Source organism: Ranitomeya variabilis, chromosome 2, assembly GCF_051348905.1.
Source record: "Ranitomeya variabilis isolate aRanVar5 chromosome 2, aRanVar5.hap1, whole genome shotgun sequence".
NCBI classification, from domain to species: Eukaryota; Metazoa; Chordata; class Amphibia; order Anura; family Dendrobatidae; genus Ranitomeya; species Ranitomeya variabilis.
Window position 1 is genome coordinate 961,253,650 of NC_135233.1, and position 72,089 is coordinate 961,325,738.

A 72,089-nucleotide genomic window follows, 5' to 3' on the forward strand; every position below is an offset into this window, starting at 1 on the left:
TCATTGTGTTCCTGGAGCCCCTGGAGAGCGGTTGCAACAGCTGTTGCTGCCGTTCTCCACAGGAGATTGTCGTGGGACACTCGTGGATTTCTGTGGACAGGGAGTATATTGGTTGTTTGTTTTTTTCATATTTTTTACAGGTTGACACTGGCTTCGGGGATCAAAATGACAAGTAATGGTGAGTCTGTAATCTATGTTTAATGTACTGTATGTCTATATGTATGTAATGTATGTAAAAAAATATTTTTTGGATATCGGCTGATCCAATCCGATACCGATACTTTTGAATATCGGAAGGTATCTGTTAGGGTTGGCGGAACGCACTGAATATATTTATTAGATGGGATAGGTGCGTTCGCAACCCGGGATCCACCGTGCAGGGAAGAACCTGCTGCTAAGTAAGGCGGTGAAGCAATATAGAATAAACGAACTCTGTTACTTCACAGAGCCCATAGTAAAGAGAACACTGTGCCCTGTTTAGCTCACAGGGAACACAGCTACTGTGTAGAGCCGACAGTGATCATGCAGTCAAACCAACACGCACCTCCTCTCCAGTGGAGCCGGAATTCTATTGGCAATTAGCCAGCTCTGAATTCACACATAAACTCCTCGCCAGAGGTGCCAGCATTCTAGGGGCTTATTTCAGCTGGGTCCCTGACTGCATACACAAAACTCCTTGCCGGAGGTGCCAGCATTCTAGGGGCTTATTTCAGCCTGGGTCTCTGACCACACACATGACCACACTGGTGCTGAGCTCGTACATATTTGACACTAGCGCATGGCCGTGCGGTCATAAGAACCTTATATAGCTGCAGCACCTACAGGACCTTCCAAGAAGGACCAATGGAAGGCTGCCACAGAACCTGATCAGGTACAGGACCTTCCTGGAGGACCAATGGAAGTTGCTGCAGTACCTGAGCATGTGACCCCTGATCTCCACTGAGAGATCTTACCCTGGGCATGCTCAGTGTGTGTAAAGCAGGACTTAGTCCCAGAAAAGCCTGCTCGACGCAGATCAGTGCAGGGTACAATAGCAGAGCCTGGAGAGGAAGCAGGTAACCCTTTGCACAATATCAGACTCAGTGAGACGCTGGGACCGATGGCTCCGCTGAGCAGGCTCCACTGCGGCCGATGCAGAATGGGAGACTGCAATAGACACGGCTCGAGATTCTCCCTGTGCAGCAGCGTGAACTCGACTCCTAACAGTATCGCTCAACACTACCTGTGTTACTATTCTTACATTTGGCAATTGTAGTCTATGAAACTGATGTTTTTGCCATCTGAGTGTGGCTGGAATAAAAAAAAAATTGGAGGTGTTGCATAGATGGGAGGTCTCCCAGATAAGAAGGCTTACACTGCTTCCTTAATGACCAGGTTCTCACTAAAAATTTAATTCCAAGTTGCAAATGCTGGACTAGGTCCTGATACCTCATGCATGGCCCTTGGCTGACTGCTGCTGTGTTGTTTTCAAATTTCTACTGTGGGCCAATTGATGCCACTTTTTATGGTGTCTGCCCTTAATTTTAGCTGTTTGGGAAGCTTATTATCACCTCATAAGGTGTTGTCTGTGCATTTGTTTTTTCCTGCCATTGAATCTAATGGGATTCGGGTACATTTCATATAACCATTCAAACTTCAAACTCTTCAGACTAATGGTGGTCCTTTCGGCTAATCTGAACTGAACCTTTAAATGCTAGACTGTGAATGAGATGCAGGTGGAAATGTTATGGTGGATTGAGAAAGATGTGATATGCTTGGTGTCTAGGATCTGTCAGAAACAGCAGGCATGTTACTTTAATAGAAGATAATGGGCTGTCACTCTAGTGAGTAAACAATTGGAGGTTCTGCAGTCAGAAACACTGACGGAGAAGGAAGCAACCAAGGCAAGTGATGGGGCAGCCGGTGGTAGGTGAGGAACACTAGGCCAAATTTTAGCATAGTGAGATTTCCAGACTAACGCACATTGATACCACAATACTGATTAATTTTTTATAAAGTTGGCAGATAATGTGAGTTGGATCACCCTTTTCCAGTCTCAGAAAAGGCCCAAGCTAGGCAAGCTTTGCTGCCCATGCGAACTGCAGGCCCACTAACACTGTTGGCAACAGCCAGAGTTGTGGCTGAGGATACAGTGCTTCAAGTGGTTGCATCATTCCATGGTTGTTCAACAAGCTGCATTGCAATCTCCTTGTCTTTCTCCTCCTCCACCTCCTCTGCTGAGTTACTCAAAGGCGTGCCTCTAGGTTCAAAACAAGTGTGATCTACAATATCATTGTCATCTCCTCTGTTCTCCCACTCCTCACCCTGAGAATCACCCTCATCCACTTCCTGCCCTGATAGCATAATACAGTTCGCGTGCTGCTCAGGTATCTGACACCCATCAGGATCATTGCCACCCCCAGGAGTTAATGTCTGGTGACAAGGGTCCAGATTCTACTCGGACCCTACTTCATCCAGCCCTGGATCCAACTGAATACATTTTTGGCCATCGGTACAGATACTTTCCTCTTCTTGAGTCTGTAAATCTTTGGAACAGACCTCTGATGCCCATGTAATAGAATATGTGAACAGCTCTGCAGATTCACACATCTGTGGTTTCCCACAGTCATTTAGGTGGTTGGAAAGTTGTGATGTGGGGGGAAACAAGGGTAATTGGGGTGCCACCTCTGAGGACTGTATTGTGTGTGATGTTAATGTGGAGAAAGAGGAGGAGTGGAGGCCACTTGATGTAGCTTGATTTTAATTTTGATATTCTATCTCTCAATGTTAAAATTAGCCTACCCTTAAAATTATAGACTGTTAATGCCTTTGTCAATGGGCAAACTTACAAAATCAGCAAGGGATCAAATACTTTTTTTCCCCCAATGTATGTGTGCTGGCTGTAGCAGTAGGGCTCCCAGATCGGCAGGTCTGCACTTACTTTCAGTCAACTACCTGTGTTACTATCCTTACATTTTTCTAACATTAGTGCTCTACCAAGCAGATATTTGTGCCACCTCAGTGTGGCTGGGAAAAAATAAATAGTTTGAGCTGTTGAATGACATATCAGGGATCCCAGTAAAGAAGGCTTACACTGCTCCCTTACCCACCACGTCTTAATTGAAGCTTCAATTCAAAGAGCTAAATGCCGGCAAAGACCCTGATACCACATGCATGACACATGACTGACTGCTTCTTTGCCATTATAAAATGTTCTACTGTGGGTCAATTAATCAGTCAACAACCTGTGTTATTATCATTATTTTTTTCCACCAATAGAAGTCTATGAACTGATGTTTATGCCACCTGAGTGTGGCTGGGGAAAAAAGAAGTTTGAAGTGTTGTATGAGATATCAGGGCTCCTAGCAAAGAAGGCTTACACTGTCACGATAGGACTGGCGAGTAAGCTGGGACCAGGGCCACCTTTCCTGGCCCTATCACTAGGGCGCCCTAACTTGCCCTGTTCTCAGATGGCGAAGGATGACGAGGCCTCCGCCCTTGCCCTGTCTCCTAACTGCAGCACTGTGTCTGTCCCCTTCCCCCACCAGGGGAAGAGAGGCGCTACTGTGTACCGCAGTACACCAACCCGACAGACAGGGGAACAAAGACAAGGGTAAAGGAAAATTCCACTCACACAAATTTACTCTTACAAAACAGAGGTATTCACCAGGGTGTGAAGGACGGGGGAAGAAAATAAAGCAGGTAAGGATGAGGAATTTCCAAGTGTACAAACCAAGCAACAGTCGCACAATAAACTCCTCCATCTCTCCCCAGGACCCCAGGTCTTCACTCTTCAGGTCTATCAAGCAAGTGCTATCTCAGATAAGGATCTAGCCTGTAGGACTAGCTTTTAATGAGAGGGGAGTGGCTAACCTAGCACAGCTGAATGCAGGGATTATCACATGGCTGATTAACCCCTTCCCTGCTGAAAGAAAACAAACACATTTAATACACTGGAGAAGTGCTTCTTCTCAGCTGTGAAGCAGGAGCCATCAGACACTGTGGTCTTCTGGTACTGCTCTGTCATGGTAACTCTGTGACATCCACCTTGTCTTAATTGAAACTTCAATTGAAAGCTGTAAATTCTGGCCCAGACCCTGATACTTCATGCATGACCGATGGCTGACTGCTGCGCAATTATAACATTTCTACTCTGAGTTAATTGATGCCACTTTTCCTGGCGTCTGCTCCTAAGACCAATTTGGGTCTCCTTCATATGTGTTTCCTGAATTTCGCAGATCTCTTAGAGCAACAGGCCTACATCTGTCACTCATTCATCTGTTACTGATCAATGTTTCAGCTAGAAATTATGGTCCAAGCCCTGTCCCATGCATCAATGCTGCACAGTTATACTATTTATACTCTGGTGTTAATTGATACCACTTTTTTTGGTGTCTGCCCCTAATTTGAGTTTTTTGGGAAGCTTTTTGTCCCCCTTTAAGGTGCTGTCTGTATGTCTGATTTTACCTCCCTTTTAATTCAGTGGGGTTCGAGTACATTTGACAAAATGTTTGGCAAACTTTGAGACGTTTGCCCAACCAAACCGAACCTTGAAAGGTTTGCTCATCTCTAGTGAAATTTTCTTGCACAACTATCCCACTCAAGCAGAAAGCAGCAGCGCTTTTGATATCCAACCTAGAGATTAAGTAGGTGGACAACCACTTTTTAGACACCACAGTGCAGGGGCACAAATGTTGATCATAGTTTAGGCACTTCAACAGCTGTTTTATGTTGCCAGAGGTTTCTTTCATGTGGACTGCATAACCAACTGAAATTAAACGTAGAGCAATGCCATTATGCAGCAAGACGGGTTTTTGGCTTCTTTTGAATGAATCAATAAAATGCTTCCTTTCCTCTTGATTATGACTTATCTTCAGATCAGAGCTTCCATTAAGCTGTTGATGTTGTTGCATACCACAAGATCACCCTCCATGAAGAAGTATTGGACAAGATCTTTATCACGGTTGAGTAAAAAAGAAATCCAAACTTTGCCTTCTAGGTGGTTCCACTGCTGTAATCTAGAACCTAAGAGTTCGGGCTTAAGGTACCGTCACACTCAGCAACTTTGCAACGAGAACGACAACAATCCGTGACGTTGCAGCGCCCTGGATAGCGATCTCGTTGTGTTTGAAACGCAGCAGCGATCTGGATCCCGCTGTGCCATCGCTGGTCGGAGCTAGAAGTCCAGAACTTTATTTCGTCGGCGTGTATCATCATGTTTGACATGAAAAGCAACGACGCCAGCAATGTTTGACATGGAGCTAACAACCAGCGAGAACGAGAAGTGAGTCGCCGTTACGTCACTGGATCGCTCCTGCATCATTCTGGAGTTGCTGTGTTTGGCGTCTCTTCAGCGACCTAAACAGCGACGCTCCAGCGATCTAGTTTAGGTCGGCTCATTGTCTATATCGCCGCAGCGTCGCTGAGTGTGACGGTACCTTTACTCTTGGGAAGATACAAATCTCTAGCAAGATCGTTCAGTTCACTTTATGTTATAACGTGTGGTTCAGTTGAGGTTCCTGACAGAAAGTCTGGGTTGTGAGAAAAAAATGCTTCATGATGTCATGCACCCTCTTCTTCCTCACTTGATTTGACTGAAAATGTTTCTTCTGCTTTTAGAATCGGCAGGTCTTCTGTATGTGTTACTGGTTGTATTGCAGATGGAATGTTTGGATACTGTAAAGTTTACTGCTTTTTCCTTGAAATTCCTTTTCTAATGGGGGCACTATACAGAAATATAAATTGGTAGTGTGATTAGGTAGCTTCCTGCAGATTATTGGGACTACAAAGTCATAGATTGCCTCTCCCCATGAAACTACTAGGTAAAAGTGATGCACATCTTGTAGCATATGTTTAGAACCCAGCTCTTGTTCTGATGTCCTGTCCTGCAGCTTGTAGGCTTTGCTTACAAATAGTGTTGAGCGATACCGTCCGATACTTGAAAGTATCGGTATCGGAAAGTATCGGCCGATACCGGCAAAGTATCGGATCTAATCCGATACCGATACCCGATACCAATACAAGTCAATGGGACTCATGTATCGGACGGTATTCCTGATGGTTCCCAGGGTCTGAAGGAGAGGAAACTCTCCTTCAGGCCCTGGGAACCATATTAATGTGTAAAATAAAGAATTAAAATAAAAAATATTGCTATACTCACCTCTCCGACGCAGCCTGGACCTTACCGAGGGAACCGGCAGCGTTCTTTGCTTAAAATGCGCGCTTTTCCTTCCTTCCGTGACGTCACGGCTTCTGATTGGTCGCGTGTCGCCCATGTGGCCGCGACGCGACCAATCACAGCAAGCCGTGACGTAATTTTCAGGTCCTTCTAGGCATTCAGTATTTTAAAATTACGTTCCGGCTTTGTGATTGGTCGCGTCATGGTCACATGGGCGACGCGACCAATCACAAGCCGTGACGTCACGGGAGGCAGGAGACGCACGCATTTTTAAAATTACGTCACGGCTTGTGATTGGTTGCGTGCCGCCCATGTGACCGCGACGCGACCAATCACAGCAAGCCGTGACGTAATTTCAGATCCTGATGCCTATTTCTGCATTCAGGACCTGAAATTACGTCAATGCTTGCTGTGATTGGTCGCCTCGCGGTCACATGGGCGGCACGCAACCAATCACAAGCCGCGACGTAATTTTAAAAATGCGCGCATTTCCTGCCTCCCGTGACGTCACGGCTTGTGATTGGTTGCGTCGCCCATGTGACCGCGACGTGACCAATCACAAAGCCGGAACGTAATTTTAAAATACTGAATGCCTAGAAGGACCTGAAAATTACGTCACGGCTTGCTGTGATTGGTCGCGTCGTGGCCACATGGGCGGCACGCGACCAATCAGAAGCCGTGACGTCACGGAAGGAAGGAAGGAAAAGCGCGCATTTTAAGCAAAGAACGCTGCCGGTTCCCTCGGTGAGGTCCAGGCTGCGTCGGAGAGGTGAGTATAGCAATATTTTTTATTTTAATTCTTTATTTTACACATTAATGTTGTATTTTACACATTAATGTTGTTTCGATACCGATACCCGATACCACAAAAGTATCGGATCTTGGTATCGGAATTCCGATACAGCAAATATCGGCCGATACCCGATACTTGCGGTATCGGAATGCTCAACACTACTACAGGTAAAAGTGACTTTTCTGCAAATGTAGCAAAAATAATCCACTTTGTTAAAGCAAGAGCGAGGCACATCTGAAAAACATATATAATCATGTCAGTATGCTAAGAAAATAATCTAAGGATAAATAAATTAGCTTAGGATAGCATCATCAGAGCTGAGTTGGCGCTTCGTGATTGGTCACCCTAAGACAGTGATGGGCAACCTTTTGAGCTCGGTGTGTCAAAATTCGCCAAAAAACCGAGCATAACTTGGGTGGTGTGTCACCTTGATAAAAAACATAATTTTGCGACATGTATAGTTTAAATAACAAATATGTATAATTAGAATTAACTTACCTGCTTAGTGACTTCTTTGTTCATCTGTCAGTTGGTTTATTTTGTTGGTCTTGCTATTATTTAACTTGTGTGGGGTGCCGTGAACTAAGATAAGTGAGGGGGAGGGGGAATTCTTCCAGTGATGGCGAACCTGTGGCACTCCAGCTGTTGCAAAACTACAATTCCCATCATGTCTTCACAGCCAAAGCCTTTGCTTTGAATGGCCAGCCATGATGGGAATTGTAGTTTTGCAACAGCTGGACTGCCACAGGTTCGCCATCACTGATGCCTCCCTCTCACTTATCTCAGTAATGGCCAATGACACCCCACAGTTCACTGGATGATGGTTGCTGTAGTAGTCACAGGGCCTCCAGACAGCAATCACAGGGCCTGAGTCCAGACAGCTATCACTGGGCCTGAGTCCAGACAGCAATCACAGGGCCTGAGTCCAGACAGCAATCACAGGGCCTGAGTCCAGATAGCAATCACAGGGCCTGAGTCCAGACAGCTATCACAGGGCCTGAGTCCAGACAGCTATCACAGGGCCTGAGTCCAGACAGCTATCACAGGGCCTGAGTCCAGACAGCTATCACAGGGCCTGAGTCCAGACAGCAATCACAGGGCCTGAGTCCAGACAGCAATCACAGGGCCTGAGTCCAGACAGCAATCACAGGGCCTGAGTCCAGACAGCAATCACAGGGCCTGAGTCCAGACAGCTATCACAGGGCCTGAGTCCAGACAGCAATCACAGGGCCTGAGTCCAGACAGCTATCACAGGGCCTGAGTCCAGACAGCTATCACAGGGCCTGAGTCCAGACAGCTATCACAGGGCCTGAGTCCAGACAGCAATCACAGGGCCTGAGTCCAGACAGCTATCACAGGGCCTGAGTCCAGACAGCTATCACAGGGCCTGAGTCCAGAGAGCAATCACAGGGCCTGAGTCCAGACAGCAATCACAGGGCCTGAGTCCAGACAGCAATCACAGGGCCTGAGTCCAGACAGCAATCACAGGGCCTGAGTCCAGACAGCTATCACAGGGCCTGAGTCCAGACAGCAATCACAGGGCCTGAGTCCAGACAGCTATCACAGGGCCTGAGTCCAGACAGCTATCACAGGGCCTGAGTCCAGACAGCTATCACAGGGCCTGAGTCCAGACAGCAATCACAGGGCCTGAGTCCAGACAGCTACCACAGGGCCTGAGTCCAGACAGCTATCACAGGGCCTGAGTCCAGACAGCTATCACAGGGCCTGAGTCCAGACAGCTATCACAGGGCCTGAGTCCAGACAGCAATCACAGGGCCTGAGTCCAGACAGCTATCACAGGGCCTGAGTCCAGACAGCTATCACAGGGCCTGAGTCCAGACAGCTATCACAGGGCCTGAGTCCAGACAGCAATCACAGGGCCTGAGTCCAGACAGCAATCACAGGGCCTGAGTCCAGACAGCTATCACAGGCCTGAGTCCAGACAGCAATCACAGGGCCTGAGTCCAGACAGCTATCACAGGGCCTGAGTCCAGACAGCTATCACAGGGCCTGAGTCCAGACAGCTATCACAGGGCCTGAGTCCAGACAGCAATCAAAGGGCCTGAGTCCAGACAGCTATCACAAGGCCTGAGTCCAGACAGCTATCACAGGGCCTGAGTCCAGACAGCTCACAGGGCCTGAGTCCAGACAGCTATCACAGGGCCTGAGTCCAGACAGCTATCACAGGGCCTGAGTCCAGACAGCTATCGCAGGGCCTGAGTCCAGACAGCTATCACAGGGCCTCCAGACAGCTATCACAGGGCCTGAGTCCAGACAGCTATCACAGGGCCTCCAGACAGCTATCACAGGGCCTCCAGACAGCTATCACAGGGCCTGAGTCCAGACAGCTATCTCCTCAGGCCTCAGAAGTGCAGCCTGGGACTTCTGGCCGGCGCAGCAGGGAGCAGGGAGCAGCGCAATGCCGCCCAAACAACACAGATCCAACGCAGAGGCCTGGGACTTCCGGGAGCTGCGCCTGGCCTACCGGAAGTCCCAGGCCTAGACCGGAGCTCTGTTGTTTGGACCCACAGACCTCCTGCATGGCATCCGATCCGATAAAAAATCGGATCGGATGCCATTGTTTAGCATTCCGATACCGCAAGTATCGGGTATCGGCCGATATTTGCTGTATCGGAATTCCGATACCGAGATCCGATACTTTTGTGGTATCGGGTATCGGTATCGAAACAACATTAATGTGTGTAAAATAAAGAATTAAAATAAAAAATATTGCTATACTCACCTCTCCGACGCAGCCTGGACGTCCGCGAGGGAACCGGCAGCGTTGTTTGCTTAAAAATCGCGGTTTTCCTTCCTTACTTGAAGTCCCGGCTTGTGATTGGTTGCGTGCCGCCCATGTGACCGAGACGCGACCAATCACAGCAAGCCGTGACGTAATTTTAGGTCCTTCAGGATTTTAAAATTACGTTCCGGCGTTGTGATTGGTTGCGTGCGGTCACATGGGCGACGCAACCAATCACAACGCCGGAACGTAATTTTAAAATCCTGAAGGACCTAAAATTACGTCACGGCTTGCTGTGATTGGTCGAGTCTCGGTCACATGGGCGGCACGCAACCAATCACAAGCCGGGACTTCAAGTAAGGAAGGAAAACCGCGATTTTTAAGCAAACAACGCTGCCGGTTCCCTCGCGGACGTCCAGGCTGCGTCGGAGAGGTGAGTATAGCAATATTTTTTATTTTAATTCTTTATTTTACATATTAATATGGTTCCCAGGGCCTGAAGGAGAGTTTCCTCTCCATCAGACCCTGGGAAAGAAGCAATTTCTATGGGGCCGCGGCCGGTGGCCGGCGTGTCACTGAAAATGACTACGCGTGTCAGCACTGACACGCGTGTCATAGGTTCGCCATCACTGCCCTAAGATGATACAATATTGAAGGATCTATGCACTAATTAGATGATGCAATAGACTAACTGCTAACAATGCCATAATGCCATAATGATGATGAAATAATAAAGATACAGTTTTTCTATAAGCCTGCATTAACCCCTTCACGACCAGAGGTATTTTCATTTTTGCGTTTTCGTTTTTTTATCCCCTTTTTCCCAGAGCCATAGCTTTTTTATTTTATGGTCAATATGGCCATGTGAATTCTTGTTTTTTGCAGGATGAGTTTTAATTTTGAATGACATCATTGTTTTTAAAATATCACATACTGGAAAATGGAAAAAAAATCCAAGTACGGTGAAATAGCAAAAAAAAATGCAATTTCACAGTTGTTTGGGCTTTTTTTTTACCATGTTCACTAAATACTAAAACTGCCCTGCCATTGTGATTCTCTAGGACTTTACAAGTTCATAGACACCAAACATGTCTAGGTTCTCCTTATTTAAGTGGTGAAAAAAAATACAAAGTTTGGTAAAAAAAAAAGGCACCATTTTTTAGAGACCTGTAGCATCTCCATTTTTTTTTATCTTGGGATGGGTGACGGCTTATTTTTTTGCATGCCGAGCTGACATTTTTATTGATACCATTTTGGTGTAGATATGATCATTTAATCGACCGTTATTGCAATGCAGCGGCGACCAAAAAAATGCAATTCTGACATTTTGAATTTTTTTCTCGTTACGTCATTTAGCGATCAGGTTAATTCTTTTTTATATTGATAGATCAGGCGATTCTGAATGTGACAATACCAAACAGAGAAATAAGCATACTCTCTCATCACTAGTAATTACATTTGAATTAGATCTTCAAAGTTAGAGCCAATCAGCAAATGTAAGCATTATATTCGCTTTCAGCACCTCAAAATTAGTTCAACTGTTTTTGTCTCTAAATCAATTTTGCTATCTTTTGTCTCTACTCCTAGAAGATTTGTGACTGTGAAGAATTTTATAGGAGAACATGTAAACAATATTAGAAAGGGTCTGCATTTTACAATTTAGAAATATTTCTACCATTTTAAACAAATACTACTTGCTACAAACAAAAAAGGAAGAAAAATAAACAGAACACTTATGTAACAGGAAGTGACAGACTTGTTCAGATGTGAAAGGCTAAAATCTCTATGGGAGAGATTAAAGACTCGAAGACAATAGAAGTAAAGATATTTATAGATATCAAAGACATAATACATTTGAGAAGATCAAAAGAAAATGTTATAAAAAAGTTGTGACAGAAAAAGGTCATTTAAGCAAAGAAATAGAAGAAAGTAAAACTTATTCTGAAATACACAAAAAGTACCCAAAACTAATTTACTTTTTTGTTCAGTCCTTCATACAAAACCTCAGGATACAGGTATTTTCATTAAAACCATAGACCAAGCAAAACTTTTAATAGAGATATGCCTAGTGCAGGTTGCGAAAGGATTTAATACATGACACAAAGATTCAAAGAACATCAATGAGGCAATCCTTGCTTTCTTAATGATGCTCTCATCTCTGCTGTAGACATGGCACAGTATATAAATTCTACCTGTTTCTTTAAGGGCAGTATATATCTTATACAGCTCTGGCAAAAATTAAGAGACCACCACATCAAAACCCTGCCATGGGCAGCCCAATCTCCAGACATGAACCCCGTTGAAAACCTCTGGAATGTAATCAAGAGGATGATGGATAGTCACAAGCCATCAAACAAAGAAGAACTACCTAGATTTTTGCATCAGAAGCAGTGTGAAAAACTGGTGGAAAGCATGCCAAGACGCATGAAAGCTGTGATTGAAAATCATGGTTATTCCACAAAATATTGATTTCTGAATTATTCCTGAGTTAAAATATTAGTGTTGTTGTTTCTAAATCATTATGAAATTGTTTTCTTTGCATTATTTGAGGTCTGAAAGCACTGGGGGTGTTTTCAATTTTGAATACTTCTCCTTTTCAGAAAAAAATACAAAATTTATTGCTTGGAAATCTGGAGACATGTTTTCAGGACTTTATAGAATAAATGAAAAATTTACATTTTACTCAAAAATATACCTACAAAGAGAAAAATCAGACAAACTGAACATTTTGCAGTGGCCTCTTAATTTTTTCCAGAGCTGTATTGATTTACTAATTTAAACCATCTATTGAAACATCCATTTTTGTAATCTGTCTAATGGGATCTAATGTTTTCTGTTTATAAGGTCAGATTCAGTTGGACATAGAAAAACTATGGGTTAAGCTGGCTTTGAGTGCCACTCTGTGTGCATGTCCGAGTTTCGGATGAGTACAGGATCTGCCCGCCATTTACATGCATTATTCTGGTCCATAAATCTACACAAGTGTGCTGTCTATGTGCTGATTTAAATTTGAATAGTACTATTGGGGTGCTTTAGGGTGCTATCCTGGCCTAACCAAGGTAACTACAGTTTATTTCTCTGTACAGCATGAGTGATTGCTATTTTAAACATTGGCAAATACAGGTAGTGCAGAGCAGTTAGTAATAAGCAGTATTAACGGAATGAGACCAAGTCATCACACCCTGAAGCCCCATTCTGACATTCATAATTTTTCTTCTGCTTAATCCCTTTCTGACCTTGGACATATCCATATGTCCAGGTTGGCTGGTACTTACCGAGCTTGGACATATGGGGCCCCCTGAGGAAGGACATCGCCGAAACGCGCGTTGGGGTGGGTCTGGAGCGGTCACATTCTCCCCACGTCTGCAGCTGGTAGGACATTTTCTGTATACATCGTATGTTTGTTGACACAATGTTGTAAGCACTTGCTGGTTTATGCTCCTGAGTTTTATATAACATACGATCAGTGATTTCTATAATGGAGCAGCCAGCAAACTGGGAATATTCTGAGTATTTACTATGCTCTGCCTGGCTGCTGATTTGTGGTGAGGTGTGATCTGTCTCCAGGCGGATGGTACATGTTATCTGCACTGTAAGAGTCATGTCGGTCTGGTAGTCGGGGGCAGGTATAACTCGCCCAGGTATTTGTCCTATGTGAATTAAGCCGCTCAGTATCTTCAGGATACCGAGGGGTTAATAAGTGCAGGAATAAAGGCTGACCAGCTGGAGGTTTCAGGTGTCAGCCTGGGGCACACAGAATGCCTGTCTGAGTGAGGCAAACGTGAGTGAGAGCTGTGCTCGTGACCTGTGTAATGTTAGCTGGGTGGGAGAAGCCCCCCAGTTGTTAGATAGGAACGTATTTGTATAGTTAGCGCCGGACAGGCAAGGATTTATTTTTATGTTTTGTTTTCTGTATTTGCTTTCACTTTAATAAACCTGACCTGAGGTCAGTCTACTTGGAAACCTGCTGTCGCCTCAGAGTTTAATGCACAAACCACGTGACCTTTGACCCCAGCAAAGGCGATCCCGGAGTGTTTTGTTACAGCACCTTTTTACCCACTATTTCTGTATCCCTTATTGTAATATTTTTAATACACTTAATAAAGATTTTTTGTCTATTTTGGACATTCTTTTGCACCTATTTATTTGGAGTTTTTTGCTGTAGCAATATTGGGTGTGTCCTTTGACATCCTTTATACAGGCACTAGCTATCTCCCATATACACTGTATTGTGTCATTATGGTAAGAGGGTTTACCAGATTGTGCTTGTTTTGTTTTCCTTGTCTATACATGACATACAGTACATTAAACATAGATTACATACTCACCATTACTTGTCATTTTGATCCCCGAAGCCAGTGTCATCTGTAAAAAAGTTGAAAAAAACAAACAACCAATATACTCCCTGTCCGCAGAAATCCACGAGTGTCCCACGACGATCTCCCGTGGAGAACGGCAGCAACAGCTATTGCAACCGCTCTCCAGGGGCCCCAGAAACACAATGACGGTGGAAGGTATTCCTCCGCCGCTGTAAAAAAAAAAGTCCCTTTTCTCACTTTATGGCATTGCTGGCTGAGAGATTTTCCCAGGCAGCAATTGCCAGAAAGTGACACTCTGAACTCAGGTAACCTCAGTGATACACTGCAGGAGCCATTGTCTCCTGTCAGTGTGTCACTGAGGGACCTATAGAGCAGTGACATCACCCGATGTCACTGTTCTATAGGGGAGATCATCGTGGGACCCTCGTTATTAATTGGACTGCAGCAGACAGGTAGTATGCGGTTTATTATTTTACGTTTTTTGCAGGCGCTGAAGTATGGTAAGTATGGTGAAATGAAGAATATTAAAATACTTTTTCCTAATGTGTGCATGTTTTATTAACCCTTTTTACAAGTAATCGTGAGTATGTAATCTATGTTTAATGTACTGTATGTCTATATATATGTCATGTATGTAATGTATGAATGTACTGTATGTAGTATGTATGCAGTATGTATATAGTATGTATGTAGTATGTATGTATGCATGCAGTATGCATGTATGTAGTATGTATGTAGCATGTATGTAGTATGTATGTATGTAGCATGTATGTAGCATGTATGTAGTATGTAGCATGTTTGTATATATGTAGCATGTATATAGCATGTATGTAGCATGTATGTATGTAGCATGTATGCAGTATGTAAGTAGCATGTATGTAGCATGTATGTATGTATGTATGGAGTATTTTTTTTTCATTCAACACATTAGCCGGATGATGGGACTACTACTGTCCCATCATTGGCTAATGTGTCAATCACTGTCAGTGTAGCAGGCATCGTCCGATGGGACTTGTAGACACTCCGCACACCGCACAGAGACCCCCCACATGCCGCATAGAGAACCCCTGCACGCCGCACAGAGACCCCCCACGCCGCACAGAGACCCCCCACACCACATAGCGCCCGGGCAGCCCACATACAGCCCCGGAATGCCGCATAGATCCCCTGCACGCCGCATACAGCCCCGGAAGGCACAAACAGATCCCTGGTAGGCCCGCACAGACCCCGCCCACACACACAGACACTCAGTGTCCGCCAACGCACCGCCCACGCACCGCCCACACTCTTCCCCCCTCCGGAACAGCATATAGAAGGACAGAAAGGATTTATTTACTTTCTGATATTTGTGTCCCATTGACTTGCATTGGTATCGGGTATCGGTATCGGCGATATCCAATAATTTTGGGATATCGGCCGATCCAATCCGATACGATACTTTTGAATATCGGAAGGTATCGCTCAACACTACTCACAACACACACATAAACAAGAGTTTACTAGCGCATGGCCGTGTGGCCATGCGAACCTTTTATAGCTGCAGCAAGTTCAGGACCTTCCTAGAGGACCAATAGGAGCTGCTGCATTACCTGAGCATGTGACCCCAGACCTGCACTGAGAGGTCTTCTTTTGGGCATGCTCAGAAGGAAAAAAGCAGGACATAGTCCCAGAGACATCTACTCGCCACGCTGATCAGTACAGGCTACAATGGCAAGGCCTGGAAAGGCAGCAGTAACCCTTTGCACAGAATCAGACTGACATCTCCGCTGAGCAGGCTCCACTGCGGCTGATGCAGAATGAGAGACCGCAGCAGACATGGTTCAAGATTCCCCCTGTGCATCGGTGGAAACTCGACTCCTAACACCTTCTGCATGATGAACCTCCTGATGATGCCTATCCAACTTCACCTGTTCAATCTGCATAGACTCCAAGAGTGGTGCCACAGCAGGGGCTTTCTGGGAGATTGGTCTTTGGAAAGTGGAGCTAAGCGCACAGATCATATTTTGCGGGTCACCTATATAGTTTGCTACTGGAATCTGTTGTCTATTCTGGTTGCCATGAACACGAGGTCAATGAGATGGGTATTTCTCGACTGACCAGCTTGTCCTTGATTTGCCCGTAGAAACACTAGCAGAAAGTTTACACCAGAGCCTCATTATTAGGGCTCATTTCCACATGCGAGAGACAAAACAGTCCGGTTAACGGACCGGAAAAACGGAGGACAATCATGCGAGTGTCATGCGATTTTTTATCGCAACATCCGGTTGACATCCGTATGACATCCATATTGCTGTCCGATTTTTATGCACCGGTGTCCTTTGAAAAGTTCCCACACTCGAGTTCATATGAGGACATCCAGCAGAGGGCGCATCACCGCGACTCAAGGTAACTACAGGACATTCCCCTGCATTGCATTCATTCCCCGTATTTTTACAACCACGAGCACTGCATTAGCACAGCTCCTGGCTGTAAAATGATTTAACCCCTTCAGATGGATTTACATCGTGGGACATGACTGATCATCGGAAGTTATGGGATATTGTTGATTTTTTATTTTTCCTCTTTTACAGAACGAGGGTCTTCAGGTGGATTAAGAGAATAATAAAATATTACAACACCCTGTGTCTTTATTTCATTAAAGTACTTTGTAATAATGTCTGTGTGTTTTATTAACCATTTCGTACTATTGGATTAATAATGGATAGGTGTCATAATTGACGCCTCTCCATTATTAATCTGGCTTAATTTCACCTTACAATAGCAAGGTGACATTAACCCTTCATTACCCCATATCCCACCGCTACACGGGAGTGGAAAGAGAGTGGCCAAGTGCCAGAATAGGCGCATCTTCCAGATGCCTTTTCTGGGGTGGCTGGGGGCAGAGATTTTTAGCCGGGGGGGCAATAACCATGGACCCTCTCTAGGCTATTAATATCTGCCCTCGGTCACTGGCTTTACCACTCTGGTGGAGAAAATTGCGCGGGAGCCCACGCCAATTTTTTATGCGATTTAACCCTTTAATTTAATAGCTATAGCCCCCAAATTTGACACACAGACACTTCTTGCATTAGTGAAGAGGAATATGTAATAAAAGAAGGGATATGAGATGGTTTACTGTATGTAAACCATGTCTCATATCCTGTCAGGTTTGTGAAGGAGAGAGAAAAAGCCGGCAATTGAATTAGCAGCTTTTATGCTATCTAGCGCTGCATTAAATATAAATATATATATATATATATATATATATATATATATATATATATATATATATAGGTGTCTCACTGTATATATACCTATTCTATGTGTATATATCTACTCTATTCTAACCTGTCAGTGTGATTTTACTGTACACTGTGCTGAATTGCCGGGTTTTCAAAGGACACTGGTGCGTAAAAATTGGACAGAACTCGCATGGTGCGAGTGCTGTGCGATTTTTTTCTCGCACCCATTGACTTGCATTGGCGAGTCTCGTCCGAGAATCGCAGCAATACGCAGCATGCTGCGATTTTTTTCTCAGTCCGATTTCAGCTGAGAAAAAAATCGCAAATGAAAAGACACCTATTGAATAACATTGGTCCGAGTGCAATCCGATTTTTTATCGGATTGCGCTCGTCCGTTTTCCTCACAATTTAAAATGAGCCCTTAGTGATGAGATGGTGCAAAAATGAACAGCATCCTGGCCCACTGTGAGGTTACCCTCATAGAATGCTTCTAGAAAGGACTGGAGGTTTGGCACCACAGGAACTCCCCTCTCCCACAGAGGATTGAGCCTTGCTAGAGCTTCATCAGAGAGATTGGACATCATGAAAGCAACTTTGGCCTGGTCTGAGATGAACTGATGAGCTAGGTGTTCGAAATGCAGCGTGCACTGGTTGATAAACCCCTGACATGGGGCAAGGTCTCCGCCATAGTGTGTAGGAGCTGATAGATGAGGTCCAGAACAGGGTACGTAGCTGGCAAGCTGATGAGTCACAGTCAAAGTTGCAGCATCCTGTGTAGATGTAGATACAGATGGATCTGCCAATGTGTCTAGACGAGTGTTTACTGTACATAGGTACCATAGGATTTTATCCTGTTGGTCCTTCTGGCAGAAACCTCCTGGAATAGAGATGGAGGATGCCTGAGAGCCAGCAGGTTCCATAGACTGAACAAACTGTAACGGGCTGTGCTTCACCAAGTCTGACCTCAGATGCACAGTGGCTGACAATTCCGTGATCCGAGGCGAGATGATGGAGATGGGGCCAGGTGCTATGCCAGGACTGACCTCAGGTGGTTGCAACTGACTGCCAAGGGACTAAAGGCAGGGATGGTGGACTGGGCAAGTACTGACAGGCATGGATGGTACAGTAGATGGCACAACTGACACAAAGGCTGGTACTGGCAGACTCAACAAATTTCCTGATGAGCAATTGCAAGCGAGCATGACTGATAGGCAGAATGGCACGGCTGATAGGCAAGCTGGTGGACATGACTGAAATACAGGACTGGTATACTGGATACGAGTACTGGGACCTAAGAACTAGCAAACGTGTTAGAGCATGCAAGCAATGTTCCTCAGTCACCTCCATGCTGGATAAGGGTCATTAAATAGTAAGTGTCTTCCAGCTACTGCCTGGGGACACTTTAGGAGGATGCAAACAGTGCCCGGGGAACTACGTGACATGCACGCACCCTGAGTATTCAGCGACCCAGAAAGAGTGGGATGAGGGTCATGATGGTGAGTAAGCCAGTGTCTTTGCTGGAGGAGGGAAGCTGAAGGCAGAGATGTCAGTGATACACCTATAATCTGGCGGTGTCTGTCTTTTAGGCATGCATAAAAGTGCTGTCAGCCTCAGTTTTGTGCACTTATGAAAAGAAGGACAATGCTGAACAGAGGCTATACAGAGTAACTCTATTGCCTCATTATTGCAAATGGATTCCTCGGGGGTTTCAACTAAATCACGTCACTCGGAGATTTAGTTTCAAACTTCAATTTAATTGCTCAACTAGTGTTGAGCAATACCGTCCGATACTTGAAAGTATCGGTATCGGATAGTATCGGCCGATACCCGAAAAGTATCGGATATCGCCGATACCGATACCCGATACCAATACAAGTCAATGGGACACCAAGTATCGGAAGGTATCCTGATGGTTCCCAGGGTCTGAAGGAGAGGAAACTCCCCTTCAGGCCCTGGGATCCATATTAATGTGTAAAATAAAGAATAAAAATAAAAAATATTGATATACTCACCCTCTGACGCGCCCTGGTTGTAACCGCCAGCCTCCGTTCATAAGAATGAGCGCTTGAAAGTCTTTAGATGACGTTGTGGCCTGTGATTGGTCACAACCAGGGCGCGTCAGAGGGTGAGTATATCAATATTTTTTTTTTTGATTCTTTATTTTACACATTAATATCGATCCCGATACCGATTCCCGATACCACAAAAGAATCGGATCTCGGTATCGGAATTCCGATACAGCAAATATCGGCCGATACCCGATACTTGCGGTATCGGAATGCTCAACACTATGCTCAACTTGATATGGAAATTTGGGTTGGGGTGAATTTACCCTCCTGTGTGTATGCTGTGACCATTCCCAATTATTATCAGATCAGATATATTGAGCGCTCAAAAAAGAATGAACTCTGACACAAAGTGACAGTCTAACATTCCATCTCTGGAACTTTATTCCTTGATACATAGTTTTATAAAAGCGTATAAAAGGGGGGTGGTTAGTAAATTAACATACAATTTAGCTATTATTTCATTGGCTGACTGAGTACATAATGTATTTAACTGAGTACATGGCATATTCGAACTATGGTCTACCTAGCAACAAGCTGATTTAGCACTCTCGGAAATAGCTGTCACCCTTATCCTGCTAGTCAGCAACATTCTTAGACATTAGTTTCGGACCATCTGTTTTAACTTCCCGTTTTCTGGCGTTTGAGACATAGCGGAAAGTACCAAGGACCATCTGCTTTAACTCGTGTGATTAAGTTGAGCAATTGATTATAAAGTAGCTGAGTATATAGTTATATATATTTGCTTTTTATGTAAGTATATATGATTTAAAGGAGTATACATGCAAGTGAGATCTACATGATATATATATTTCTATCACAAGCCCCCCTTAGATATCACTTGCCATAAACCTAGCCTCCTGTCCCAAAGCGCTGCAACTCTTTTGTGCTGCCGGTGAACTGACATATGCCTAACGCACATGCCCTACCCTGTACAGACTTTTCGCAAATGGGCGGTCAGGAGATCTGTCCCTAAAGGGGGGTAGAAGCATGCATAGTCTCATATTGGCGAACTTGTCCAATCAGTTCCACATATTCATCATCATCAGGGTTGGAGGAGCCGTCAGGTGTGTGAATCTGGATTCGGATAGGTTCGTCCAGGAGGAGATGTGGCATCAGGGTTGTTGTTTCCTTGACTGTCTTTTCCATCATCCTGCGGATACAAGGGATTACGCAGCAACCAGAAATTATCACAAGAACAAAAATAACAAGTATGGCTGCCCCAATCTGTGCTAGCAACCTTTGCCATCCACTCATCCATCCAAAGTACTGGTCCCAATGATCTTTCACTCCTGAGTTTTGTTTCAATTCCTCTGATAGCTCGGTGAGTTTCTGTATCGCCACCGTGACTTTACCATTGGGACCAGTATTGTCTGGGATGTAGGTGCAACAGGTGTCTTTGATCATTTTACAAACACCTCCTTTCTCAGCTAAAATCATGTCTAAGGCCATCCTATTCTGGAATGCCATGATGGAAGTGGGGCCCAACTGGTCTGCCAGACCTTTCAGAGCATCTCGGGTGCAATTAACAAATCTCTGCTGGTTGTAATACACGTAATTTATCCAATCAACATTTTTGTTCACAGTTATTATTGGCAACAATGACTCAAATCCTGCCTTGACCTGGTCTGTGGCTTTAAATTCATCAGGTACCCCCCCAGGCACACCTACGGTGTCTATATAAACATGTGGATCAAAACTGCCTTTTGGGGCACTTGCCCGTTTTGGTCTGTTTACTGCAGTACTGGGTGAGGACTCATGGGTGTAGGGAAAAAGGTGGAAGGGCATCAGAATTGTTGCCAGTGCACATTGGCCTACCCAGACACCTTCCAGTCTACTGCGTATCTTCATATCACCACAGATCCAGTATATGTCACCTAGGGAAGCCACATGATTAATTAGGTTGTCAGTGGTGGTACTGTACTCTGAGCAGAACCCCTTGGTGAAGTTTTTTACATCCCTGCCAGCCCCTGTGCATGTGTAACAGGTGTAATTACCAGGGTATACTGTTATTTCATTCTCTGGGGGTGTGTCTTTAGTCATGAGTGGGTATTTAGACTTCCAGTCTTCACAGGATGCAGAATGAGATGAGTTAGTGTATATACTGAGGAAACAGGCCTGCTGGGATTCTGGGATGTCAAGTGGCACTGTGCCCAGATGGGGTCTGGCTCCGGCACATGCATAACAGCCACTCCCATTATGCTGTTGGGCTGTGTATCTTACCCATTCTAGCCAGTAATTGGTTTCAGAGAACCCAGTCTCTACTGCTAAAGTCTCCTCATAGGTCGGGTCTGTCAGTACCATTACGTTACTAGGGGTCTCCTGAGTCACATTGGGCTTGTCAGCTACATTTGCCAGCTTGAATTTTCCTGAGTACTGCACGGGGAGTTTGCGCTCACCACTTGGAGGTGTACTGCTCATTATATAAGTACCGGCATCACCTGGGGAGGGGTTTTCAATGCTAAGTATGAGTCAGTTGCATTCTTCCCTAGTGCTGCACCCCTTCCTGAAAGCCTGCTTTGTTAGGCGCATATGGTCAATTAGTGACTTGCCATCTTTATCTTTTATGTTTAGGGCTGATGGGGGTTTCTATCCTGAACTGTCACCAGTGTTCCATGCTGCCGCTCCCCAGTATTCACATTTGTCTCCCCAATATTTATCTGCAACACAAATATACTGAGTCCCATGCCCCAAGCTGTCCAGCAGTGTGGAGGGGCAGTGTACCACATTGCAGTAGTCAAACAGGTATGTAATTATGTGTGCTGATGTATTGAACCAGAAAATGGTGTAGTCCCCATCCTTGGTGATCTCCCCTCCCAGAGGTGGGGCACGTGGAGCTTCTGCCCCCAGAATATGTATCACACAGAGGATATACAGGATCATTCTGGCTTTGGCGTATCTTCCGGTACGGGAGCCTTCTTGCAGTGTGATGCGTGGATCCAAGTGGGTTTTCCCTCTAGTTTCACAGAGGTTTGTGTCGTCAACAGCACTTGGAAGGGACCATCAAATCTGGGGTCGAGCGTTCTCCTCACGAACTTCTTTACCAACACCCAGTCTCCTGGTTTCAGGGAGTGCGTACCGGGTACCGCTACAGGATCTGGTAATGAAGAGAAAACTCGAGAATGGACATCAGCTAGTTTTTTGGTCAGTTGAATTACATAAGCAGACAAAGTATCATATTGCATTGCCAACTGCTGAGGGAAAAATACCCCTAACCTAGGGCTGGACCCAAACAGACTCTCATGTGGTGACAGCTTTTCTGGGCCCCGGGGTGTGTGCCTTACACTAAACAGTGCAATGGGAAGTGTTTCGTGCCATGGTTTGCGTGTCTCTTGGGCAACTTTCAACATCCTGTTCTTAAGTGTCCCATTTAGTCTTTCTACTTTCCCGCTACTCTGAGGGTGGTAGGGAGTGTGTAGGCCTAAGTCTGACCCTACTGCTGACCAGATCTCCCTTGTGAGGTTTGCTGTGAATGCGGGACCCTGATCACTCTCTATCACTTCTGGGACCCCGTATCTGCACATGATCTCTGAGAGTAGCTTCTTTGCAGTAGTCTATGCTGACTGATTCCTCACTGGGAAAGCTTCTGGCCATCCTGAAAACACGTCCACGACCACAAGGGCATATTCGAATCCTCCACTTGGTGGCATCTGGATGTGGTCTATCTGGATCCTCTGGAAGGGGTATAGCGGTCTGGCAAGATGATGGTTGGGAACTTTCTCCATTCTTCCAGGGTTGCATTTGCCGCAGGTCAGACAGCTGCTTGTGAACTTGGCTGTTAGGGTGGAGATCCCTGGAGCGAACCAGTAAGCACCAATCAGATCATTCATCTGTGTCTTTGATCTGTGCGTGGGCCCATGTGCCCACTGGACCACCATAGGGTACATGCTTCGGGGTAAACAGGGTTTATAGTCCATTGAGTATACCCTTCCTTCTTGATGTGTTGCACCCTTCCGCATCCAACTCTCCTTCTCCTCCTTTGGAGCTTGCTCTTGCAATTTCTTGAATAGATCCCAAGACGTCATCTCATCTGGTGTCTTGTCCTCAGTTACCATGTAGTAGCTGTCCGGCTCTACGACCTCTCCCACTTCTCCATATTGTCTTCCTTTGGCGGCTTCTTTGGCTGCCATATCGGCCATGTTGTTGCCCCGTGCCTCTACTGTGTTCAGTTTTCCATGTGCTTTGACTTTCAGTACTGCCACCATTTTCGGAAGTTGAAGTGCGCTCAGCAGGTCTTTAATGGCTCCATGATTTTTCACGGTTGTTCCGCTTGCTGTGATGAAGTCTCTTGCAGCCCAGATGGGTCCAAAGTCATGTGCTATGCCATGCGAGTTGTTGTGAATTTGCTTTTTGCTCCCTCTAGTGGTTACTAGTTTTTTGACTCTGGTTTTTCTGTCATTCCTTTTATCCGCACCTGGGTCGTTAGTTAGGGGTGTTGCTATATAAGCTCCCTGGACCTTCAGTTCTATGCCTGGCAACGTAGTTATCAGAGCTAGTCTGCTGTGCTCTTGTCTACTGATCCTGGTTCCAGTTATATCAGCTAAGTCTGCCTTTTGCTTTTTGCTATTTGTTTTGGTTTTTGTATTTTTGTCCAGCTTGTTCCAAATCTATATCCTGACCTTTGCTGGAAGCTCTAGGGGGGCTGGTGTTCTCCCCCCGGACCGTTAGACGGTTCGAGGGTTCTTGAATTTCCAGTGTGGATTTTGATAGGGTTTTTGTTGACCATATAAGTTACCTTTCTTTATTCTGCTATCAGTAAGCGGGCCTCTCTGTGCTAAACCTGGTTCATTTCTGTGTTTGTCATTTCCTCTTACCTCACCGTCATTATTTGTGGGGGGCTTCTATCCAGCTTTGGGGTCCCCTTCTCTGGAGGCAAGAAAGGTCTTTGTTTTCCTCTACTAGGGGTAGCTAGATTCTCCGGCTGGCGCGTGTCATCTAGAATCAACGTAGGAATGATCCCCGGCTACTTCTAGTGTTGGCGTTAGGAGTAGATATATGGTCAACCCAGTTACCACTGCCCTATGAGCTGGATTTTGTATTCTACAGACTTCCACGTTCCTCTGAGACCCTCGCCATTGGGGTCATAACAGCGAGTACCTTGAATCGGTGTATATGTTCGCAGTTTTGCCCTCTGCCATCTGGCAGGCCTTCATCAGCGCTATTAGTTCTGCTTCCTGGGCTGACAGGCTAGGTGGCAGACTTCTGGACCACAGGATTTCTTGATTACTGGTCACTGCACATCCCGTGTGGAATCTCCCTTCATCATCTGCAAATCTGGAGCCACCTACGTAGAGGATCAACTCTGGGTTGGTCAGCGGCTCTTCTGCCACATTGGGTAGTCCTGCTGTTTCCTGTTGCATGATACTGAAGCAATTATGGTCATCTGTCCGGAGCAAATCCAGATCCTTGTGGAAGGTATCATGCAGATTTTGATCTGAAGGGTCCGTATTCGTATCCCCCTTGGGAGTGGGAGTAGAGTGGCCGGATTGAGGACTGTACATCTGGAGATGGTGACATTGTCAGGCAGTAGTAGGGAGCACTGCAGGCGAAGATGTCTTGAGGTGCAGAGATGTTTTGGCTGGGTTTGGTTGAGAATTGCTGAGATGTCATGTGGAGCCAGGATTTCCAGTGGATTTCCAAGAATGATGTCAGCAGTCTTGTCCAGGAGGGCGTGTGCTGCAAATACTGCTCTCATGCAGGAGGGGGCTCCCCTTGCAACTGGATCCAGGCAAGCTGAGAAGTAGCCTAGAGGTGTCTGTCTTCCCCTGTGAGTCTGTGTCAGGACTCCAGTAGCATGGCCTTCTTTCTCCATCAGGAAGAGACGGAATAGCTTCTTGTAGTCAGGTAGGCCTAGTGCTGGCGCTGAGACTACAGAGTCTTTTAGCTTCTTGAACGAACTGAAGGCCACATCTGTTAGCAGGAACGGGGTTGCATTAACGCAGTCATACAGAGGTTGCATTAGGACTGAGGCATCAGGGATCCAGGCTCTGCAATACGAAACTAGACCAAGGAAAGCTTGTAGCGCCTTTGGAGTTGTTGGAGGAGCCATCTTCTCCACTGTGGTCTTCCTATCATCTGTCAGGTGTTTCGTCTGGTGAGCAATGCAGTGCCCAAGGAATGTAACTCGCTTCAGACACCACTGGACTTTGTTCTTTGAGACCTTGCAGCGCTGCTCGGCCAGGTAGAGTAGGAGAGACACGGAATGTGCTTCACACATGTCAAAGTCAACTGCACAAAGGAGTAGATCGTCCACGTATTGTAGCAGGGTCACTTCTGCATGTTCTGTGATCCAGTTGGCGAGAACTGTGGACATTGCTTTGGTGAATTGTGAGGGGCTCTTCTGGGCCCCCTGGGGCATCACTGCCCATGTGTACTGTGCCCCCTGATGCGTGAAGGCAAACAGGAACTGATCATCTGGATGGAGGGGAACAAGAAAGCATTAGCCAGGTTGATCACCGTGAACACTGTTGCTGTGGAAGGCACATTTGAGAGCAGAGTGTGCGGATTCGGCACAATTGGAGTTTCAATTACTGTAGCGTCATTCACAGCCCTTAGGTCATGTACCATTCTGAACTTGGCTGGCTCTCCTTTTACAGTCTTTTTCTTGACAGGGAAAAGCGGGGTATTGCAAGGAGTGGTGCAAGGGACAACGACCCCTATTTCCAGGAACAACTCCAATTGGTCTGAGACAGCTTGACTCTGGGCGATAGACAAGGGATACTGGGCCTTACGAGGATATGGAGTGCCTGGCTTGAGTAATACCTGCACCGGGGCAACTTGAAGTTTTCCCACATCTTGGGGTCCCTTAGACCATAGACTTTCTGGTACTGCGTCCAGTACCTCCTTGGGTAGGCCTCCATCGGTTGCTTGAGGTTCCTGTAGGGCCGTCAGCATCACTGACTCTTCCTGGGTAAGAGGTGAAGAAAGGGTCACAGTCCCATCTTCCTGGAACACTATGGTTGCTTTCAGTTTTTGTAGTAGGTCTGCCCCCAGTAGGTTGAGTGGGCTAGAGTGTCCTGGCTGAGTGCACATGCTCAGAGGCTTTGTAAGCTGAGAATGTCTGACTTGACCATCAATGCCTACGCAAGACACAGAGGATTCTGATAAGCAGGTAGGGTCAGGGAGTTCCACATGTCTCATCACACTTCTGGCTGCACCAGTGTCCACAAGAAAAGATCTGACAATGCCATCCACTTTCAGGGTAATTTGAGGGGTTGGTCCTGCTGATGGGGTTTTGCATGTCAGGAGCGTGGTGTCTTGCGGACCTGGCTTGCCCCTGTCCTATGGACGGGGCTCTTCACTGTTTACCTTGTCTGTTCCTCGGCCTGCCCCTCTGGGCAGGGTCTTGGGTTGTGGTGGAGCTCTGCACCGGCTCTGGTAATGACCCAATTTACCGCAGTTGAAACATCTGACATTCCTTCTGTCTCGGTGTTGCAGTGGCTCTTCAGAGTCTATGGCCGCCATGAGGGGTTTTGTCTTCCGCACTCCTGGTTGGGACTCAATCCCTTTGGCTACTGTGAGCAGGGTGTCCATTGCTATTGACCTGTACTCGGGCCTAGCCACTATCAGTGGCTTCCTGATTGGCTCTCTGAGTCCATGTACAAAGGCCTGTGCCAACATTTGCCTGTGTATCTGGTCATGAATGGTGAAGCCAAGGTCCTGGAAGACCTGCATTACTCTGCGATGAAACTTCTCCACAGACTCTGTCTTCTCCTGACTCATGTCGTGTAAGCTGGGGGCCTGTCCGGCCAGCCTGCCTTTGGCCCACTCTCTGAGTTGTTCAATCAGCTTTGGCCCTGACTCCCAGGCATGTTCATCTAAGTCTGCAGCAAGCTTGAAGTGTTCCTTCATGATTGGCCAGAAGGCATCACCTGCCTTTATCTCCATCACAGCCCACAGATCATTCCAGGTGGCTGCATATGTGCGCTGGTTCTGCTGCATTCTTCTGTAGAATGGCATGGGGTGCATCTCTGGGTCTGGAAGATTGTTGAGGATGCTGGTCACCTGACTTGGGGTGAAGTGCACATAGTGTAAAGGTGGTGCTTCTATCTGCCCCTGTCTTCTGGGTGCCTGTGGGTTCTTCTTTCTAGTACTGGGCAGCATGTATGAAGTCCCTTCTTCATCTTCATCAGAGGAATTGTTGTGATATCGTGTACTGGGGTCATGCAGTGGCTGATAGGTGGTTCTAGGAATTGCCTTTTGCGAGAGGATGTCTCTCCACCCTGCTGAAACTGTGGAGGATTATAGTTCCATTGTGGTGTGAATGTTGGCTGCTCTGACCGGGGATACTGATCATCATCAGATGGTGGTGCCTGTGACCTCCCCCCTGTCCCCGGACCTGAGCTGCCTGCTGCTGGATGTGCCTGGGGGAACCCTGCTGCAGCTTGGGGGGTGCCTTCTGCTGGGGGATCTCCACCTTCCTCCCCCAATAACATGACTGGTAGAGGCTGGACTGTATTTGGTACATAGAATGTTCCTTGTACGGTGAGCACCGGATACAGAGAGACCACACTGCCCGAATCTGGCATCTGCCTAACAGGCAACAAAGCAGTAGAAGGAGAGTGTGAAACAGGAGGAGATGCGTGGTGCAGAGGAAAAGAGGGAAGTAGAGATGTAAGGTGAGCAGAAGGGGGGGGGGTGAAGGGAGAGAGAGAGAAGCTGATTGGGGAAAAGACGGGAGGTTTGGAGAAGAGGGGGAGAGAGAAGGAAGCAAAGGGTGTGGTGAAAGAGAAGGTGGAGAGCATGAAGGGTGTGAAGAAGAGGGTGGGTGTGATGTAGAAGGAGGAGGAGATGAGGGAGTAGAAGGATGGAGTGTGGAGTAATGAGAAGGAGGGGAAAGAGGAGGAGAAAGAGGAGGGGAAAGAGGAGGAGAAAGAGGAGGGAAGTAGGCAGTGCAGAAGACGGAGGAGAGGAGAAAGATGGCGGAGAAAGACAAGGAGAGAATTCCTTCTTCTTTGATGCAGCCTGAGACGGCATCGCCAGAGCAACAGTGCCATCTCCCTGCACCACGGTTGGGTGGGGCGCACCACACACTGAGCAAGTCTCCCTGTACAATGGATTATGTTGGGAGCAGACTGTACATACCCAATATTTTTCATCCCCATATGGGGGAGGTGCTGATGATTTGACACCTTTCCAAACTTTGTACACATAAAAATCACTTCCTGACTCTTTCACATATTGTTCAGTGCTTCCCAATCGTGTAAGTCTGTAGCCACTTTATACCATGCTGTTGCAGCAGACAGCAAATTAGCATCAACTAGCTTTCCTTTCTTCCTTTTCAGAACATCATGCCACTCTGCAGCTCGAAGCCTGCCTCCCTGATGGATTTCACATACTTTCATGAGCTGCCTGTAATTCTTTACATATCTAACACTTTCGTGCTCTGCCACGATCTGGGGGGCCGTTTTCTCATCAGGAAGCAAAAGGCTCTCGTGTTGCTTGGCCACTTTATTTCCCATTGCAAAAAGGAAAATAAAAAACACAACAAAAAAGACCTCTAGGAGGTACGTATATAAAAACACGAAAAATAAAAGAAAAAACACACTTTCAAAAAATTGATGTAAGAAGTTGAGACCAGAATTAAAGAAAACCATCAGAAAAAAAACTCAAAATCTTTATGCAAAAAGGAAGATATAAAAAAACTATTCCTTTTTTGTATAAAGATTTTGAGTTATACAACATTGGGCGCCACCTGATATGGAAATTTGGGTTGGGGTGAATTTACCCCCTGTGTGTATGCTGTGTCCGTTCCCAATTATTATCAGATCAGATATATTGAGCGCTCAAGAAAGAATGAACTCTGACACAAAGTGACAGTCTAACATTCCATCTCTGGAACTTTATTCCTTGATACATAGTTTTATAAAAGCGTATAAAAGGGGGGTGGTTAGTAAATTAACATACAATTTAGCTATTATTTCATTGGCTGACTGAGTACATAATGTATTTAACTGAGTACATGGCATATTCGAACTATGGTCTACCTAGCAACAAGCTGATTTAGCACTCTCGGAAATAGCTGTCACCCTTATCCTGCTAGTCAGCAACATTCTTAGACATTAGTTTCGGACCATCTGTTTTAACTTCCCGTTTTCTGGCGTTTGAGACATAGCGTAAAGTACCAAGGACCATCTGCTTTAACTCATGTGATTAAGTTGAGCAATTGATTATAAAGTAGCTGAGTATATAGTTATATACAGTTAGGTCCATATATATTTGGACAGAGACAGCATTTTTCTAATTTTGGTTATAGACATAACCACAATGAATTTTAAACAAAACAATTCAGATGCAGTTGAAGTTCAGACTTTCAGCTTTCATTTGAGGGTATCCACATTAAAATTGGATGAAGGGTTTAGGAGTTTCAGCTCCTTAACATGTGCCACCCTGTTTTTAAAGGGACCAAAAGTAATTGGACAATTGACTCCAAGGCTATTTCATGGACAGTTGTGGGCAATCCCTTCATTATGTCATTCCCAATTAAGCAGATAAAAGGCCTGGAGGTGATTTGAGGTGTGGTGCTTGCATTTGGAAGGTTTTGCTGTGAAGTAAACATGCGGTCAAAGGAGCTCTCCATGTAGGTGAAACAAGCCATCCTTAAGCTGCGAAAACAGAAAAAACCCATCCGAGAAATTGCTACAATATTAGGAGCGGCAAAATCTACAGTTTGGTACATCCTGAGAAAGAAAGAAAGCACTGGTGAACTCATCAATGCAAAAAGACCTGGGCGCCCACGGAAGACAACAGTGGTGGATGATCGCAGAATAATCTCCATGGTGAAGAGAAACCCCTTCACAGCAGCCAACCAAGTGACCAACACTCTCCAGGAGGTCGGCGTATCAATATCCAAATCTACCATAAAGAGAAGACTGCATGAAAGTAAATACAGAGGGTTCACTGCACGGTGCAGCCACTCATAAGCATCAGGAATAAGAAGGCGAGACTGGACTTTGCTAAAAAAAAATAAAAAAAAGCCAGCACAGTTCTGGAAGAACATTCTTTTGACAGATGAAACCAAGATCAACCTCTACCAGAATGATGGAAAGAGAAAAGTATGGTGACGGCGCGGTACAGCTCATGATCCAAAGCATACCACATCATCAGTAAAACACGGTGGAGGCAGTGTGATGGCTTGGGCCTGCATGGCTGCCAGTGGCACTGGGTCACTAGTGGTTATTGATGATGTGACACAGGACAGAAGCAGCCGAATGAATTTTGAGGTCTTCTGAGCCGCCATACTGTGTGCTCAGATCCAGCCAAATGCAGCAAAACTGATTGGTCGTCGTTTCATACTACGGATGGACAATGACCCAAAACATAAAGCCAAAGCAACCCAGGAGTTTATTAAAGCAAAGAAGTGGAATATTCTTGAATGGCCAAGTCAGTCACCTGATCTCAACCCAATTAAGCAGCATTTCACTTGTTAAAGACTAAACTTCAGACAGAAAGGCCCACAAACAAACAGCAACTGAAAACCACCGCAGTGAAGGCCGAGCATCAAAAAGGAGGAAACACAGCGTCTGGTGATGCCCATGAGTTCAAGACTTCAGGCCGTCATTGCCAACAAAGGGTTTTCAACCAAGTACTAAAAATGAACATTTTATTTAAAATTATTGAATCTGTCCAATTACTTTTGGTCCCTTTAAAAACAGGGTGGCACATGTTATGGAGCAGAAACTCCCAAACCCTTCATCCAATTTTAATGTGGATACCCTCAAATGAAAGCTGAAAGTCTAAACTTCAACTGCATCTGAATTGTTTTGTTTAAAATTCACTGTGGTAATGTCTATAATCAAAATTAGAAAAATTTTGTCTGTGTCCAAATATATACGGACCTAACTGTATATTTGCTTTTTATGTAAGTATATATGATTTAACGGAGTATACATGCAAGTGAGATCTACATGATATATATACAGTGGGGCAAAAAAGTATTTAGTCAGTCAGCAATAGTGCAAGTTCCACCACTTAAAAAGATGAGAGGCGTCTGTAATTTACATCATAGGTAGACCTCAACTATGGGAGACAAACTGAGAAAAAAAAATCCAGAAAATCACATTGTCTGTTTTTTTATCATTTTATTTGCATATTATGGTGGAAAATAAGTATTTGGTCAGAAACAAAATTTCATCTCAATACTTTGTAATATATCCTTTGTTGGCAATGACAGAGGTCAAACATTTTCTGTAAGTCTTCACAAGGTTGCCACACACTGTTGTTGGTATGTTGGCCCATTCCTCCATGCAGATCTCCTCTAGAGCAGTGATGTTTTTGGCTTTTCGCTTGGCAACACGGACTTTCAACTCCCTCCAAAGGTTTTCTATAGGGTTGAGATCTGGAGACTGGCTAGGCCACTCCAGGACCTTGAAATGCTTCTTACGAAGCCACTCCTTCATTGCCCTGGCGGTGTGCTTTGCATCATTGTCATGTTGAAAGACCCAGCCACGTTTCATCTTCAATGCCCTTGCTGATGGAAGGAGGTTTGCACTCAAAATCTCACGATACATGGCCCCATTCATTCTTTCATGTACCCGGATCAGTCGTCCTGGCCCCTTTGCAGAGAAACAGCCCCAAAGCATGACGTTTCCACCACCATGCTTTACAGTAGGTATGGTGTTTGATGGATGCAACTCAGTATTCTTTTTCCTCCAAACACGACAAGTTGTGTTTCTACCAAACAGTTCCAGTTTGGTTTCATCAGACCATAGGACATTCTCCCAAAACTCCTCTGGATCATCCAAATGCTCTCTAGCAAACTTCAGACGGGCCCGGACATGTACTGGCTTAAGCAGTGGGACACGTCTGGCACTGCAGGATCTGAGTCCATGGTGGCGTAGTGTGTTACTTATGGTAGGTCTTGTTACATTGGTCCCAGCTCTCTGCAGTTCATTCACTAGGTCCCCCCCACGTGGTTCTGGGATTTTTGCTCACCGTTCTTGTGATCATTCTGACCCCACGGGGTGGGATTTTGCGTGGAGCCCCAGATCGAGGGAGATTATCAGTGGTCTTGAATGTCTTCCATTTTCTAATTATTGCTCCCACTGTTGATTTCTTCACTCCAAGCTGGTTGGCTATTGCAGATTCAGTCTTCCCAGCCTGGTGCAGGGCTACAATTTTGTTTCTGGTGTCCTTTGACAGCTCTTTGGTCTTCACCATAGTGGAGTTTGGAGTCAGACTGTTTGAGGGTGTGCACAGGTGTCTTTTTATACTGATAACAAGTTTAAACAGGTGCCATTACTACAGGTAATGAGTGGAGAAAAGAGGAGACTCTTAAAGAAGAAGTTACAGGTCTGTGAGAGCCAGAAATCTTGATTGTTTGTTTCTGACCAAATACTTATTTTCCACCATAATATGCAAATAAAATGATAAAAAAACAGACAATGTGATTTTCTGGATTTTTTTTTCTCAGTTTGTCTCCCATAGTTGAGGTCTACCTATGATGTAAATTACAGACGCCTCTCATCTTTTTAAGTGGTGGAACTTGCACTATTGCTGACTGACTAAATACTTTTTTGCCCCACTGTATTTCTATCACAAACTTAGGGTGCCGGATAGATGTGATCCCAAATATTATGTAAAATGTTCCTAACAAAAGCTTCAACTCAATCCACATAAAAACAAGTAACCACTCAGGTGCATCATATGTCAATGGAAATATAGTGACTTCCACGTTACTGGTAGTACAAAGACTCTGGAAAACCAAAAAAATCCAGCAAATTCTGTTCTCTCAAATCCAAATGCCCCTCTCCATTCTGACCTCCACAGTGTGCCTATACCATGTTTAGCCTCCACATGTTTGAAGTTTGGCATTTCTGTAATAATTAGAGCTCGAATAATTTACGGGTGCATGTCTGCAGAAGCATGAGCTTGGCACAATGTACTGGTCAAAACAATATGCTGGTCACTACAAAATACTGGTCATTACAACATACTGGTCACTAAAACGGCAGTTTGCAATTTTCACTCAGCAACATCCACTGCTGCTTTTTTCTGGAAAATACCTATGCAGTCAAAATAGTCACTACACCTGTAGGCATATAATTTCCAAAATGGGTTCACTTGAAGGGGAATTCTGCTCTCCTAGCACTTTTCAGCTCTGTATATGGAGTCTGCAAGCTAGCCTAGGAAAATCTGTGCTCCAGGAGGCAAATAGCACTCTGTCTCTCCTGAGTCTCACCATATGGCTATGCAGCACTATACATCCAAAGATTGTTTTTTTTACATTCAGCAAAATTGTGGAACAAATTTTGGTGTCATTTTTGCCCATTTCTCCTTGAATTTTGGTGGCAAAAATGTAATTATTCTTTCTTCACTTTCCAAAGGTATAAAACTCTTTGACACATATGTGATGTCAATATGACCACTACACCACTAGAAAAATTAATTGAGAAATTTTATTGTAGTTTATACAGTAAAATGGGATCATTTATGGGAGATTCTCCTGTTCTGGCACCTATGGGTAGCTGCCAATGTGACATGGCATCCTCAATCTAGTTTAGAAAAATCAGAACTCCAATATGGTGCTTTTTTCTGACATTTGCACCATACCTTAATAGTAGTTTTTGACCACATATGGGGAATCGGTGTACTCAGGAGAAATTGTAAAACAGTTTTTGGGGTCCAGTTTGTGATGTTAAAAATTAACAAAAAGGGGATAAAATAACAATTTTGCGGGAGAAATGTGATTTTTTTTATTTACACAGCTCTATGTTATAAATTCACCACACATCTAGATGTATTTCTTGAGGGCTCCAGTTTCCAAAATGGGGTCACTTTGGGGGGGGTTTCCACTGTTTAGGCACATCAGTGATTCTCTAAACGCAACATGACACCCACAGACAATTCCATCAATGTCTGCATTCCAAAACTTCATTCCTTCATTCCTTTCTGAGGCACACCGTGCACCCAAACAATAGTTTTCCCACATGTATGGGATATCAGCGTACTCAGGAAGCATTGCAAAACAAATTTCAGGTCCATTTTCTCCTGTTGCCTTTATTAAAATGCAAAATTTGGGGCTAAATACATTTTTGTTGGAATATTGTGATTTTTTTTATAAATGATGGTCCAACTAAATGCAAACTGGATGGAATAGCATGCCGCTGCAAGATGGTGTGGTAGCTATGCTGGTTCAGTATGCCTTCAATTTTGAATAAATCCCCAACAGTGTCACCAGAAAAGCACCCCCACACCATTATACCTCCTCCTCCATGATTCACAGTGGGATCCAGGCATGTAGAGTCCACCCGTTCACCTTTTCTGTGTCGCACAAAGACACAGTGGTTGAAATCAAAGATCTCAAATTTGGACTCATCAGACCAAAGCACAGATTTCCACTGGTGTAATGACCATTCCTTGTGTTCTTTAGCTCAAACAAGTCTGTTCTGCTTGTTGCCTGTCCTTAGCAGTGATTTCCTAGCAGCTATTTTACCATGAAGGCCTGCTGCACAAAGTCTCCTCTTAACAGTTATTGTAGAGATGTGTCTGCTGCTTGAACTCTGTGTGGCATTAACCTGGTCTCTAATCTGAGCTGCTGTTAGCCTGCGATTTCTGAGGCTGGTGACTCGGATAAACTGATCCTCAGAAGCAGAGGTGACTCTTGGTCTTCCTTTCCTGGGGCGGTCCTCATGTGAGCCAGTTTCTTTGTAGCGCTTGATGGTTTTTGCAACTGCACTTGGGGACACTTTCAAAGTTTTCCCAAATTTTCAGACTTCTTAAAGTAATGATGGTCACTTGTTTTTCTTTACTTAGCTGCTTTTTTCTTGCCATAATCCAAATTCTAACAGTCTACTCAGTAGGACTATCAGCTGTGTATCCACCAGACTTCTGCACAACACAACTGATGGACCCAACCCCATTTATAAGGCATGAAATCCCACTTATTAAACCTGACAGGGCAAACCTGTGAAGTGAAAACCTTTTCCGGTGACTACCTCTTGAAGCTCATCAAGAGAATGCCAAGAGTGCGCAAAGCAGTCATCAAAGCAAAAGGTGGCTACTTTGAAGAACCTAAAATATAAGACATATTTTCAGTTGTTTCACACTTTTTTGTTAAGTATATAATTCCACATGTGTTAATTCACATTTTTGATGCCTTCAGTGTGAATTTACAATTTTCATAGTCATGAAAATACAGAAAAATCTTCAAATGAGAAGGTGTGTCCAAATTTTGCTCTGTACTGTATATACACTCACTGGCCACTTTATTAGGTACACCTGTCCAACGTCTTGTTAACACTTAATTTCTAATCAGCCAATCACATGGCGGCAACTCAGTGCATTTAGGCATGTAGACATGGTCAAGACAATCTCCTGCAGTTCAAACCGAGCATCAGTATGGGGAAGAAAGGTGATTTGAGTGCCTTTGAACGTGGCATGGTTGTTGGTGCCAGAATGGCTGGTCTGAGTATTTCAGAAACTGCTGATCTACTGTGATTTTCACGCACAACCATCTCTAGGGTTTACAGAGAATGGTCCGAAAAAGAAAAAAAATCCAGTGAGCGGCAGTTCTGTGGGCGGAAATGCCTTGTTGATGCCAGAGGTCAGAGGAGAATGGGCAGACTGGTTCGAGCTGATAGAAAGGCAACAGTGACTCAAATCGCCACCCGTTACAACCAAGGTAGGCCTAAGAGCATCTCTGAACGCACAGTGCGTCGAACTTTGAGGCAGATGGGCTACAGCAGCAGAAGACCACACCGGGTACCACTCCTTTCAGCTAAGAACAGGAAACTGAGGCTACAATTTGTACAAGCTCATCGAAATTGGACAGTAGATGATTGGAAAAACGTTGCTTGGTCTGATGAGTCTCGATTTCTGCTGCGACATTCGGATGGTAGGGTCAGAATTTGGCATAAACAACATGAAAGCATGGATCCATCCTGCCTTGTATGGAGCATCTTTGGGATGTGCAGCCGACAAATCTGCGGCAACTGTGTGATGCCATCATGTCAATATGGACCAAAATCTCTGAGGAATGCTTCCAGCACCTTGTTGAACCTATGCCACAAAGAATTGAGGCAGTTCTGAAGGCAAAAGGGGGTCCAACCCGTTACTAGCATGGTGTACCTAATAAAGTGGCCGGTGAGTGTATATATATATATATATACATATATATATACATATATACTGTATGTATACAGTATATATATATATATATATATATATATATATATATATATATATATATATATATATATATATATATATACACAGTTCTAGCAAAAATTAATAGACCACTGCAAAATGCTCAGTTTGTCTGATTTTTCTATATATATTTATATTTTTGAGTAAAACATAAATTGCTCATTTATTCTATAAAATTCTGGCAATATGTCTCTCAATTTCCAAACAATAACTTTTGTATTTTTCTTTCTGAAAAGAAAAATGGTAAAAATTAAAAAAAACCAGTCCATTCAGACCTTTCAGTCAAGAATGGTCACAGAGTTGTTCTGAAACCACTCCTTTGCTTAGGGTCATTGTCTTGTTGGAAGGTGAACTTTCAGCCAAGTGTGGTTTCCAGAGCACTCTGGAAGAGGTTTTCATCCAGGATATCTCTGTACTTGGCTGCATTCATGTTTCCTTCAATGACAACCAGTCGTCCTGTCCCTACAACTGAAAAACACCCCATAGCATGATGCTGCTACCACCATGTTTCACTGTTGGGATTGTATTGGACAGGTGATGAGCAGTTCCTAGTTTTCTCCCCACATACCACTTACTTTCACACTAGCGTTTGTAGCAGCTGCGGAGGGCTGCGGACTTCCTCCGTGAAGCCCCGCCCTCGGCCACAAATCCGCCGATTTCTGCATGCGGCTGGCATGCGGCCTGTGTACCTATCTTTAACATTAGGTATGCAGGTCGTGAAGCAGTATGCGGATGCTTACGCATGCGTTGTTTTGATGATGCGGAAGAAAAAAATTGCTACAAGCTGCGTCCTACGCTGGTCGCCGCATTTGCCGCATTTGCCTGAGCAAAGGGTCTGAATACTTATGACCATGCAATATTTCAGTTTTTCAATTTGCAAAAATGTCTACATTTTATTTTTTCTTTTAGTCAAGATGGGGTGTAGAGTGTACATTAATTTGAAAAAAAAAGACCTTTTTTGAATTTACCAAATGGCTGCCATGAAACAAAGAGTGAAAAATTTAAAAGGGTTTGAATTTTTTCTGTACCCACTGTACATCAGCGTTGTGTTAGTAGATACTGGAGGCTCCAGCTCCTAAACTACGAGTTGCACCTATGAGTTTTGTGCCGACCTTGGCTTCAACACTATCTGAAGCAGTGAAGGCAGAAGGAAGGTCATTCTGCACTCATTACAAGGGCCTCAAGTATATGAGCAGGTGAGAAGATGATTCTGAATGTATAGAGAAGTGACATGTTGCCCATATTGTATATGTGACTTCTTATATTCACCTAAAAACAAAATGTGAAAAAATAATATTTATGTCATATATAAGTAACCTTGAATAAAAGCTTAATCAAATATCTGAAAAACGTCATAATCTGGTGGAATTTAGGACCTGTGCATGAGAAAATGCATGTTAATAGAAGAAAAATACAAAACAATGTGGTTTTAGAAAAAGTAGGACTTCTGTCAAGCTAAAATAACGTTAAATATTTTACAAGGTCAATTCGTGATAAATGGTAAAGAAAAGTCAAAAGAAAAGGAAGATGGTACTTATAATCTATCAGATCTGTCACATAATGACAAATTTCACTGTTAAAATAAAACATTGTGAAGAACGCAAGTAAAGTCACTGTATATTCCAGATACTGAAAGTACTTTTCCAGTTTAATAGACCACTTCTGTATCTAAATGTTGTGTCATCAGATAATCCACCTGTAGCACTGAAATTTACTTTTTTCTTTTCTGCTATTTTTTTTTAATGTAAATTTATATGATACTATCTAACAGTTCTTGAAATAACATGTCAGCAATTGTATTATGAATTGTTAAGTACTTTGAGAATTATATGAAATTCTGAACAATGTAAAATTGTTAAACAGCAAGTGACAAAGAAATTTAAAGCAATTATGAGCGTGTAATGCAATAATTGAAATGAGCAATTACACTTTGTAGCACATATTGTCACATTTTTTATTTTTCAAGTGAATTATTAAACTCTTGTTTAGACTAAATATCAACCCAGTCGTGATATTTCATCAAGAGCAATTGATGTGTATATAAAATTGGCGTAATACTTTTTTTAGACTTCCTTCATAGTAGTTAACCATTCACAATAGTATTCATAGAATGTTGCATAATTTCTCCTGAAATCACTGTTCATATCAATATGTAGAGTAAATTTAAAGACTCAGTCTAAGAACACGTGTGTGTTTGAAACGCGTTCAGTTAACCCCTTTCTGACATCGGACGTACTATCCCGTCGAGGTGAGGTGGGCCCGTATGACCACCGACGGGATAGTACGTCCAGCGCGATCGGCCGCGTTCACAGGGGGGAGCGCGGCCGATCGCGGCCGGGTGTCAGCTGACTATCGCAGCTGACATCCGGCACTATGTGCCAGGAGCGGTCACGGACCGCCCCCGGCACATTAACCCCCGGCACACTGCGATCAAACATGATCGCAGTGTTCCGGCGGTATAGGGAAGCATCACGCAGGGAGGGGGCTCCCTGCGGGCTTCCCTGAGACTCTGGGAGCAACGCGATGTAATCGCATTGCTCCGAGGGTCTCTTACCTCATCCTCCCTGCAGCAGGCCCGGATCCAAGATGGCTGCGGCATCCGGGTCCCGCAGGGAGGTGGCTTCACTGCGCCTGCTCAGAGCAGGCGCCGGGAAGCCTCAAGGAGCTGTGCACGTCAGATCGCTGATCTGACACAGTGCACAGCAAAGTGTCAGATCGGCTATCTTACACTATAACATCATGCCTCCCCCCCGGGGCAATGTTATTGTGTTAAAAAAAAAAATTTCACATGTGTAAAAAAAAAAAACATTCCCCAAAAAAATGCAAAAAAAAAAATATACTGTTCCTATAAATACATTTCATTATCTAAATAAAAAAAAACAATAAAATTACACATATTTAGAATCGCCGCGTCCGTGGCGACCCGGCCTATAAAACTGTCCCACTAGTTAACATCGTAAAAAAAAAAAAAAAAAGTAAAAAAACAACGCTTTATTATCATACCGCCAAATAAAAAGTGGAATAACACGCGATCAAAAAGACAGATATAAATAACCATGGTACCGCTGAAAACATCATCTTGTCCCGCAAAAAACGAGCCACCTTACAGCATCATCAAAGAAGAAATAAAAAAGTTATAGTCCTCAGAATAAAGCGATGCAAAAATAATTATTTTTTCTATAAATAGTTTTTATCGTATAAAAGCAACAAAACATAAAAAAAATATAAATGAGGTATCGCTGTAATCGTACTGACCCGAAGAATAAAACTGCTCTATCCATTTTACCAAACGCAGAATGGTATAAACGCCTCCCCCAAAAGAATTTCATGAATAGCTGGTTTTTGGTCATTCTGCCTCACAAAAATCGGAATAAAAAGCGTTCAAAAAATGTTACGTGCCCGAAAATGTTACAAATAAAAACATCAACTCGTCCCGCAAAAAACAAGACCTCACATGACTCTGTGGACCAAAATATGGAAAAATTATAGCTCTCAAAATGTGGTAACGCAAAATATATTTTTTGCAATAAAAAGCGTCTTTCAGTGTGTGACGGCTGCCAATCATAAAAATCAGCTAAAAAACCCGCTATAAAAGTAAATCAAACCCCCCTTCATCACCCCCTTAGTTAGCAAAAAATTAAAAAATTAAAAAAATGTATTTATTTCCATTTTCCCATTAGGGTTAGGGTTAGGGCTAGGGTTAGGGCTAGGGTTAGGGCTAGGGTTAGGGCTAGGGTTAGGGCTAGGGTTAGGTCTAGGGTTAGGGTTAGGGTAAGGGCTACGGTTAGGGCTAGGGTTAGGGTTAGGGCTAGGGTTAGGGCCAGGGTTATGGCTAGGGTTAGGGCCAGGGTTAAAATTAGGGCTAGGGTTAGGGCTAGGGTTAGGGTTAGGGCTAGGGTTAGGGTTAGGGCTAGGGTTAGGGCTAGGGTTAGGCTTAGGGTTAGGGCTAGGGTTAAGGCTACAGTTAGGGTTTGGGCTAAAGTTAGGGTTAGGGTTTGGATTACATTTACGGTTGGGATTAGGGTTGGGATTAGAGTTAGGGGTGTTTCAGGGTTAGGGGTGTGGTTAGGGTTACCTTTGGGATTAGGGTTAGGGATGTGTTTGGATTAGGGTTTCAGTTATAATTGGGGGGTTTTCACTGTTTAGGCACATCAGGGGCTCTCCAAACGTGACATGGTATCCGATCTCAATTTCAGCCAATTCTGTGTTGAAAAAGTAAAACAGTGCTCCTTCCCTTCCGAGCTCTCTCGTGTGCCCAAACAGGGGTTTACCCCAACATATGGGGTATCAGCGTACTCAGGACACATTGGACATCAACTTTTCGGGTCCAATTTCTCCTGTTACCCTTGGGAAAATACAAAACTGGGGGCTAAAAAATAATTTTTGTGGAAAAAAAAGGATTTTTTATTTTCACCGCTCTGCGTTATAAACTGTAGTGAAACACTTGGGGGTTCAAAGTTCTCACAACACATCTAGATAAGTTCCTTGGGGGGTCTAGTTTCCAATATTGGATCACTTCTGGGGGGTTTCTACTGTTTAGGTACATTAGGGGCTCTGCAAACGCAATGTGACGCCTGCAGATCAATCCATCTAAGTCTGCATTCCAAATGACGCTCCTTTCCTTCCGAGCTCTGCCATGCGCTCAAACGGTGGTTCCCCCCACATATGGGGTATCAGCGTACTCAGGACAAATTGGACAACAACTTTTGGGATCTAATTTCAACTGTTACCCTTGGAAAAATACAAAACTGGGGGCTAAAAATAATTTTTGTGGAAAAAAAGGATTTTTTATTTTCACGGCTCTGCGTTATAAACTGTAGTGAAACACTTGGGGATTCAAAGCTCTCACAACACATCTAGATGAGTTCCTTAGGGGGTCTACTTTCCAAAATGGTGTCACTTGTGGGGGGGTTTAATGTTTAGTCACATCAATGGCTCTCCAAATGCAATATGGCGTCCCATCTCAATTCCAGTCAATTTTTGCATTGAAACGTCAAACGGCACTCCTTCCCTTCCGAGCTCTCCCATGCGCCCAAACAGTGGTTTACCCCCACATATGGGGTATCAGCGTACTCAGAACAAATTGTGCAATAACTTTTGTGGTCCAATTTCTTCTCTTACCCTTGGGAAAATAAAAAAATGGGGGTGAAAAGATCATTTTTGTGAAAAAATATGATTTTTTATTTTTACGGCTCTGCATTATAAACTTCTGTGAATCACTTAAAGGGTCAAAGTGCTCACCACACATCTAGATAAGTTCCTTAGGGGGTCTAATTTCCAAAATGGTGTCACCTGTGGGGAGGTTTCAATATTTAGGCACATCAGGGGCTCTCCAAACGCAACATGGCGTCCCATCTCAATTCCAGTCAATTTTGCATTGAAAAGTCAAATGGCGCTCCTTCGCTTCCAAGCTCTGCCATGCGCCCAAACAGTGGTTTACTCCCACATATGGGGTATCGGCGTACTCAGAACAAATTGTACAACAACTTTTGTGTCCATTTTCTCCTGTTACCCTTGGTAAAATAAAACAAATTGGAGCTGAAGTAAATTTTTTGTGAAAAAAAGTTAAATGTTCATTTTTATTTAAACATTCCAAAAATTCCTGTGAAACACCTGAAGGGTTAATAAACTTCTTGAATGTGGTTTTGAGCACCTTGAGGGGTGCAGTTTTCAGAATGGTGTCACACTTGGTTATTTTCTATCATATAGACCCCTCAAAATGACTTCAAATGAAATGTGGTCCCTAAAAAAAAATGGTGTTGTAAAAATGAGAAATTGCTGGTCAAATTTTAACCCTTATAACTCCCTAACAAAAAAAAATGTTGGTTCCAAAATTGTGCTGATGTAAAGTAGACATGTGGGAAATGTTACATATTAAGTATTTTGTGTGACATATCTCTGTGATTTTATTGCATAAAAATTCAAATTTGGAAAATTGTAACATTTTCAAAATTTTCGCCAAATTTCCTTTTTTTTTCACAAATAAATGCAGGTAATATCAAAGAAATTTTATCACTATCATGAAGTACAATATGTCGTGAGAAAACAACGTCAGAATCACTGGGATCCATTGAAGCGTTCCAGAGTTATAACCTCATAAAGGGACAGTGGTCAGAATTGTAAAAATTGGCCTGGTCATTAACGTGCAAACCACCCTTGGGGGTAAAGGGGTTAAGACAGGCACTCTTCCCGGTTTTTATATGTCTATAGCCTTTTTCTGTTTTAAATATTATAATTAAACAACATTGTTTTTACTCTCTTGGAGCTGGATTCCCCTTTTCCTATTTGTGCAAAAGTATTATTTTTAAAGAAAATTCTATAGTGGGATTTCACTAAGAAGATGCAGCAAATCTGATGCAAAATCTGCATGCATTGCATGTGGATGTTGCTGCAGACTTGCAATCTATTTATCTTCAGATTGCACCCCTCAACAGTATGATATCAGAATTGTATTTTGACTGAATTGACATGCCATCGATTTATTAATCTATTCCACATGTCAATTTCAATGCTGAAAATCTCTGCAATGTGTAGATGAGGTTTGATTAAATCTACATCTCTGGTACTGTATTATGTGTATATCCTTCATATTCAAAGTCCAAGAGGAATACATAAACTAATCTATATTTTGTGTAGGTATTAAAGGGGTGGTTGATGGTTTCTGCAAACTTGTTCTCTCCTTACAATGAGCACTGATAGTGCCCTCTCTTGCTTGCTCATCTCTTCTCATCAGTTTGAGAGAAAGCGCATTAACACTGTGCACTGAAAAGTATGGTGCATAGTGACAAGATCTTACTGAGCATCCATTGGAATTGACAACTGAAGCATTCTCAGGGGAGTAGGGACTAGCCCGGCCCATGAAACTAAGATCACTGATGATTATTCACTTCGGGGGGTACAAGCAAAATTGCCCAAATAATCACTATTTCAAGTTCTCTAGGTAAAATGAAAAGTAAAATTGAGTAAAAAATTACATTTTTAAAATATGGAAAGAACAATGACATCATGCTATAAATCATACCCCTTTCCTCATTCAAAAATAAAGAAATTTAAAAGATAAAAAAGTCTCATTTTTGGCATCAAATTGTCATCATATTATATTGTCAGGAAAAGTAATATCTATCAAAATCTAAAAAAATAAAATCTTTTTGCGAAATGCCTAAAAGAAAAAAAATCCAGAATTACTATCTTTTTGGTCACTGCACTTCCCCCCAAAAAAGGAAAAAAAAATCTAAATGCTTGTATCCTAAAATTGTTCTAATAAAAAGCACAGCTCACAAACTCTTCAATATCTCTATCAGTGGCAAAATAAAAAAACGTTATGGGTCTCATAAAATGCCGACAGAAACCATTTTTTAACAAAGTTTTTTTTACTCATACATAATTGTGCTGGTCTGTAGAATCATATTTGCAGGTTACTTTTACAACAGAATATATACCATAAAAAGGAAATTGTGAAACAGCAACATAATTGTGTATTATTTTCACCTTTTCAATCCACCCAACTTCACTCGCTTTTCATTACATTATATAGTAAAATGAAAGGAGTCATTCAAACTATAACTCCTCTCGCATTTGGTTATGGAGTCCTACCGGCCTGAAACACTTAAATCTTATAGTACATTGTCCTGCTATGAGTATTACGGCTTAAATATTTTAATAAGTTCAACAAAGATTCTGTTAAGTGTCGAGTTCCCGCCGCTGCACAGGGGGAATTTCAAACCATGTCTGCTGCAGTCTTCCATTCTACATTGGCCACAGTGGAGCCTGCTCAGCGGAGACACCGGTCCCAGCGTCTGGGTCAAGCTGATACTGTGTGAAGGGTTATGGCTGCCTTTCCAGGCTCTCCCTTTGTAGCCAGCACTGGTCAGCGGTGAGCAGGCTTTTCTGGGACTAAGTCCTGCTTTGCACACACTGAGTATGCCCACAAGAGGATCTCTCATTGGAGGTCAGGGGTCACATGCTCAGGCCCTGTAGCAGCTCCTATTGGTCCTCCAGGAAGGTCCTGAAAGAGCTGCAACTATAAAAGGTTTGCATGGCCGCACGGCCATGTGCTAGTATCAAATGTATTTGGCTTATGCCAGTGGATACTTTATCGCTCTTTATATATATGTGGTGCTAGACTGTAGTGCTGGGACTGTACACTCAGGCAGGCAGTTGGCGTCAGTGGGGGCAATTAGCCGTTGGCTTGCTTGCAAGCACAACCCTAGTTAGCGCAATAGTTTTTGCGTACAGTGCGACTGTGCGGCAACAGAGATCGCTTTCAGTTCACACGAGGTGAAGCTTAACCCACGTGTGAGCTCAGAGTTTATCCACCATTACTTTGCAGCAGATATCTCTGCACGGTGGACGCACCTTGTTGCTTCCTACCTATACTCGGTGTGTTCCGCTAGCCCTAACAGATTCAAGTGATTTTATTTCCTGTGGATGCTGGCTTTCTGTCCTTTTGCTTTAGAGCTATGCTGTCAATTTGTCATGTAATCCTGCCAAAATGAGCCGATGTCTATCCGTCTTGTCTAATATGGCTACATTAACTGAAAAAATAGTTATGCGTCTACATTACTGTAAAGTTCCCGGTAGAGAGAGGAGTGGAACAGCTGGGCCAGGATTTGAAGAGGGGGTGAATCTGGGCTGTCAAGGAATTTGTAGTGATATTGAATTGTAGTTCTAATGATGACTCATTCAGGAAAAAGAGACTTCTTGTCTCTATGTAGAGCTTAGAAGGATTCAGCTAGTCTGTTTTCAAAAATAACTGAGTAGAATGGCAAAATGAGCAATTGTAAGTACAGATTGCCATATAATATGGTGACTAAACTATATTAAGAGGATAAAAACTTTCCTTACACTAAAGTGGGAGCTTATACCAACTGGCTTTGATTATTGCTCAGTCACAACCTTCACATGTTATATTGTAGTTTCCATAAACTTGCTGTTTTTGCTCTGCAATGTATGGCATGACAAATATTACTTTGCTTTGCATATCCCACATATTTCCGGCACTGCAGTAGTTTCTGAGTCTTCATGTTTTGTTTAGATATCACCTTGTGTTTCTGCATTACTTCTGCATGTGCCGGATCTTGCTAATCATTTCATCTTTAGAGCTGTCACTACAAATGCCAATTGCACTGCTTATCTTAGCTCAATAGGTATGATAATGGATTTACCTCCTTATTTCTACTACAAATCAGACCTTCCAGGCCAGTGAAATATATTTACAGATAATGTGACTGGCAATATATTGTAGCTAGAACAGAGTGCTGATGTGATGTACTGTAAGAAAATTGTCCCCTTGCCAACTCTAAATCAGTTTCTCAATAGGTATTGCGGCTCCATGGTTTGCAATTTACCTTGAGGGCCATGTCAGCTATGATGTCTCTAGCTGCAATTGTACAATGATGAATATCAAAGTTCAACTGACAAACTCTGCAATGATTTGCTGTTTGGGGACTTAAAATGTTCAAGCATGGATTGTATTACTTGCTCGCACTTTTTTTAGTAATTTAACACAATTGGCTCTACAAACACTGTTATAGGTGATTTATAGATTAACACTAATGGGTAGATGAGCTGGACTATGGATTTTACAGACATCTGATTTGTTGGACATAAGAAATGTGGACATTGGCCAGGTTTTCTCTTCAACCCAAATATGCTTTCTGTAAGAGAGGTAAGAGAGGCTCGCTTGATTTTTTTTTTCTCCTTTTGGTAATTTCACTGTAAAATAGAAGCGTTGACCTCGGTATAATTACTTTGAATTGCAACCAGCACTTTAGTGACAGAAAATAATTTGTGCTTAAGATTTGTTTAGTGCCTTATGCAAAGTGAAATAGGGAATTGGCTGTAGAAGTGCGCACGGAGTTTTAAAAGAAATTGAAATTTCGACACTTGTAATTAAGATACAATGACATATAATAGATCCACTATTCCAGAAAAAGTCTGAACACCGTCTTTGAAAAGTAAAATTAAGTTATAAAAGAGACTGAAGGCAATCTATACATGGCTTAATCTTATTTAATTTCAATTTATATCGGACTAATCTTTTAATTTGGAAGTCTATGCAGAATATCTTATTATATACGGCATGTTTTATGATATGCACATATAAGGTATACACTTAAAGTTATAAGTGGCTCAGAGATAGAAATTGCAGCCAATCTTGATGCCTTTAGGATTCTAAAAACCTCTCAATCACATACAAAGTCAATAGATTTGTAAATGGCACATAGTGGTAGGGAGTTCTGATAAAAATGTATTGACTAGATGGGCCTTTTTTTCTGGAAATGTATTTCTGTTTTTTAGAAACATGACAATATGGCATTGAATGAATGCATCTCAAAACGATGGACTTGCAGGCAGTCCATGTGTCAATGTATGGTGTTTTGTAATGCACTACCATACTGTTGCTCCCTGCCCACTGTCAGATCATTTGCGCCTCCGTCAAGTCATATCTCTTGCCTTGTTTTCACACTAAGCCTAATGGGTTTCCTCCCATACTGCAAAGACATACTGATAAGGAATTTAGATTGTGAGCTCCATTGGGGACAGTGATGATAATGCATGTAAAGTGCTGCAGAATAAAATAGCACTATATAAGCAAAGCATAATAAATAAATAAAATAACCTCGAGGGCCTGTAGACAGAAGTCATGACCTGGTGCTCACTCTAGGCCATATGCAGTGAACTCCCGGGACAGCTCATGGCCAGACACTCCTTCATATATTGACCACCAGGCTGGAGATACAATGGAGGTGCCTAAGAACAGAGAGCAGGTAAGAATTGCGTGGGTGGAAAATAGAAAGATGAGGGGTTGAGAGAATCTTGAAACGAAGAAAAAACAGACTCACCTCACCTTTCCAACTGTACCCACTGCTACCTACTGATTTTCCAGTTTTCTCTGTTTCCATGGTATCCCTGTGCAAGTATTCACACTAGGTCTGCACTTTTAGCTACAAGCAGGCCTGAAACTTGCATAATGTACTCCAGAGCCTGGCACTTATGGCACTGGACTGGAGATGCGATGGAAGGGAAGTGTGGCACACTGAACAGCAGGTAGGGATATAGCTATTAACAACAAAAGAACAAACAGATACATATCCTCTTATCTATAATATAACGGTAGGAGCGTCACTCTGTCCGAAGCCTTTATAGACTGCGCAAGCGCGACACTCCTAGCGTTAGATTATAGACTCAGTGTCCATATTCAAGAAAAAATGGTGCCGGAAAGCGCAGACTGCTTGGCTGTTGAAAGTGAAACAGCCAATCAGAGCGATTTGTAATATTTCACTATGAAAACTGGTGAAATATTACAATCCAGCCATGGCCGATGCTGTAATATCATCGGCCATGGCTGGAAAACCTAATCTGTCCCCCCCCACACCCACCGATCGCCTCCCCAGTCCTCGGTTCTGTCCCGTGCTCCCCTCCGTCCTCCTGTCCGCTCCCCCCATGCTCCGATCCCACCCCCCTGTACTCCGATCACCCCCGTGCTTCGATCACCCCCCTCATACTTACCGAGCCTCCCGGTGTCCGTCTGTCTTCTCCACGGGCGCCGCCATCTTCCAAAATGGCGGGCGCATGCGCAGTGCGCCCGCCGAATCTGCTAGCCGGCAGATTCGTTCCAGCTACATTTTGATCACTGTGATAAAACCTATCACAGTGATCAAAATAAAAAAAATTGTAAATGAACCCCCCTTTATCACCCTCATAGGTAGGGATAATAATAAAATAAATATATTTTTTTCCACTAGGGTTAGAACTAGGGCTAGGGGTAGGGTTAGGGTTAGGGTTAGGGTTAGGGGTAGTATTAGGGTTAGGGTTAGGGGTAGGGTTAGGGGTAGGGTTAGGGGTAGGGTTAGAACTAGGGTTAGCATTAGAATTAGGATATGTGCACACGGTGCAGATTTGGCTGCGGATCCGCAGCGGATTGGCCGCTGCGGATTCGTAGCAGTGTTCCATCAGGTTTACAGTACCATGTAAACCTATGGAAAACCAAATCCACTGTGCCCATGGTGCGGAAAATACAGCGCGGAAACGCTGCATTGTATTTTCTGCAGCATGTCAATTCTTTGTGCGGATTCCGCAGCGTTTTACACCTGCTCCATAATAGGAATCCGCAGGTGAAATCCACACAAAAAACACTGGAAATCCACGGTAAATCCGCAGGTAAAATGCAGTGCCTTTTACCTGCGGATGTTTCAAAAATGGTGCGGAAAAATCTCACACGAATCCGTAACGTGGGCACATAGCCTTAGGGTTGGAATTAGAGTTAGGGTTGGAATTAGGGCTAGGGTTGGAAATAGGGTTAAGAATAGGCTTGTGGTTAGGGTTATGGTTAGGGGTGTGTTGGGGTTAAAGTTGTGGTTAGGGTTGGGGTTAGAGTTAGGGTTGGGATTAGAGTTAGGGTTGGGATTAGGGTTAGAGTTGGGATTAGGGGTGTGTTGGAGTTAGTGTTGGAGTTAGAATTGAGGGGTTTCCACTGTTTAGGCACATCAGGGGTCTCCAAACGCAACATGGCGCCACCATTGATTCCAGCCAATCTTGCGTTCAAAAAGTCAAATGGTGCTCCCTCCCTTCTGAGCCCCGACGTGCGCCCAAACAGTGGTTTACCCCCACATATGGGGTACCAGCATACTCAGGGCAAACTGGGCAACAATTATTGGGGTCCAATTTCTCCTGTTACCCTTGCGAAAATTAAAAATTGCTTGCTGAAACATAATATTAGAGGAATGAAAAATTATTTTTTATTTTCACAGCTCTGCGTTATAAACTTCTGTGAAGCACTTGGGGGTTCAAAGTGCTCACCACACATCTAGTTAAGTTCCTTGGGGGGTTTAGTTTCCAAAATGGGGTCACTTGTGGGGGGTTTCTACTGTTTAGGCACATTAGGGGCTCTGCAAATGCAACGTGACACCCGCAGACCATTCCATCAAAATCTGCATTTCAAAAAATCACTGCTTCCCTTCCGAGCCCCGACGTGTGCCCAATGTTGTGAATTCCGTTCTTGGGCTCCCTCCTGTGGTTATGAATGGTACTTTTGTGAGTTCTGCCCTTGGGCTCCCTCTGGTGGTTTCGAGTGGACTGCTGCTCCTTGAGTTTAGCCGTAGCAGCTGCTTTCACTAATCGTCTCCCCTGGCCTTGCTATTTAACTTGGCTCTGGTCTGTAGTTCATGCCAGCTGTCAATGTTCTCTGGGTTGGATTCAGATCTCTCCTTGGATTTCTCTGATGGCCTGTCCATTTCAGCATAAGATAAGTTCTTGCTTGTTCTTGGGTTGTCCATTTGCTTTGGAATTTACTGCTCAGTTTAAGTTATGTTTCTTTTTGTCCAGCTTGTCATTATGAAATATTCAGGCTAGCTGGAAGCTCTGGGGAAGCAGATTTGCCCCTCCACACCGTGAGTCGGTGTGGAGATCTTTTTTGTAAACTCTGCGTGGATTTTTAGTTTTTAATAATGACCGCACAGTATCCTTTTCTATTTCTGTCTATCTAGATTAGAATTGGCCTCCTTTGCTAAAATCTGTTTTCATTTCTGTGTATGTCATTTCCCTCTCTACTCACAGTTGCTATTTGTGGGAGGCTATCTTTCCTTTTGGGAATTTCTCTGAGGCAAGATAGTTTTCTGTTTCCATCTTTAGGGGTAGTTAGTTCTTAGGCTGTGACGAGGTGTCTAGGGAGAGTCAGGAACACTCCACGGCTATTTCTAGTGTTGGTGTTAGGATTAGGAACTGCGGTCAGTAAAGCTACCACCTCCTCAGAGCTTGTCCCATGAGTCATTTTACCCACCAGGTCATATCAGTGCTTCTCCGTAACCACCAGGTCATAACAGTACAGCTGGCCCACAGTGTGTTGAATGCATCTCAAAAGAGGGAAAAGAAAGTTCTGAGCCATTTTTTTTCCTTTGCAGCTTGTTTTGTCTTTTTTTTCCCTTAATCTTTGGGTGGTTCAGGATTCTGGTGCTGATATGGAGGTTCAGGGTCTGTCCTCGCGTGTCGATCATCTCGCTGCAAGGGTACAGAGTAACCAAGATTATGTTGTTCAGATTCTGGTTTCTGAGCCTAGAATTCCTATTTCTGATTTGTTTTCTGGGGATAGATCTAAATTTTTGAACTTTAAAAATAATTGCAGATTGTTTTTTGCTCTGAAAACCCGTTCCTCTGGTGACTCCATTCAGCAGGTGAAGATTGTCATTTCTCTGCTGCGTGGAGACCCGCAGGATTGGGCATTCTCCCTTGAGCCAGGAAATCCTGCATTACTCAATGTAGACGCATTTTTTCAAGCGCTCGGATTGCTGTATGACGAACCTAATTCTGTGGACCAGGCAGAAAAAACCTTGCTGGCTTTGTGTCAGGGTCAGGAAGCAGCAGAAATATATTGCCAGAAATTTAGAAAGTGGTCTGTGCTCACAAAATGAATGAGTATGCCCTGGCAGCGATTTTCAGAAAGGGTCTTTCTGAAGCCCTTAAAGATGTTATGGTGGGGTTTCCCACGCCTGCTGGTTTGAACGAATCAATGTCTTTGGCCATTCAGATTGATCGGCGCTTGCGCGAGCGCAAGGTGGTGCACCATATGGCGGTGTCTTCTGGGCTGCGTCCTGAGCCTATGCAATGTGATAGGATTTTGACTAGAGCAGAACGGCAGAAATTCAGACGTCAGAATGGGCTGTGTTTTTACTGTGGTGACTCTACTCATGCTATTTCTGACTGTCCGAAGCGTACTGAGAGGGTCGCTAGGTCTGTTACCATTAGTACTGTACAGCCTAAATTTCTCTTGTCTATTACCCTGATTTGCTCATTGTCGTCCTTTTCTGTTATGGCATTTGTGGATTCAGGAGCTGCCCTGAACTTAATGGACTTAGAATTTGCCAAACGCTGTGGTTTTTCCTTGGAGCCTTTGAAGAGCCCTATTCCCTTAAGGGGGATTGATGCTACGCCATTGGCCAGGAATAAACCTCAGTACTATACACAGTTGACCATGTACATGGCTCCAGCACATCAGGAAAATATTCGCTTTTTGGTGTTGCATAATTTGCATGATGTTGTTGTGCTGGGTTTTCCATGGTTACAGGTACATAATCCAGTGCTGAATTGGAAATCTATGTCTGTGACTAGTTGAGGTTGTCAAGGGATACATAGTGATATTCCTTTGATGTCAATTTCCTCTTCCCTTTCTTCTGAAGTTCCTGAGTTTTTGTCGGATTTCCAGGATATATTTGATGAGCCCAAGTCCAGTTCCCTACCTCCTCATAGGGACTGTGATTGTGCTATTAATTTGATTCCTGGCTGTAAGTTCCCTAAAGGCCGACTTTTCAATCTGTCTGTGCCAGAGCATGCCGCTATGCGGAGTTATGTAAAGGAGTCTTTAAGGAAGGGGCATATTCGCCCGTCTTCGTCACCGTTGGGAGCGGGGTTCTTTTTTGTTGCCAAGAAGGATGGCTCCTTGAGGCCCTGTATAGATTATTGCCTTCTCAATAAGATCACGGTCAAATTCCAGTACCCTTTACCTTTGCTTTCTGATTTGTTTGCTCGGATTAAGGGGGCTAGCTGGTTTAACAAGATTGACCTTCGAGGGGCGTATAATCTTGTTCGCATTAAACAGGGTGATGAATGGAAAACAGCATTTAATACGCCCGATGGCCATTTTGAATACCTGGTGATGCCATTCGGGCTCTCTAATGCTCCATCTGTATTTCAGTCTTTTATGCATGATATCTTCCGGAATTATCTGGATAAATTCATGATTGTATATTTAGATGATATTTTGTTTTTTTCCGATGATTGGGAGTCTCATGTGAAGCAGGTCAGGATGGAATTTCAGGTCCTTCGTGCTAATGCGTTATTTGTGAAGGGGTCTAAGTGCCTCTTTGGAGTTCAGAAGGTTTCTTTTTTGGGTTTCATTTTTTCTCCCTCAGCTATTGAAATGGACCCTGTTAAGGTCCAGGCCATTCATGATTGGACTCAACCCACGTCTGTGAAGAGCCTTCAGAAATTTTTGGGCTTTGCTAATTTTTATCGTCGCTTCATTGCTAGTTTTTCCAGTGTGGTAAAGCCTCTGACCGATTTGACGAAGAAAGGCGCTGATGTGATGAATTGGTCCTCTGCGGCTGTTGAGGCCTTTCAGGAGCTTAAATGTCGTTTTACTTCTGCCCCTGTGTTGCGTCAACCAGATGTTTCTCTCCCTTTTCAGGTTGAGGTTGACGCTTCTGAGATTGGGGCAGGGGCTGTTTTGTCTCAGAGAGGTTCTGATGGTTCTTTGATGAAACCGTGTGCTTTCTTCTCTAGAATGTTTTCGCCTGCTGAGCGTAATTATGATGTTGGCAATCAGGAATTGTTGGCTATGAAGTGGGCATTTGAGGAGTGGCGACATTGGCTTGAGGGAGCCAAGCATCGCGTTGTGGTCTTGACCGATCATAAGAATTTGATTTACCTCGAGTCTGCCAAGCGGTTGAATCCTAGACAAGCTCAATGGTCTCTGTTTTTCTCCCGTTTTGATTTTGTGGTCTCGTATCTTCCGGGATCTAAGAATGTGAAGGCTGATGCCCTTTCTAGGAGTTTTTTGCCTGATTCCCCGGGAGTCCTTGAGCCGGCTGGTATTCTCAAGGAGGGGGTGATTCTTTCTGCCATCTCCCCTGATTTGCGGCGGGTGCTTCAGGAGTTTCAGGCTGATAAACCTGATCGCTGTCCAGTGGGGAAACTGTTTGTTCCTGATAGATGGACTAGCAAGGTAATTTCTGAGGTTCATTGCTCAGTGTTGGCTGGTCATCCTGGGATTTTTGGTACCAGAGATTTGGTTGCTAGGTCCTTTTGGTGGCCTTCCTTGTCGTGGGATGTGCGTTCTTTTGTGCAGTCCTGTGGGACTTGTGCCCGGGCCAAGCCTTGCTGTTCCCGTGCCAGTGGGTTGCTTTTGCCTTTGCCGGTCCCTGGGAGGCCCTGGACGCATATTCCCATGGATTTTATTTCTGAGCTTCCTGTTTCTCAGAAGATGTCTGTCATCTGGGTGGTTTGCGACCGGTTTTCTAAGATGGTCCATTTGGTACCTTTGCCTAAGTTGCCTTCCTCCTCTGATCTGGTTCCATTATTCTTTCAGCATGTGGTTCGTTTGCATGGCATTCCGGAGAATATTGTGTCTGACAGAGGTTCCCAGTTTGTTTATAGGTTTTGGCGGTCCTTTTGTGCTAGAATGGGCATTGATTTGTCTTTTTCTTCAGCATTTCATCCTCAGACAAATGGCCAAACGGAGCGAACCAATCAGACCTTGGAAACCTATTTGAGATGCTTTGTGTCTGCTGATCAGGATGATTGGGTGACCTTCTTGCCGTTGGCCGAGTTTGCCCTTAATAATCGGGCTAGTTCGGCTACCTTGGTTTTGCCTTTCTTTTGTAACTTCGGTTTTCATCCTCGTTTTTCTTCGGGGCAGGTTGAGCCTTCGGACTGTCCTGGTGTTGATTCTGTGGTGGACAGGTTACAGCAGATTTGGACTCATGTGGTGGACAATTTAACGTTGTCTCAGGAAAAGGCTCAACGTTTTGCTAACCGTCGTCGGTGTCTTGGTCCCCGCCTTCGTGTTGGGGATTTGGTTTGGTTGTCTTCTCGTCATGTTCCTATGAAGGTTTCTTCCCCTAAGTTCAAGCCTCGCTTTATTGGTTCTTATAAGATTTCTGAAATTATCAATCTGGTGTCTTTTCGTTTGGCCCTTCCAGCTTCTTTTTCCATTCATAATGTGTTCCATAGATCTTTGTTGCGGGGATATGTGGCGCCTATGGTTCCCTCCGTTGATCCTCCTGCTCCGGTGTTGGTTGAGGGGGAGTTGGAATATGTGGTGGAGAAGATTTTGGATTCTCGTTTCTCGAGGCGGAAGCTTCAGTATTTGGTCAAGTGGAAGGGTTATGGCCAGGAGGATAATTCTTGGGTTGTTGCCTCCGATGTCCATGTTGCCGATTTGGTTCGTGCTTTTCACTTGGCTCGTCCTGATCGGCCTGGGGGCTCTGGTGAGGGTTCGGTGACCCCTCCTCAAGGGGGGGGTACTGTTGTGAATTCCATTTTTGGGCTCCCTCCTGTGGTTGTGAATGGTACTTTTGTGAGTTCTGCTCTTGGGCTCCCTCTGGTGGTTTCGAGTGGAAATGCTGTTCCTTGAGTTTTGCTGTAGCAGCTGCTTTCACTTATCATTTCTCTTGGCCTTGCTATTTAACTTGGCTCTGGCCTTCAGTTCATGCCAGCTGTCAATGTTCTAGGTTGGATTCAGATCTCTCCTTGGATTTCTCTGATGGCCTGTCCATTTCAGCAAAAGATAAGTTCTTGCTAGTTCTTTGGTTGTCCATTTGCTTTGGACTTAATTGCTCAGCTCATGTTATTATTCTTTTTGTCCAGCTTGTCACTATGATATATTCAGGCTAGCTGGAAGCTCTGGGGAAGCAGACTTGCCCTCTCCTTACCATGTCGGTGTGGAGATCATTTTTGTAAACTCTGTGTGGATTTTTAAGTTTTTAATACTGTCCGCTGTCATGTTCCCAATGGCAGGGAATTAAACACATAACACGGGCAAAAACAGGACGAGCTCTAGGGTGATGGAACCTGAGCTGACCGCGATCCTGAACCTCAACACTCAACTAACAGCAGCCGGGGAACGTTCCTGGGGGGACTCTAGACGTCTCGCGCCAGCCGGAGATCTAGCTACCCCTATCAGAAGAATCACAGACCTATCTTGCCTCCAGAGAAATATTCCCACAGAAATAGCAGCCCCCCACATATAATGACGGTGAAATGAGAGGAAGGCACAAACGTAGTTATGAAAACAGATTCAGCAAAATGAGGCCCGCTTAAGCTAGATAGCAGAGGATACAAAAGGTGAACTGCGCGGTCAGCTTAAAACCCTTCAAAATACCATCCTGAAATTACTTGAACTCATGTGCCAACTCATGGTACATGAGTGGTAATTTCAGCCCACTAGAGCAACCAGCAGCAGAGAATTACATATCTGCAAGCTGGACTAAAAACATGAAAGCAAACATGAAACAGGGAAATCCAGACTTAGCTTGTCTTGAAGGCCTAGGAGCAGGTAGCAAAGGTAACAGAGACACACTGATACATTGATAGCCGGCAAGGGAATGACAGGAAATCCAGGTTAAATAGGAAACACCCAGCCTCTGATGGACAGGTGGAAACCAGAGACCGCAACCCACCAAAGTCACCCAGTACCAGTTGTAACCACCAGAGGGAGCCCAAAAACAGAATCCACAACAGTACCCCCCCCCTTGAGGAGGGGTCACCGAACCCTCACGAGAACCCCCAGGGCGATCAGGATGAGCTCTATGGAAGGCGCGGACCAAATCAGTCGCATGAACATCAGAGGCGACCACCCAGGAATTATCCTCCTGACCATAACCCTTCCACTTAACCAAATACTGGAGTTTACGTCTGGAAACACGAGAATCCAAGATCTTCTCAACAACATACTCCAATTCTCCCTCCACCAGCACCGGAGCAGGAGGCTCAACCGAAGGAACAACGGGCACCTCATACCTCCGGAATAACGACCGATGGAACACATTATGAATAGCAAACGATGCTGGGAGATCCAAACGAAAAGATACAGGGTTAAGAATCTCCAAGATCTTATAAGGACCGATGAACCGAGGCTTGAACTTAGGAGAAGAGACCTTCATAGGGACAAAACGAGAAGACAACCACACCAAGTCCCCAACAAGAAGTCGGGGACCCACGCGGCGACGGCGATTAGCAAACTGCTGAGTCTTCTCCTGAGACAACTTCAAATTGTCCACCACCTGATTCCAAATCTGATGTAGCCTGTCCACCACCACGTCCACTCCAGGACAATCCGAAGGCTCCACCTGACCAGAGGAAAAACGAGGATGAAACCCCGAATTACAAAAAGAAAGGAGAAACCAAAGTAGCAGAACTAGCCCGATTATTAAGGGCAAATTCGGCCAGTGGCAAAAAGGCAACCTGTTGTGAATTTGGATTCTGGGCTCCCCCGGTGGCTACTGGTGGAATTGAACTGGTGTCTTCATCTTCTCTGTTCACCTGTTCCCATCAAGATGTGGGAGTCGCTATATAACCTTGCTGCTCTGTTAGTTGCTTGCCGGTCAACAATGTTATCAGAAGCCTCTCTGTGCTTGTTCCTGCTCCTAGACAACTACTAGATAAGTTGGACTCTTGTCCATGTTTGTTTTTGCATTTTTGTTCCAGTTCACAGCTGTAGTTTCGTTACTGTGTCTGGAAAGCTCTTGTGAACAGGAATTGCCACTCTGGTGTTATGAGTTAATGCCAGAGTTTTAAAGTAATTTCTGGATGGTGTTTTGATAGGGTTTTCAGCTGACCATGAAAGTGTCCTTTCTGTCTTCTGCTATGTAGTAAGTGGACCTCAAATTTGCTAAACCTATTTTCATACTACGTTTGTTATTTTATCTTTATTCACCGCCAATACATGTGGGGGGCCTCTGTCTCCGTTCGGGGTATTTCTCTAGAGGTGAGCTAGGACTGATATTTTCCTCTGCTAGCATTATTTAGTCCTCCGGCTGGTGCTGGGCATCTAGAATCAACGTAGGCATGCTACCCGGCCACTGCTAGTTGTGCGTTAGGTTTAGTTCATGGTCAGCTCAGTTCCCATCTTCCAAGAGCTAGTTCCTATATATGCTTATGCTATGTTCTCTTGCCATTGAGATCATGACAGTTTGACCGGCCCACTAAAGGGTTAAAATCCTTGGCTGAGAAAGGAGAGAAATAAGTAGTCTGCTGAAATTTTATTTTTTTTTTTCTCTCCTTCTAATCTTTGAATGGCTCTGTGTCCACCTGTTTGTAATGGATCTTCAGAGTGTAACTGCAGGTTTGAATAATCTCGCCACGAAGGTACAAAATTTGCAAGATTTTGTTTGTCATGCACCTGTATCTGAGCCGAGAATTCCTTTGCCGGAATTTTTCTCGGGGAATAGATCTGGGTTTCAGAATTTTCGAAATAATTGCAAATTATTTTTGTCCCTGAAATCTCGCTCTGCCGGAGACCCTGCACAGCAGGTCAGGATTGTGATTTCCTTGCTCCGGGGCGACCCTCAAGACTGGGCTTTTTCATTGACACCAGGGGATCCTGCGTTGCTCAATGTGGATGCGTTTTTTCTGGCCTTGGGGTTGCTTTATGACGAACCTCATTTGGAGCTTCAGGCAGAAAAAACTTTGATGTCCCTATCTCAGGGGCAAGATGAAGCGGAAATTTACTGCCAAAGATTCCGTAAATGGTCTGTGCTTACTCAGTGGAATGAGTGCGCCCTGGCGGCGACTTTCAGAGAGGGTCTCTCTGATGCCATTAAGGATGTTATGGTGGGGTTCCCTGTGCCTGCGGGTCTGAATGAGTCCATGACAATGGCTATTCAGATCGATAGGCGTTTGCGGGAGCGCAAACCAGTGCACCATCTGGCGGTGTCCACTGAGAAGTCGCCAGAGAGTATGCAGTGTGATAGAATTCTGTCCCGAAGCGAGCGGCAGAATTTTAGACGGAAAAATGGGTTGTGTTTCTATTGTGGTGATTCTACTCATGTTATATCAGCATGCTCTAAGCGCACTAAAAAGCTTGGTAAATCTGTTTCCATTTGCACCTTACCGTCTAAGTTTATTCTATCTGTGACCCTGATTTGCTCTTTGTCATCTATTACCACGGACGCCTATGTCGACTCTGGCGCCGCTTTGAGTCTTATGGATTGGTCCTTTGCCAAACGCTGTGGGTATGATTTAGAGCCTTTGGAGACTCCTATTCCTCTGAAGGGGATTGACTCCACCCCATTGGCTAATAAAAAACCACAATACTGGACACAAGTAACTATGCGTATTAATCCGGATCACCAGGAGATTATTCGCTTTCTGGTGCTGTATAATCTACATGATGATTTGGTGCTAGGATTGCCTTGGCTGCAATCTCACAACCCAGTCCTCGACTGGAGAGCTATGTCTGTGTTGAGCTGGGGATGTAAGGGGGCTCATGGGGATGTACCTGTGGTTTCCATTTCATCATCTATTCCCTCTGAAATTCCTGAGTTCCTGTCTGACTATCGTGACGTCTTTGAAGAATCCAAGCTTGGTTCGTTACCTCCGCACCGAGAGTGCGATTGTGCCATAGATTTAATCCCGGGTAGTAAATACCCAAAGGGTCGTTTATTTAATCTGTCTGTGCCTGAACATGCTGCTATGCGAGAATATATAAAGGAGTCCTTGGAAAAGGGACATATTCGTCCATCGTCATCTCCCTTAGGAGCCGGTTTTTTCTTTGTGTCAAAAAAAGACGGCTCTTTGAGACCATGTATTGATTATTGGCTTTTGAATAAAATCACTGTTAAATACCAATACCCATTGCCGTTGCTGACTGATTTGTTTGCTCGCATAAAGGGAGCCAAGTGGTTCTCTAAGATTGACCTTCGTGGGGCGTATAGTTTGGTGCGAATCAGGCAGGGGGATGAGTGGAAAACCGCATTTAATACGCCCGAGGGCCACTTTGAGTACTTAGTGATGCCTTTTGGTCTTTCAAATGCTCCGTCAGTTTTCCAGTCCTTTATGCATGATATTTTTTGTGATTATTTGGATAAATTTATGATTGTGTATCTGGATGATATTCTGATTTTTTCGGATGACTGGGACTCTCATGTCCAGCAAGTCAGGAGGGTTTTTCAGGTTTTGCGGTCTAATTCTTTGTGTGTGAAGGGTTCTAAGTGTGTTTTTGGGGTACAGAGGATTTCCTTTTTGGGATATATTTTTTCCCCCTCTTCCATTGAAATGGATCCTGTCAAGGTTCAAGCTATTTGTGATTGGACGCAGCCCTCTTCTCTTAAGAGTCTTCAGAAATTTTTGGGCTTTGCTAACTTTTATCGTCGATTTATTGCTGGTTTTTCGGATATTGCTAAGCCATTGACCGATTTGACTAAGAAGGGTGCTGATGTTGCTGATTGGTCCCCTGATGCTGTGGAGGCCTTTCGGGAGCTTAAGCGCCGTTTTTCCTCTGTCCCTGTGTTGCGTCAGCCTGATGTTGCTCTACCTTTTCAGGTTGAGGTCGACGCTTCTGAGATCGGAGCTGGGGCAGTGTTGTCGCAGAAAAGTTCTGACTGCTCCGTGATGAGGCCTTGTGCCTTCTTTTCCCGTAAATTTTCGCCCGCTGAGCGGAATTATGATGTTGGGAATCGGGAGCTTTTGGCCATGAAGTGGGCTTTTGAGGAGTGGCGCCATTGGCTTGAGGGGGCCAGACATCAGGTGGTGGTATTGACTGACCACAAAAATTTGATTTATCTTGAGACCGCCAGGCGCCTGAATCCTAGACAGGCGCGCTGGTCATTATTTTTCTCTCGGTTTAATTTTGTGGTGTCATACCTACCGGGTTCTAAGAATGTTAAGGCGGATGCCCTTTCTAGGAGTTTTGAGCCTGACTCGCCTGGTAACTCTGAGCCCACAGGTATCCTTAAGGATGGAGTGGTATTGTCAGCCGTTTCTCCAGACCTGCGGCGGGCCTTGCAGGAGTTTCAGGCGGATAGACCTGATCGTTGCCCACCTGATAAACTGTTTGTTCCTGATGATTGGACCAGTAGAGTCATCTCTGAGGTTCATTCTTCTGCGTTGGCAGGTCATCCTGGCATTTTTGGTACCAGGGATTTGGTGGCAAGGTCCTTCTGGTGGCCTTCCCTGTCACGAGATGTGCGAGGCTTTGTGCAGTCTTGTGACGTTTGTGCTCGGGCCAAGCCTTGTTGTTCTCGGGCTAGTGGATTATTGTTGCCCTTGCCTATTCCTAAGAGGCCTTGGACGCACATCTCGATGGATTTTATTTCAGATCTGCCTGTTTCTCAGAAGATGTCTGTCATCTGGGTGGTGTGTGACCGTTTCTCTAAGATGGTCCATTTGGTTCCTCTGCCCAAGTTGCCTTCTTCTTCTGAGTTGGTTCCTCTGTTTTTTCAAAATGTTGTTCGTTTGCATGGTATTCCTGAGAATATCGTTTCTGACAGAGGGACCCAGTTCGTGTCTAGATTTTGGCGGGCATTCTGTGCTAGGATGGGCATAGATTTATCTTTTTCGTCCGCTTTCCATCCTCAGACGAATGGCCAGACCGAGCGGATTAATCAGACCCTGGAGACATATCTGAGGTGTTTTGTGTCTGCTGACCAGGATGATTGGGTTGCTTTTTTGCCATTGGCGGAGTTCGCTCTCAATAATCGGGCCAGCTCTGCCACTTTGGTGTCCCCGTTTTTCTGTAATTCGGGGTTTCATCCTCGATTTTCCTCTGGTCAGGTGGAATCTTCGGATTGTCCTGGAGTGGATGCTGTGGTGGAGAGATTGCATTGGATCTGGGGGCAGGTGGTGGACAATTTGAGGTTGTCCCAGGAGAAGACTCAGCTTTTTGCCAACCGCCACCGTCGTGTTGGTCCTCAGCTTTGTGTTGGGGATTTGGTGTGGTTGTCTTCTCGTTTTGTCCCTATGAGGGTCTCTTCTCCTAAGTTTAAGCCTCGGTTCATCGGCCCGTATAAGATATTGGAGATTCTTAACCCTGTTTCCTTCCGTTTGGACCTCCCTGCATCCTTTTCTATTCATAACGTTTTTCATCGGTCATTATTGCGCAGGTATGAGGTACCGGTTGTGCCTTCCGTTGAGCCTCCTGCTCCGGTGTTGGTTGAGGGTGAGTTGGAGTACGTTGTGGAGAAAATCTTGGACTCTCGTGTTTCCAGACGGAGACTCCAGTATCTGGTCAAGTGGAAGGGATACGGCCAGGAGGATAATTCTTGGGTGAATGCATCTGATGTTCATGCCTCTGATCTGGTTCGTGCCTTTCATAGGGCCCATCCTGATCGCCCTGGTGGTTCTGGTGAGGGTTCGGTGCCCCCTCCTTGAGGGGGGGGTACTGTTGTGAATTTGGATTCTGGGCTCCCCCGGTGGCTACTGGTGGAATTGAACTGGTGTCTTCATCTTCTCTGTTCACCTGTTCCCATCAAGATGTGGGAGTCGCTATATAACCTTGCTGCTCTGTTAGTTGCTTGCCGGTCAACAATGTTATCAGAAGCCTCTCTGTGCTTGTTCCTGCTCCTAGACAACTACTAGATAAGTTGGACTCTTGTCCATGTTTGTTTTTGCATTCTTGTTCCAGTTCACAGCTGTAGTTTCGTTACTGTGTCTGGAAAGCTCTTGTGAACAGGAATTGCCACTCTGGTGTTATGAGTTAATGCCAGAGTTTTAAAGTAATTTCTGGATGGTGTTTTGATAGGGTTTTCAGCTGACCATGAAAGTGTCCTTTCTGTCTTCTGCTATGTAGTAAGTGGACCTCAAATTTGCTAAACCTATTTTCATACTACGTTTGTTATTTTATCTTTATTCACCGCCAATACATGTGGGGGGCCTCTGTCTCCTTTCGGGGTATTTCTCTAGAGGTGAGCTAGGACTGATATTTTCCTCTGCTAGCATTATTTAGTCCTCCGGCTGGTGCTGGGCATCTAGAATCAACGTAGGCATGCTACCCGGCCACTGCTAGTTGTGCGTTAGGTTTAGTTCATGGTCAGCTCAGTTCCCATCTTCCAAGAGCTAGTTCCTATATATGCTTATGCTATGTTCTCTTGCCATTGAGATCATGACAGCAACCCAGTCATCTTGATCAGCAGAAACAAAACACCTCAAATAAGTTTCCAAGGTCTGATTAGTTCGCTCCGTCTGGCCATTCGTCTGAGGATGGAATGCAGACGAGAAAGACAAATCAATGCCCATCTTAGCACAAAACGTCCGCCAAAATCTAGACACAAACTGGGATCCCTTGTCAGAAACGATATTCTCCGGAATCCCATGCAAACGAACCACGTTCTGAAAAATTAAAGGGACCAACTCAGAGGAGGAAGGCAACTTAGGCAAGGGTACCAAATGAACCATCTTAGAAAAGCGGTCACACACAACCCAGATAACGGACATTTTCTGTGAGACAGGGAGATCTGAAATAAAATCCATGGAAATGTGCGTCCAAGGCCTCTTCGGGATAGGCAAGGATAACAACAACCCACTGGCCCGAGAACAGCAAGGCTTAGCCCGAGCTCACACTTCACAAGACTGCACAAAGGTGCGCACATACCTTGACAAGGAAGGCCACCAAAAAGACCTGGCCACCAAGTCTCTAGTACCAAATATTCCAGGATGACCAGCCAACACAGAAGAATGGACCTCAGAGATGACTCTACTGGTCCAATCATCCGGAACAAACAGTCTTTCTGGTGGACAACGATCAGGTTTATCCGCCTGAAACTCCTGCAATGCACGTCGCAAGTCTGGGGAGACGGCGGACAATATTACCCCATCCCTAAGGATACCAGTAGGCCCAGAGTCTCCAGGAGAGTCAGGCACAAAACTCCTGGAAAGAGCATCTGCCTTCACATTCTTTGAACCTGGCAGGTATGAAACCACAAAATTGAAACGAGAAAAAAACAACGACCAACGAGCCTGTCTAGGATTCAGACGCCTGGCAGACTCAAGGTAAATCAGATTTTTGTGATCAGTCAAGACCACCACACGATGTCTAGCACCCTCAAGCCAATGACGCCACTCCTCAAATGCCCACTTCATGGCCAAAAGCTCCCAATTACCCACATCATAATTGCGCTCGGCGGGCGAGAATTTTCTAGAAAAGAACGCACATGGCTTCATCACCGAGCCATCGGAACTTCTCTGGGACAAAACCGCCCCCGCTCCAATCTCGGAAGCATCAACCTCAACCTGAAAAGGAAGTGAAACATCTGGTTGACATAACACAGGAGCAGAAGAAAACCGGCGCTTAAGTTCCTGAAAGGCCTCCACAGCCGTAGGAGACCAATTAGCAACATCAGCACCCTTTTTAGTCAAATCAGTCAAAGGTTTAACAACACTGGAAAAATTAGTAATGAACCGACGATAAAAATTAGCAAAACCCAAGAACTTCTGAAGACTCTTAACAGACGTAGGTTGTGTCCAGTCACAAATCGCCTGAACCTTGACGGGATCCATCTCAATAGTAGAAGGAGAAAAAATGTACCCCAAAAAAGAAATCTTCTGGACTCCGAAGAGACATTTTGAGCCCTTCACAAACAGAGAATTGGACTTGAAACACCTTCCTGACCTGTAGAACATGAGACTCCCAGTCATCAGAAAACACCAAAATATCATCCAAATACACAATCATAAACTTATCCAGATATTCACGGAAAATATTGTGCATAAAGGACTGAAAGACTGAAGGAGCATTAGAAAGTCCAAAAGGCATTACCAAATACTCAAAATGGCCCTCAGGCGTATTAAATGAGGTTTTCCACTCATCACCCTGCTTTATCCGCACAAGATTATATGCACCGCGAAGATCTATCTTAGTGAACCACCTAGCCCCCTTAATGCGAGCAAACAAATCAGTCAATAATGGCAATGGATACTGATATTTGACTGTAATCTTATTCAGAAGGCGATAATCTATACAAGGCCTCAGGGAACCATCTTTTTTTGCCACGAAAAAAAAACCTGCTCCCAGAGGGGACGAAGATGGACGAATATGTCCCTTTTCCAAGGACTCCTTAATATAATTCCGCATAGCAGTATGCTCTGGCACTGACAGATTAAATAAACGACCCTTAGGGAACTTACTGCCAGGAATTAATTCTATAGCACAGTCACAATCCCTATGAGGAGGGAGCGAATTGAGCTTAGGCTCCTCAAAAACATCCCGATAGTCAGACAAAAACGCAGGGACCTCAGAAGGAGTAGATGAAGCGATTGAAATCAGAGGTGCATCATCATGAACCCCCTGACATCCCCAGCTTAACACAGACATTGTTTTCCAATCCAGGACTGGATTATGAGTTTGTAACCATGGCAGACCAAGCACTAGTACATCATGTAAATTATACAGTACAAGGAAGCGAATCACCTCCTGATGAACTGGAGTCATGCGCATGGTCACTTGTGTCCAGTACTGCGGTTTATTCATAGCCAATGGTGTAGAGTCAATTCCCTTCAAAGGAATAGGAACTTCCAGAGGCTCCAGACTAAAACCGCAGCGTTTGGCAAATGACCAATCCATAAGATTTAGGGCAGCGCCCGAATCCACATAGGCATCGACGGAAATGGATGACAGTGAACAAATCAGAGTTACAGACAAAATGAACTTAGACTGCAGAGTACTAATGGCAAAAGATTTATCAACCTTTTTTGTGCGTTTAGAGCATGCTGATATAACATGAGCTGAATCACCACAATAAAAACACAATCCATTTTTCCGCCTATAATTTTGCCGTTCACTTCTGGACTGAATTCTATCACATTGCATAGTCTCAGGTGCCTGTTCAGAAGACACCGCCAACTGGTGCACAGGTTTGCGCTCCCGTAAACGCCGATCAATCTGAATGGCCATAGCCATAGACTCATTCAGACCTGTAGGCGCAGGGAACCCCACCATAATATCCTTAATGGCCTCAGAAAGACCATCTCTGAAGTTTGCAGCCAGGGCGCACTCATTCCACTGAGTAAGCACCGACCATTTCCGAAATTTTTGACAATATACTTCCGCTTCATCATGCCCCTGAGAGAGGGCTAATTGTTGTGAATTTGGATTCTGGGCTCCCCCGGTGGCTACTGGTGGAATTGAACTTGTGACATCATCTTCCCTGTTCACCTGTTCTGATTAGATCTGGGTGTCGCTATATAACCTGGCTTCTCTGTTAGATGCTTGCCGGTCAACAATGTTATCAGAAGCCTCTCTGTGCTTGTTCCTGCTCCCAGACATCTACTAGATAAGTTGGACATTCGTCCATGTTTTGTTTTTGTATTTTGGTTCCAGTTCACAGCTGCAGTTTCGTTACTGTGTCTGGAAAGCTCTTGTTGATCAGGAATTGCCACTCTGGTATTATGAGTTAATGCCAGAGTCCTAAAGTAATTTCTGGATGTGTTTTGTTAGGGTTTTCTACTGACCATGAAAGTATGCTTTCTGTCTTCTGCTATCTAGAAAGCGGACCTCAAATTTGCTAAAACTATTTTCCTGCTGCGTTTGTTGTTTCATCTCATATCACCGCCAATATATGTGGGGGGCTTCTGTCTCCTTTTGGGCATTTCTCTAGAGGTGAGTCAGGTCTTATATTTCCCTCTGCTAGCATTATTTAGTTCTCCGGCCGGCGCTGGGCATATAGGGATAAAAAGTAGGACATGCTACCTGGCTACTTCTAGATGATGCGGTAGGTTTAGTTCATGGTCAGTACAGTTACATCTTCCAAGAGCTTGTTCCTATAGAGGCTTATGCTAGTTCTCTGGCCATGGAGATCATGACAGTTTGACCGGCCCACTAAAGGGTTAAAATCCTTGGCTGAGAAAGGAGAGAAATAAGAAGTCTGCTGAGAGTTTTTTTTTTTTTTTTTTTCTCTGTGCTCTTAATTGGATCACTTGCCAGTCTGTCTATGCTGCAGTCTTTCTTTTTTTTTCTCTCTCCTTATAATCTTTGAATGGCTTTGTGTTCACCTGTTAATAATGGATCTTCAGAGTGTAACTGCAGGTTTGAATAATCTCACCACGAAAGTACAAAATTTGCAAGATTTTATTATTCATGCTCCGGTATCTGAGCCGAGAATTCCTTTGCCGGAATTCTTCTCAGGGAATAGATCTAGCTTTCAGAATTTTAGAAATAATTGTAAGCTATTTTTGTCCCTGAAATCTCGTTCTGCTGGAGACCCTGCACAGCAGGTTGGGATTGTGATTTCCTTGCTCCGCGGCAACCCTCAAGACTGGGCTTTTGCATTGGCACCAGGGGATCCTGCGTTGCGCAATGTGGATGCGTTTTTTTTGGCCTTGGGCTTGCTGTATGAGGAACCTCATTTGGAACTTCGGGCAGAAAAAACTTTGATGTCCCTATCGCAGGGGCAAGATGAAGCTGAAATTTACTGCCAAAGATTCCGTAAATGGTCTGTGCTTACTCAGTGGAATGAGTGTGCCTTGGCGGCTACTTTCAGAGAGGGTCTCTCTGATGCCATTAAGGATGTTATGGTGGGGTTCCCTGTGCCTGCGGGTCTGGATGAGTCCATGACAATGGCCATTCAGATCGATAGGCGTCTGCGGGAGCGCAAACCTGTGCACTATCTGGCTGTGTCCACTGAGAAGACGCCAGAAAGCATGCAGTGTGATAGAATTCTGTCCAGAAGCGAGCGGCAGAATTTTAGACGGAAAAATGGGTTGTGTTTCTATTGTGGGGATTCTACTCATGTTATATCAGCATGCTCTAAGCGTACTAAAAAGCTTGATAAATCCGTTTCCATTGGCACTTTACAGTCTAAATTTATTTTGTCTGTGACCCTGATTTGCTCTTTGTCATCTATTACTACTGACGCCTATATCGACTCTGGCGCCGCTTTGAGTCTTATGGATTGGTCCTTTGCCAATCGTTGTGGGTATGATTTAGAGCCTTTGGAAACTCTTATTCCTCTGAAGGGGATTGACTCCACCCCATTGGCTAATAATAAACCACAATACTGGACACAAGTGACTATGTGTATTAATCCGGATCACCAGGAGACTATTCGTTTTCTAGTGCTGTATAATCTACATGAGGATTTGGTGCTGGGATTGCCATGGCTGCAGTCTCACAACCCAGTCCTTGACTGGAGAGCTATGTCTGTGTTGAGCTGGGGATGTAAGGGGACTCATGGGGACGTACCTTTGGTGTCCATTTCATCATCTATTCCCTCCGAAATCCCTGAGTTCCTGTCTGATTATCGTGACGTCTTTGAAGAACCCAAGCTGGGTTCACTACCTCCGCACCGTGAGTGCGATTGTGCTATAGATTTAATTCCGGGTAGTAAATACCCAAAGGGTCGTTTATTTAATCTGTCTGTGCCTGAACATACTGCTATGCGAGAATATATAAAGGAGTCCTTGGAAAAGGGACATATTCGTCCATCGTCATCTCCCTTAGGAGCCGGTTTTTTCTTTGTGTCAAAAAAAGACGGCTCTTTGAGACCATGTATTGATTATCGGCTTTTGAATAAAATCACGGTTAAATATCAATACCCATTGCCGTTGCTGACTGATTTGTTTGCTCGCATAAAGGGGGCCAAGTGGTTCTCTAAGATTGATCTCCGTGGGGCGTATAGTTTGGTGCGGATCAGGCAGGGGGATGAGTGGAAAACCGCATTTAATACGCCCGAGGGCCACTTTGAGTATTTGGTGATGCCTTTTGGTCTTTCTAATGCCCCTTCAGTCTTCCAGTCCTTTATGCATGATATTTTCCGCGATTTTTTGGATAAATTTATGATAGTGTATCTGGATGATATTCTGATTTTTTCGGATGACTGGGACTCTCATGTCCGGCAAGTTAAGAGGGTTTTTCAGGTTTTGCGGTCTAATTCTCTGTGTGTCAAGGGTTCTAAGTGCGTTTTTGGGGTTCAGAGAATTTCCTTTTTGGGATATATTTTTTCTCCCTCTTCCATTGAGATGGATCCTGTTAAGGTTCAAGCTATTTGTGATTGGACGCAGCCCTCTTCTCTTAAAAGTCTTCAGAAATTTTTGGGCTTTGCCAACTTTTATCGTCGATTTATTTCTGGTTTTTCGGATGTCGTTAAGCCATTGACCGATTTGACTAGACAGGGTGCTGATGTTGCTAATTGGTCCCCTGATGCTGTGGAGGCCTTTCAGGAGCTTAAGCGCCGTTTTTCTTCTGCCCCTGTGTTGCGTCAGCCTGATGTGACTCTTCCTTTTCAGGTTGAGGTCGACGCTTCTGAGATCGGAGCTGGGGCAGTGTTGTCGCAGAAAAGTTCTGACTGCGCCGTGATGAGGCCTTGTGCCTTCTTTTCCCGTAAATTTTCGCCCGCTGAGCGGAATTATGATGTTGGGAATCGGGAGCTTTTGGCCATGAAGTGGGCGTTTGAGGAGTGGCGCCATTGGCTCGAGGGGGCCAGACATCAGGTGGTGGTATTGACTGACCACAAAAATTTGATTTATCTTGAGACCGCCAGGCGCCTGAATCCTAGACAGGCGCGCTGGTCATTATTTTTTTCTCGGTTTAATTTTGTGGTATCGTACCTACCAGGTTCTAAGAATGTTAAGGCGGATGCCCTTTCTAGGAGTTTTGAGCCTGATTCACCTGGCAACTCTGACCCCACAGGTATTCTTAAGGAGGGAGTTATCTTGTCAGCCGTTTCTCCAGACCTGCGGCGGGCCTTGCAGGAGTTTCAGGCGGATAGACCGGATCGTTGTCCGCCTGATAGGCTGTTTGTTCCTGATGATTGGACCAGTAAAGTCATCTCTGAGGTGCATTCTTCTGCGTTGGCAGGTCATCCTGGAATTTTTGGTACCAGGGATTTGGTGGCAAGATCCTTCTGGTGGCCTTCCCTGTCACGAGATGTGCGAGGCTTTGTGCAGTCTTGTGACGATTGTGCTCGGGCCAAGCCTTGTTGTTCTCGGGCTAGTGGATTATTGTTGCCCTTGCCTATTCCTAAGAGGCCTTGGACACACATCTCGATGGATTTTATTTCAGATCTGCCTGTTTCTCAGAAGATGTCTGTCATCTGGGTGGTGTGTGACCGTTTTTCTAAGATGGTTCATTTGGTTCCCCTGCCCAAATTGCCTTCTTCTTCCGAGTTGGTGCCCCTGTTTTTTCAAAATGTTGTTCGTTTGCATGGTATTCCTGAGAATATCGTTTCTGACAGAGGAACCCAATTTGTGTCTAGATTTTGGCGGGCATTTTGTGCTAGGATGGGCATAGATTTGTCTTTTTCGTCTGCTTTTCACCCTCAGACTAATGGCCAGACCGAGCGGACTAATCAGACCCTGGAGACATATCTGAGGTGTTTTGTGTCTGCTGACCAGGATGATTGGGTTGCTTTTTTGCCATTGGCGGAGTTCGCCCTCAATAATCGGGCCAGCTCTGCCACCTTGGTTTCCCCGTTTTTCTGTAATTCGGGGTTCCATCCTCGATTTTCCTCCGGTCAGATGGAATCCTCGGATTGTCCTGGAGTGGATGCGGTGGTGGAGAGATTGCATCATATCTGGGGGCAGGTGATGGACAATTTAAAGTTGTCCCAGGAGAAGACTCAGCTTTTTGCCAACCGTCACCGTCGTGTTGGTCCTCGGCTTTGTGTTGGAGATTTGGTGTGGTTGTCTTCTCGTTTTGTCCCTATGAGGGTCTCATCTCCTAAGTTTAAGCCTCGGTTCATCGGTCCGTATAAAATATTGGAGATTCTTAACCCTGTTTCCTTCCGTTTGGACCTCCCTGCATCCTTTTCTATTCATAACGTTTTTCATCGGTCGTTATTGCGCAGGTATGAGGCACCGGTTGTGCCTTCCGTTGAGCCTCCTGCTCCGGTGTTGGTTGAGGGTGAGTTGGAGTACGTTGTGGAAAAAATCCTAGACTCCCGTGTTTCCAGACGGAGACTCCAGTATCTGGTCAAGTGGAAGGGATACGGCCAGGAGGATAATTCTTGGGTCACTGCATCTGATGTTCATGCCTCTGATCTGGTTCGTGCCTTTCATAGGGCCCATCCTGATCGCCCTGGTGGTTCTGGTGAGGGTTCGGTGCCCCCTCCTTGAGGGGGGGGTACTGTTGTGAATTTGGATTCTGGGCTCCCCCGGTGGCTACTGGTGGAATTGAACTTGTGACATCATCTTCCCTGTTCACCTGTTCTGATTAGATCTGGGTGTCGCTATATAACCTGGCTTCTCTGTTAGATGCTTGCCGGTCAACAATGTTATCAGAAGCCTCTCTGTGCTTGTTCCTGCTCCCAGACATCTACTAGATAAGTTGGACATTCGTCCATGTTTTGTTTTTGTATTTTGGTTCCAGTTCACAGCTGCAGTTTCGTTACTGTGTCTGGAAAGCTCTTGTTGATCAGGAATTGCCACTCTGGTATTATGAGTTAATGCCAGAGTCCTAAAGTAATTTCTGGATGTGTTTTGTTAGGGTTTTCTACTGACCATGAAAGTATGCTTTCTGTCTTCTGCTATCTAGAAAGCGGACCTCAAATTTGCTAAAACTATTTTCCTGCTGCGTTTGTTGTTTCATCTCATATCACCGCCAATATATGTGGGGGGCTTCTGTCTCCTTTTGGGCATTTCTCTAGAGGTGAGTCAGGTCTTATATTTCCCTCTGCTAGCATTATTTAGTTCTCCGGCCGGCGCTGGGCATATAGGGATAAAAAGTAGGACATGCTACCTGGCTACTTCTAGATGATGCGGTAGGTTTAGTTCATGGTCAGTACAGTTACATCTTCCAAGAGCTTGTTCCTATAGAGGCTTATGCTAGTTCTCTGGCCATGGAGATCATGACAGCTAATAAAGCCTTTTCAGCCTGAATCTCCAGGTTAGGTTCCTCATAGAGCAATCCCAGTGCCAGAAAAAACGCATCCACACTGAGCAATGCAGGATCCCCTGGTGCCAATGCAAATGCCCAATTCTGAGGGTCGCCCCGCAGGAAAGATATTACAATCTTGACCTGCTGAACAGGGTCTCCAGAGGAGCGAGATTTCAAAGAAAGAAACAATTTGCAATTGTTCCTGAAATTCAGGAAGGTAGATCTATCTCCAGAAAAAAACTCTGGAATAGGAATTCTAGGTTCAGACATAGGAGTGTGAACAACAAAATCCTGTATGTTTTGAACTTTTGCAGCAAGATTATTCAGGCTGGAAGCCAAACTCTGGACATCCATGTTAAACAGCTAAGGTCAGAGCCATTCAAGGGTTAAGAGGAGGTAAGAAGCAGCTAGACAGCAATTAAGGGCTAGGCAGCAAAACTCTGAGGGAAAAAAAAAAAAATTTCCTTCAACACTTCTTTTTCTCCTGCTTCAGCCCAAACAATTAACACTTTGTGGTCTGGCTATACTGTCATGTTCCCAATGGCAGGGAATTAAACACATAACACGGGCAAAAACAGGACGAGCTCTAGGGTGATGGAACCTGAGCTGACCGCGATCCTGAACCTCAACACTCAACTAACAGCAGCCGGGGAACGTTCCTGGGGGGACTCTAGACGTCTCGCGCCAGCCGGAGATCTAGCTACCTTTATCAGAAGAATCACAGACCTATCTTGCCTCCAGAGAAATATTCCCACAGAAATAGCAGCCCCCCACATATAATGACGGTGAAATGAGAGGAAGGCACAAACGTAGTTATGAAAACAGATTCAGCAAAATGAGGCCCGCTTAAGCTAGATAGCAGAGGATACAAAAGGTGAACTGCGCGGTCAGCTTAAAACCCTTCAAAATACCATCCTGAAATTACTTGAACTCATGTGCCAACTCATGGTACATGAGTGGTAATTTCAGCCCACTAGAGCAACCAGCAGCAGAGAATTACATATCTGCAAGCTGGACTAAAAACATGAAAGCAAACATGAAACAGGGAAATCCAGACTTAGCTTGTCTTGAAGGCCTAGGAGCAGGTAGCAAAGGTAACAGAGACACACTGATACATTGATAGCCGGCAAGGGAATGACAGGAAAGCCAGGTTAAATAGGAAACACCCAGCCTCTGATGGACAGGTGGAAACCAGAGACCGCAACCCACCAAAGTCACCCAGTACCAGTTGTAACCACCAGAGGGAGCCCAAAAACAGAATCCACAACAGTCCGCACAGTATCCTTTTCTATTCTGTCTATCTAGATTAGTATTGGCCTACTTTGCTAAAATCTGTTTTCATTTCTGTGTA